This window comes from Sipha flava, unplaced genomic scaffold (assembly GCF_003268045.1).
Source record: "Sipha flava isolate LNK unplaced genomic scaffold, YSA_version1 250_pilon_pilon, whole genome shotgun sequence".
Lineage (NCBI taxonomy): Eukaryota > Metazoa > Arthropoda > Insecta > Hemiptera > Aphididae > Sipha > Sipha flava.
The window spans coordinates 411,664-473,965 of record NW_020272902.1 but is presented as its reverse complement, the minus strand read 5'-3'; the positions used below and the strand labels follow the sequence as shown (position 1 = coordinate 473,965).

General features: G+C 26.9%; 3 protein-coding genes and 1 long non-coding RNA gene across 12 annotated transcripts; 2 read left to right on the top strand and 2 right to left on the bottom strand.

Moving 5' to 3' along the window:
- Positions 1-10,128: 10,128 nt before the first annotated feature.
- On the bottom strand, positions 10,129-12,937 carry LOC112684508. 7 transcript variants are annotated; one of them, XR_003148711.1, is made up of 6 exons: positions 12,164-12,937; positions 12,015-12,097; positions 11,389-11,461; positions 10,872-10,992; positions 10,389-10,509; positions 10,129-10,292 (listed from the first exon to the last, which is right to left on the bottom strand). XR_003148711.1 is itself a non-coding variant. In XM_025556059.1 (2 exons), the coding sequence occupies exons 1-2, from the start codon at positions 10,872-10,874 to the stop codon at positions 10,247-10,249; spliced, it is 303 nt and encodes a 100-aa protein (XP_025411844.1). In that variant the 5' UTR covers positions 10,875-11,194; the 3' UTR covers positions 10,129-10,246. The 7 variants fall into 7 exon arrangements, 1 of the variants encoding a protein (XP_025411844.1); XR_003148713.1 differs by having other exon boundaries at positions 10,129-10,509; positions 12,164-12,238; positions 12,323-12,934; XR_003148708.1 differs by having other exon boundaries at positions 10,129-10,509; positions 12,164-12,935.
- Positions 12,938-14,531: 1,594 nt separating this feature from the next.
- On the top strand, positions 14,532-26,542 carry LOC112684483. Its single transcript, XR_003148703.1, has 3 exons — positions 14,532-14,644; positions 26,174-26,308; positions 26,453-26,542. It is a non-coding gene; the product is annotated as an uncharacterized LOC112684483 (long non-coding RNA).
- LOC112684481 (armadillo repeat-containing protein gudu-like) lies at positions 16,686-34,358 on the bottom strand. Its single transcript, XM_025556032.1, has 11 exons — positions 34,254-34,358; positions 26,412-26,585; positions 26,154-26,300; positions 24,186-24,395; positions 23,882-24,130; positions 23,690-23,800; positions 23,023-23,247; positions 22,652-22,951; positions 19,505-19,693; positions 19,206-19,427; positions 16,686-16,854 (listed from the first exon to the last, which is right to left on the bottom strand). The coding sequence occupies exons 1-11, from the start codon at positions 34,356-34,358 to the stop codon at positions 16,747-16,749; spliced, it is 2,040 nt and encodes a 679-aa protein (XP_025411817.1). The 3' UTR covers positions 16,686-16,746.
- A 4,448-nt stretch (positions 34,359-38,806) lies between these two features.
- On the top strand, positions 38,807-61,177 carry LOC112684482. 3 transcript variants are annotated; one of them, XM_025556034.1, is made up of 8 exons: positions 38,807-39,068; positions 48,979-49,066; positions 51,378-51,511; positions 54,076-54,218; positions 57,058-57,289; positions 59,687-60,011; positions 60,650-60,900; positions 60,983-61,177. In XM_025556034.1, the coding sequence occupies exons 2-8, from the start codon at positions 49,001-49,003 to the stop codon at positions 61,047-61,049; spliced, it is 1,218 nt and encodes a 405-aa protein (XP_025411819.1). In that variant the 5' UTR covers positions 38,807-39,068; positions 48,979-49,000; the 3' UTR covers positions 61,050-61,177. The 3 variants fall into 3 exon arrangements, with proteins under 3 accessions (XP_025411819.1, XP_025411820.1, XP_025411821.1); XM_025556035.1 differs by having other exon boundaries at positions 48,964-49,066; XM_025556036.1 differs by lacking the exon at positions 38,807-39,068 and adding an exon at positions 50,539-50,617 and having other exon boundaries at positions 49,015-49,066.
- Positions 61,178-62,302: the final 1,125 nt, after the last annotated feature.

The window sequence follows — 62,302 nt, the reverse complement described above, 5'->3', positions numbered from 1 at the left end:
ATTATCATGAAATTTGAGACGATCAGTGAAACGATTGAATAGGTTAGGCGATGTTTGTAGAATTGGGGGAGAGGTATTTAAAGTTAATAGTACAGAGGAGTGATCAGAATTTAAATCAAGAATATTTGTTGTGTTGTTATAATGTTAATTGGGTAATTTAGTGACGAAAATATCAAGTATGTCCGGTTTTTTTTTTGAGAGAAGATGGCCAGTACGTAGGAGCAGGAGGTGCAAGTACTTTGTATTTTTTTAAGTTTATAAAATTGTGAAGCGTAGTGCCTCGAGGATTGCTTGTGCGACAGCCCCACGATTGGTGTTTAGCATTAAAATCACCTCCGACTATGAAATTATTTTTAATTGTGTTGAAAAATTCTGTAAACCTAGCGGTTGTTATATTATGTTTGGGAGGGGAGTAAATTACCGCAATAGTAAAGTAAGTAAAGTTTAATTTAATTTGAATTGAGCAAGATTGACAGAAGTCTTGGGAAAAACCAGGCAAAGGATGGTAAGTAATAGATGACTTAATATATATAGCCACGCCTCCGTGTGCCGTATTATCAGGATGATTTGTATTAATCAATTTATAACCTGGGATATATATTTTAGAATTATTAGTGAAGTGTGTCTCAGAGATGAGAGCAATGTCAATTCGTTTGTTGTTTAATACTGTTTCGAGTTCATGAGCATGATTTCTTAGGCCATTTGCGTTGAATAGTAATATAAGTAGGGAGTTGTCAGTGACAGAGTTGTTGTTATAATTGTTATTTAGCATTTTTATCAAGTAGGCAGGAAATTACTTTAGTGAGAAGGGAAATTAAAGGATTGATGAGAGACTTAAAGTCGTCTATGAAACTTGACATTATCTTATTAATATCAGGAGGGGGAGGAATTGTGTTATCGGGCGGAGCGTTGGACGTAACGTGTGCGTAAGTCTGTGTTTGAGAGATGGGTTGACTAGGAATTGAGTGGTTAATTGGGTGGCTAGCTTGTACATTGGTAAATTTAGTTTTAGAGTTTTCATACATAAAATTACTTGAAGATGGTTTTTTCCGACGTTGAAGGTCTTTGTAGATAGTACACCCTTTGTAGTTAGCAGGGTGGTTTTGAGAGCAGAGGGCACAATTTGTAGGCGATTCACGTGAGTTGGGGCACAGGGATGAGAGGTGATCCAAGCCGCAGTGGACACAGCGTGGTTGATAGCCACAATATGCTTTTGTATGGCCGTATTGTTGACAATTATGACATTGACTTATTGATTTTGGTTTGAAAGGTTCTTCAATTTTGATTTTAGTGTGTAGAAGAGAAGACAGATGAAAAATTTCGGAAGAATTGGACGTGGGTTCTAAGTCAACAAAAAATAGCGAGAGAGGGTTTTTGTTAACCTTATGGAGGACGTTAATTACTTGTCTGACTTCGAAAGTAAGGAGTTCTAACTCTTCTTTTATAGTTTCAGTTGGTGTGGAAGGATGTAAGTTCCGTATGACTATCCTCAAAGGTTTATCCTCTTTGAGTTGATAAGTATGAAATTGCGCTTTCTCCTCTTTAAGATAACGAACTAGAGTTCTATATGAATCAGGGTTTGGAGTTTGGATTTTTAATTTGTCGGCAGATGCTTTACAGACAAAGTTATCTACTCCGATAATTTCAATAAGCTTTTTGCAAAGTTCAGGAAAATCCGCGACGCCTTTCACAAAAACTGGAGGCGGTGGTTTGTTTGGTGCGATTTCATCAATGACAATTTGTTCGGTAATTGGGGTGGTTGGGTTTGAGGGCGGAGTTACATCGTGATTTTCATTTTGACTCAGAACTAGATAGCGATTTGGAGTTACAAAAATTTTTTTTTTACCTTTTTGATCTGTCTGCTTGTTCGTTGATGGGGATGGCGGATCGGAGGTAGAAGAGCTGGAGTGGTTTCTTTTGTTGTTGGTGGAGTTTTTGACGGACCAACCTTGATCAGGTGTGACATCGTTTTTATTTCTCGCAATTGTAATCGGTGAGATTGTGTTGTTTTTGTTGTTTTTGTTATTTTGATTATTATTGGAATTCATGGTCAATTATTGATATTAATATTAGAAATTAAATTAAGGACAAGTGAGAGTATTATACTCATAGGCTGGCGATAGCGTTTGCAGGTAATTAGGCTTATCTCAACGGCCGCGGCGGCCGCAGATAGGAAAAACGTATGCAGTAACGTGCAAGTTTGACCGAAACAACCGAAATGTAAATTTCGTTTGTTGAGTATTCACTTACATTTAGTTAACTTGAACGAAATAAACAGATTTTAATTTATTTATTTTTTTCGTAAAGAAAAAGAGTTGAAAGTTACGTACGTTCTCACATAACTATACTGGTGTGGTGATAGAAAAACAATATAGTTATAATTAAAATTAATTAACGAGCTAATAAATTTACGAGAGCGCATGGAACGCGTGCGAAGCGGACGACTGCTATCGCGAGAATGTCCATTCCATTTGATTGTGCATTTATATAACTCGATACTATATGTTCTATATGCCACTCTTTTAAAAATGTTTGAAACTCTTCAGGTGTATATTAAGTAACCAAATCAGATCTAATAATTTCAGGGATACCATGCCTAGAAAAAATTACTTTTAATTGCATTGATAGTGTTTAGACCATTTAATTTTGGTATCATTACAAATTCTATGAATTTAGAGAAATAATCCAATAACTTAACATAGTTTTTTCCTTGAAAATGGAGCAGATCTGTTCCTACCACCTGCTATGGTTTATCTGGTACTTCAGAACACTCAAGCAGCTCTTTTGTGTTTGTTTTTTCTATATTTTAAACAAATTCGACACCTATTTACAACTTCTATATTTTTATTCATTCCTACCCAATATAAACAAGTTCTTGCTCTATATCTATACTTCTCGATTCCCATATGATTAAAATGAATCTTTTCTAACATTTCCTTTTTTAAACTTTTTGATACAATTATCCTATTAAATTTATTTAGCACACCTTCATGTACTGCTATTAATTTTTTAGAATCCCAATACTTTTTAATTTCTTCATCTAATTGTTCTCTTTTATCTGGCCAGCCTTCAATAACACAACTTTTTAACATGTTCAGTTCTTTATTAGATTCTGTAGCCAACTTAAATTCTGCACCTTTTTTTTTACTTATTAATGCATATTTATTCACTTCCTCGATTGTTATTTCAACTTCTTTTTTCTGCCAATCATCAAATATACTATTACCAATTGACTTTATTCTACTTAATGTATCAGCTATCAATAGTTCTTTACCAGGTTTGTATTTTATTACTAATTCATACTGTTGTAGTTTTATTAAAATTCTTTGTAACCTCAAAGGGCATAATGCTAGTGGTTTTTTAAATATAGACTATAATGAGTGATGGTCAGTTTTTACATATATTTTTCTGCCATAGATATATTGATGAAACCTTTGACACCCAAATGCAATCCCTAGAGCTTCCTTCTCAATTTGAGCATATTTTTTCTGGGTATCAGTTAATGATTTTGATGCATAAATAATAGGTAAATTATTTTGTAAAATTATAGCATCTAGCCCGTCCTTTGATTCATCTACAGATAATATTAAGAGTAGTTTACAATCATAATATTGTAACACAGGTTCACTATACTCATTTACTTGTGCTACATTCGGTGAAAACTTCCCAACATAATTTACAACTCCCAATATTCTTTGTAAAGCCTCTTTATTCTCAGTTGGTTTTAATTCTTTTATAATTTTTATTTTATTATAGTCTGGTTTTAATCCTAAACTATTGTTATTTCATGTCCTTAGAAGTTAAATTTACTTTTACTGAATTTGCATTTTGATTTATTAAATTTTACATTTTTCTCACTTGCTCTTTGAAGTACCTTCCTTAATCTCTCGTAATGTTCCTCCTTGTTTCTTCCATAAACTATTATATCATCTATATATGTATCAACACCTTCCAATCCTTCAAACGTTTGTTTAAATTTTTTATGGAATATTTCTGGAGCTGAAGAAATGTCAAATGGCATTCTTAAGAACTTATATCAACCCATTGGTGTGGAAAATGTACATATTATAGAACTTTAATTTGTTAATTTAATCTGATAAAACCCCTGATTTGCATATAAGGTACTAAAAACTTTAACTCCTGCCAATTGCTTTAAAATTTCCTCAATGGTTGGAATTTGAAAATATTCTCTTTGTATTACTTTATTTAAATTTTGTGGACCTAGACATATCCTTATATTTTCATTTGGTTTTTTAGCTATAACAATAGGGTGAACCCATTCTGTAAATTCCTCTACTTTTTCTATTATCTGTAAATCGCATAGTTTATTTTACTCTTTTTTCATTGGTTCTTCCAATGAAAATGGAATTTTTCTAATTGCACAAGCTATTGGGACATTATTTTCTTTTAATTTTATCTCATAATTTCCTTCTATACATCCCACTTCTTCAAATAGGTACATGATTAAATTCATTAATTAGGCCTATATTTTCATCTTTTCATTAATTTCTAAGAGACGTTTCACTATGCCTAATTTAACACTATCCTGAAGACCTAATACAGCTACTTTTTTTATCCACTTGTGTATTTACCACATAAAATTCACAGCTCTTGAATATTATTCTTGTTTCATATTCAATATTCAAATTACATTTTCCTAGGACTTTAATATTGTTTCCATCTTAAGTGTTATATTTTGTCTTAGTTGGTTCTTTTACTACTTTTGGGTTTATACATTTTAATATCTCACTTGATAATACATTTGCTTGAGCTCCTATGTCTATTTTATACCTTATTTATTCTATTTATCTATTTATTCTATACCATTAGTTCTCAAATTTACTATCAAATCTTTATCATTATTTGTATTTTTATTTTCACTTACTATTCCTATAAAAAATTCTTTCTCTTCTATTTCATAAATTTTGCTTTCCATTTTAATAAGAGAGTACTTACTCTAATTTATTATTTTATTATAATTATCTTATACATTATTTAGCAAAATAATTTAATTTTTCACACTTATTACACTTTTTCGCATAGGTATGCCAAACAATTATCAATTTTATGACTTCTCCCACATCGTTTACAATAATTTATGATTTTGACATCTTTATTACTAATATACTTACCTCCAATCTGATTTTCCATTTTTGTATTATGACCATATTTCTTAATTTTTTGTATTTCTTCAATATAGCAATTGTTGGTGGAACTATACATGGTTGACATTTGTTTTCTCACTATTTCATCCGAGTGACACACATCCAACACTTTTTCCAATCCTACGTTGTCTTCCTTTAGTAATTTTTATTTTATTTTGTTGTCGATCATTCCGCAAAGAGTCGTCCTCTAATAAGTGTATCTACCAGTTTTCCAAACTCACACAACAATGCTAATAATAGTTCTTTTACATATTCATCGATGCTTTCACCAGTCTTCTGATTCCTTGAAAAGAACATATGCTGATCAAATACCTTGTTCTGTTTTGGAATAAAATATTCATCAAATTTACTAATAACTGTACCGTAATTAGCTGCATCATTAGTTTTTTTAAATTCGAAACTATTATAAATTGGTAAGATTTCAGGACTAAGACAGTGTAACATTAAAGTAATTTTTCGTTTTTCTTCGTATTTTTGTTGGTCAGATGCGATTAAGTATATATCAAACCTTTGCTTAAATGATTTCCATTTCTCTGCTATATTGCTTCCAGCCAGGTCAAAAAAAGTTGGTAAATTTAAGTTTTCTGTCTTTCTACCTTGCCCCAGCCTCGTGTTTTTGTTTTTGTTTATTATTATTCTTTGATATTTATTTATTTATTTAATTTGAAAACATTACAAACCGACTGCGCCATGTATTACTTTATCTATATCTATACCTGTGATAACACTCATGTTATCAAAAAAGCTGTGACGGGTCAACCGTTTAAGAGGTTAAAATACTATTAGTAATAACATGATTTTAAAAGTACACTACGTTGTTATAAATAATAAAAGTTTTACTGTAAAAGTGCAATTTAAATAGTTTTAGTTTATTCTCAATAATAATAAATACATCCAGGAGTCATATGTAATAAAACAATACCTACTATATAAAATTAAGTCGTTTTTTTTTTTGTTCGGGATAAACTCTGAAACTACTAATTGGATCGTCGTGCAGTTTTTTTTTAAATTAAAGAGGACATCACAGAGAAGGTTTTAGGCGTAAATTTAGTCCAATAAAGTTAATAAATAATTAGTTATTAGTTATCTATATATATATATATATATATATATATATATATATATATATATATAAATAGAGCCAAAAATGTATAATATTTCATCAATTGAGAACGGCTGGGCCGATTTAGCTCAAATTTTTTTTAATTATTCGTAATTGCCAGGAGAAGGTTTTTACGAAAAATTTTTTTGGAAAAGTGCTATTGTTTAATAAATCATAGTTTAATTTAATAATTTTTGACCCGGTCGATAACTGCACAATTGAAAATGAATTATTAAATAAAACTATTAAAAAATTATTAAAAAACTATAAAAAAACTATTAATTTTATTTTTGGTAGTAAATGACGGGTATTGCATAAATATTAAACAAATAAGATCCCGCATCAGGTGTCAAAACAAATAAGAATGTTAGTTCGAAAAATTATTATGCATATCGGTTGATGATTAGACGCGATCAGGACAAAATTATTCAACGATATCATGAGCTTCGTCAACAATTCATGGTTGAAACGTATGTAAAGATAGAGAGCGAACGATTTTGATATTTGCGATTCAATAAAAAAAAAACTGCGTGTAGAAGATTCTCAAAACAATTGTTAGATATTGGAGATGGAAAAGTTACTACAGATGAAACGGAATGTATAAAATTACCGACCGATTTCTGCACAATCATTTATTCGCAAGATGCTCTCATTGACTAGATATTTTCCAATGTACACAGACAATACACAAATCATGAGTGGCTGGCAGAAAGGGCAATTTTAGTAGTAAAAAATGTGGACGTCAACGAATTGAATCTCAAGATAAACATTTGTTACCAGGAGACACGGTGTCATACAAATCTATAGATATAGTTTGCTATGCTACTGAAGCTGTAAATTATCTAACAGAGTTTTTAAACTCATTGGACTTACCAGGCATGCCACCGCATAATTTACAATTGAAAGTTTGTTCTCCGGTTATTTTGCTTCATAATTTGACCTACCACGGTTGTACAACGGCACGCGATAAGTTGTTAAAAAATTAATGAAAAATGTTATCGAAGTCATAATTTTAAATGGCAAATTCCGAGGTGAAAATATATTATTACCGCGAATCTCTATTATACCCACAGATGTGCCAATACAATTTAAACGCCTTAAAGTTCCAATTAGATTGGCATTTGCAATGACTATCAATAAGTTTCAAAGCCAAAAAATGTCTGTAACTTAGATTTGAGCACATCATATTTTTCACACGGATAATTATACGTGGTGTGCTATCGAGCCATCCAATTTTTGTTGGCGAAAGATGGGATAACAAAAAATATTGTACATTCTGTTGCATTAAGGGATAGATATTGTTTTTTACTAATACTGTCATAATTAGCGATATATATAATTTTAATGGATCAATTTTAATAAATTATTAAAAAAATAAATGTTTGATGTTTTTTCATTTTTATATTTCGTCACCATTCATAGCACTCCATATCTCTTCCTTACATCCTTATCCTTACCCACATTCTTACATGCCTATATTTAATTAGTTATTTTTTTCTAGCAAAATATTCTCTAGAAATAATTTTTATGACAATACAACGTTTATTTGGTCAGCTAGTTTATTATAATTATTACAAATGACAAGTCACAAATCACAATTACTATACATAAATTACGTATGATTATGTATGATTTAATCTATTATAAGAGTATGTAAATAGAAACAAGTTGAGACAGTATAAATGCGTTGAAAAAAACCGCGTACTGTCGTAATGATGTACTAACTATATTATTATAATTATTGTTATTAATTTTATTATGCCGCGGCACAGCAGCATAGCCTGATCATGTTTTAGTATAGTGCGCTGTAAGTACTGTCGATTATAAAATGTACTGCGCGTGCATTCGCGTGCGTGCGTCAAGTACGACGAAATTATAAAGATTAAATTTTAGTTCCTTCACAAATTACTAAATAATTAAAATATTTTTGATCTCAAAAATGATACCGATTCAAAAAAGTAATAACTACAGTAATAACAGTATACTGACGTTGATTATTTTTTGTATTTTCATAAGTAAAAAAAAATATTCATAAAAAATCGATTTGCGTCTAAGAGATAAATTTGAACCCTAATAATTAAAAAAATTAATTGTATATAAAAAATCGGCCAACGTAGGTATACCAAACAACACGTCTAGATTATATATTCTAAGTTACAGAATCCTAACTAAATAACATAAACCAGTAGACAGGAACTGAAATGGCCAAATTTCAATATTTAAACGCAATTTACTGACAAAAAAATACACCAACATTTTTTTAAATAATTTTTAGTTTTATCTTGAACCTTTATTTTATTTAACTATAGGTAAACACAATTCAAAAATTAAATAAAAAATAAAATTATTGGATATTCCCTCTAAGAGTACACCAGGCGGCAGACGAAAACTGGTCGTGACCGCGCATGCTATTCCCCCACTATCGGTTATCAGTGGTGCTGTTATTACATTCGGCCCCACCACTAATTATAATCATGATGTATAATAGTTTATATGCAATATTATTTACCTTGATTATAATATACACGTCAGCTTGCGATAACGTCGTAGTCGACGGTGTATGATTTATAACGGCGCGCGGCGATAAGAATCGACCGGAAACAATTATTGTCATAGATAATATTATTTATTAATATAATACTAGCTTCTGTGTGCCTTGCTACGGGTGAAAATCGCTTAATATTTATTAATCAATAATATGAATTATTAATACTAATAATATCAATTATTAATAATCAAAACATTATTATGTAGGTATAATGTATCATGCAATACTACCACGGTTACTACTTGTGATAATTATTAACTTTTGATAATATACGGGTGGAAAATTGATACGCCTTCGGCGTCAAAGGCGTTCGCTATCTAGGAGACCCCCACCTAATTGTTTTCTTAAAAATACTACGGCACCATACTTACGGTACTATAGTGACAATCGATGCATGGTGTCAAACGTATAAAAACCAATATAATAAATATACAAAACATTTATATGTACATAAAAAAAATGAAATAGCAGATGGCAAATCGCAGTGTAATTGAAAATAATCAAACATAATAATAGTACTGTTGCAAAGTTAAGTGTCTTCTCAACAATAGTTAAATATGTAAATTATCACCATATTTAATAGAATGGAATAGAATTTAAAAAGTGGTATAAATATGCATATAGATTATGATATTTCAATTACAGAATAAAATATACATTTATGATTACAAAAGCATTATATGTGTCTTCTTCCATAACTTAACTTACCGAAGGGACACTTTTATGAAAAGTATCTTAGATACAACAATTTATAAGTATCATAAACGCTAGAGAACTTGACATTTTTTTTAGACATGAAATTATCAAAGTAAAAAAACTTTCAAATACAGTACAGTCGGTTCAAAGTAAGAAGACCTAATGCATAAAAAGTATTTTTTCAATAATAAATAATGAATATATATACAAAGCGAGTCTGTAGACAAAAAACTATAAAAATGGAGTAAGACCTTCCTTGATGTTAAATGAAAAAAAAAAAATTGAGCGATAAGTGAATACTCTATAATAGGTGTGTATACATAAATGTTGGCGTTTGTTACGTTTTACACTATAATCATTCTCAGTGAAAAACGCATCCAAGAAAGACCACGTGGAGGTCGCCAACCCCTTTCTCACATTCAGAGAACATAAAAGTACTCATCGACAATATTTAAAAAAAATATACAGAATGAATTTATAAAAACATAAATAATTTATGAAAGACAGAGCGTGGAAGTTTCTTGTAATCATAGCATATTTGTGCTTTTAAGCTTAAAAAATATGTGAAGATAATGTATACAAATATGAAACATAACATAATCAAAGAAAATATTTTTATCATTATATAAAGTCATATCAGTATGATACGGTTTAAATAAATAAACTATACCAAGATTTTTCTTATAATATTAGGAGAAAAGTGTAATAATAACCAAGCTCTTGGGTACAACAGTACTACACTGGTGTTTGAGCATTCGTTAATTCATTAATCTGCAACCCACTATGAGCAAAATAAACAATATATAGTTTAAGATATTTTACAAAGACATTTATATCATAGAGGAACTTGAGCGTTAAATATTGTATAAATACATACCAAGTTTTCTTTATTTTATAGCTGGGTTTGATTTGAATATTATCATTAGCACCAATAACACGTTGAATTCTATTCCATTCCAAAGAATAAAGTGCAACGAAAACATTCAACAGCTCTCTCCCTATATTATTTGGAAAAATTAATCAAATTGAATGTATTTAACATAATTTAAAGACATAAATGAGTCATAGTCGAACGAAAGGCAACAGTACTACACTCATGTTCGAGCACTTGTTAATTAATTACTCTGCGAAACACTATGAGCCAAGTAAACAATACAGTTCCAGATATTTAAAAAAAAAACACTTGTATCATAATGGAATAAGAGTGTTAAAAATTATAATATCACATAAGTTTTAATTTATATTCATTTCCTTTCATCCAAGTGTAAAAACTGATACTGTAAGATTTATTTATACAAACCGAAAATATAACATTCAACATATATAATTGAAAGAATGAGTTGAAAAATGCATGGCATACCATGTTTTCTTTAGTTTATAGTTGTGTTTGTTTTTATTAGTTAATCATTAGTACCGAAGTAGTAACTGCATTATTCCTTAACAAAGAAAATGTTTAATGAAAACATACAACAGACATCTCCCTATATAATGTGGAAATATAAATCAAATCGCATGTATTTAAAACAAATATATAATAATATAACATGATTTAAAGACGCAATATCAATGAAAACATCCAATAGATATCTTCTAATATTTTTTAGTAAAACATTTAAAAATAAATGTGTAATTAATAAATATATTAAAAACACATTTAAAGCATATAGTACGTAGAAGGTAAAAATCACAATTGATTCACAGTCGAACGATGGATTTAATAAACATATGTGTCAACAATAGAATTATAAAAAGTATTGCATATAATTTGATTTTTAATTTTTATAACTGTTTGAAGTAATAAAAAAAATGATTTACAAAAAAATACTATAAGACTCATTTACTAAAACAAATATATTATTTTAAAATATAATACATACCATGTTTACTTCATTATTTTATAGCTGTGTGTGCATTTTATAATATCATTACAGCATTTCACATCAAATCAATCTGGTAAACAAAATATATTTTATATATTGTATTAATATGTAATATAATATATTACATACATTGCAGGTGTATGTAATGAAAACATCCGATTACCTATATCTCCTCATATTTCTCGGTAAAACAAAAGCTCTGTTCTAATATATTTTGGAAAAACGAATAGTAATTAATGTAAAATGTAATGTAGTACGAAAAAGATATTTAAAAAAAAGGTAGAGAACCAACATACTCGGTACATTTATTTCATAACGAATTGGAAAAATAAATCAATTTGAATGTATTTAACGTGTTTAAAAAAAACAAATTTCCAATCATTTAACGTAATATAAAGACACGATTAAATCGTAGTCGAACGATAGACCTAATAAACATAGGCGTGAACAACAGAATTCTAAAAAGTATTGTATATATACTTTATATATATCCGATTGTGTTTATAAAAATATCATTGACGTCAATCACGTTGCTTTTTATTTTTTGGTAAGACGAATAAAAATTTATGTAATCAACAAATTTTAAAAACATGTACAGTGGAAAGAAAAAAGGTAAAACTTACCGGGTTTTCTTATTTACATTACATCACAAAAGTTTTAATTTCCTTTCGTCCAAGTGTAACGACTGATGTTGTAACACTCATAACTAAAACCGAAAAAAATAACATTCAATAAGCGGTGGAACGAAAAAGTTTCAAAATGTAATAAATACCGAGTACTCGTTGTTTTATAGCTGTGAACGTTTTGAACAGTATCGTTAGCACCGAAGACCCTTTGAATTCAATTCCTTTCCATTCAAAAAAAGTATAAATAAATCAAACAACAGCTATCTCCCTATATCGTTTGGCAAAACAAATCGTATTGAACGTACTTAACGCTGATAAAAAAACAAACTATATTTTAAACGCATTATGTTTTCTTCGTTTCACAGCCGTGTGTAAGCGTTCAACAATAACGTTACACATCAAATCAACATGAGTAAAGAAAAACGGATAAATAATTTTCGGTAAAACAAATCGAATATGTAATAACATGTATTAAATAATACGATTGAAGCGATGAAAACGATTTCACAAAAAAAAAGTTTGAAACGAAAAGAAAAAAACGGACTTGACGGACGGCGGAAAATGAATAGAAAAGAAAACACCGCGAGCGGGATCAACACACTCCCGTCGATAAGACACGGCGGCGGCGAAAATCGGACGCGACGGACGGAAAACGAAAACAGATCCGCGGGAGCGGAAACGACGCCCGTACGAATCGACGGCGGCAGCGGAAAATCCTGCAAAGAAGCCGGGCGGCTATGGCTCAGAATCAAACCTGGACCTACGGGGACCTATCGGGACCTATGCCTACGACCTGCCTACCTATCGAGTTGGGAACCATGAGAAAGATTGGGGCATTTAAACCGTTCGACGGGGACGTAAGGTAAACGGAAGACCGATCGGTGACGTCACGTGCGGGCGAAACGTCACGGCGGCGCGAGGGACACAGATACAGAACGCTCCGATTGGGCTGGTGCTTAATGGTCGGACATCTTGGATTTTCATCCGGTCGCATCGGGAAAACGGTGGGTCAGAAAATCGAACGGACCGCCGAAATGGAAAGAGGAGACAAAAGTCTACGGGAAACGGTCGACGGAGAAAGGAAAAAACGTCCGCGGGATTTAAAAGTTTTTCCGACCAATCACCGGTCGGGGAATTATTTTAATATAATAGATAGATAATATAATATTATCATATTATCTATAATTATTGTCGATCAATTAATTTTGGGGGGGTCGTTCAGCGGGCATGCGCAAACCGGTGTGCTCTTAAGTTGAATAGACTATAGGTGTACGATATAACGTACAAGATGGTCTCGATACACATAGAATTATCCTCAAATTAATAATAATAATAATATGTTACAGTGTTATCATTACAGTTCATAAGTGCACCGACAAATTAAAGTCCGACTTTTAATAGATCAAAAGTAGTAGATCAAATTTTACCAATCAAATTAAATTTAATATATGTTTATATTTGATGAATATAAAATCAAAGTTGAAAAATACAAAATATAAATTTAATGGAAAAAAAGATGTTTGATGTATATAGGCGCTAACATAATAAATTTAACTAAGAAAATCATTAAACTTTAGAAAACCATAATAAACTTATATTTGTTTATTTTAGTTAAATCATTAATTTTCATATTATACATTTATTATATAAATTTAAATTTAATTTATATTTTTTTTTTTAAGTAGGTACCCATAATTTGACTATATTAGTCGCAGGCCATGTGGAAAAACAGTCTTTTTGTACAATAAATTACTCTTAAAATTCCTAATTGCTGTTAATCTGTATGCAACAAGCCTAAAAAAAAATGCAGGCCATTTTGAAAAATAATAAGTAGTTTGCAAACAGGCTACCCTATTGTGAAGATTCTAGAATTTTTGAATAGATAGAAACTAATTTTGCAACCCAAAAGCTATACAGACAGAATTTGGTGGTTCACCTATCTTATTTTCAAGTTAGGACAAATAAAAATTGCACTAATTTTTAACTATCATACGTTAATAAAATTTTATTAACAATCATTTATGTCAAATATTGAAAAATTGTTTAATTTATAATCATAAGAATATATTTATATTAATTTTATTTTTTAAATACATCATTTATTTATTTAAATAAACAGTCACAGATAACTACTAAATAATTATTGTTGTAACATTATTAATAAATTAGGTATCATTACTATGAACATTACCTATCATATAATCGCATTTATCCAAACAAAATTAGTTCCATAAATAATTTAAAAGTGCACTTATCAATTTACATAGAATTCTCATTGAAGTCATTATTTTTAATATCAATCAATTATAAGTGTTTAAATTATTTAATTAGACTTTAGTCTTAATCAATCGTTACAAAATATCACATACAATTATATTTTTTTTTGATTTAAGTCATGGTAATTTGTTTTTACCAACTAACATAAATACAAACTAGAACGAAGATAAAGAAATCAAGAATAAACATAAAAATTTTATATACCATTTATTGAAAATGCAGTGGTTAGATGCGTTATTAGCGTCAGTAGCGATTTTTTTAGTACTTTCACTGCGTAAAACATTTGGACGAATTATAGAACTATTGGAAACAACTGCAAAGCAACCACAAAAACCATAATATTTGTTCTTGTAAGTAAATTTCTATTTAATTTATCAAATACTTGCAAGTTAATACATTATTTATTAGGTTTTTATATTTTAATAGGTATCTACTTACGTACTTCGAAACGAGTCGAATAGATATACAAAAAATTTAATTTATTTAAAATGTTGTTAGATCACGTGTTTATATAAGTCGCATACTTAAATATTATCTGTCATTTAATACATAAGAAATGTATTAAATATATAGATATAAGTATAATTAATCATGAGTAGTAAGTATTAGCTACTTATAATTATTGGTTAATCTGGGATTGGATAATTGTGTCGAAGATTTTTAAATTACTGAAATTTAATTAAATTAAGTAACACTACTTATTATTTTTATCTAAAAAATTATTGTATTATAGGAAGTTATTGAAAAGTGTTTATTTGTATCAAATTTAAAACATAAATACCGTTTATCAAATATTTAACCAAAATTGTAATTATAACTATTATAAATACATTGCTATTAAGTGACTAAATATAAAATACTAGATATTTTTATTTCATATTATATACCCGGTATTTAATATATTAATATATTATACCTATTAAAATAAATATAAAATAAAACTGGACAAGTGCCAAGTTAATTAATTTTTTTAAATCGTTAACTTGGATAATGTTAAAAAATGTAAGTTAAGTTAAAAGTTACTTCTATGTAGTATTAACTTGTAGGTTAAAGTTGCAAACTGGTTAAAAAAATGAATACAATAATTTTAGTTAATAATAAGTTAGATTCTCTTTTTTTTGTTTACTAAATAATTTTTTATTTATATTAGGTAAGATTTATTGATGTACGTTATTTAGATCCCTTTTAAAATACAAAAAGAGTATTGTACTTAACACTTCCACAGTTAAAATTCTGACTAATTTTATTAAAAAAAAATAATTTATTAAAAAAAAAATATGTTTTGTACATGTACTTTTTTAATCTTAGGTATTTAAATTACGAAAAACCATTTTTTTTTAACTTAATTGATGGAAAAAATATTTGACTCGTTTTGTTAACAGATACTAAAAATAAAAATAAATGTTTCATTACGCACTGTCAAACCGGGTTACTTGGTACACTTTTAAACTTCAAATTTATGCTGAATGCTAAATTTTCAAAATATAATATCATGTATAAGGACCGAAAATTCTGATCTTGACTTTGACTATAAGTTTAGTACGTTATTGTTCCCCTAACCTCTCATAATACTTTTTAAAAGTAAAAGTATACCTATCCTAAGTTGCTTTCAATAGTTATTGGGAAACTTGGGACATTAATCTATTTCTGCTTAGAAACTAAGTTTGCCTTTTTCTATTTTAAGTTGGAACTGTATTATTGTTTTTTTAAACATTTGAAATAACATTATATTTAATTGGTATAACAAATTGTTACCTTATAACTTAACTATAATTTTATAACTTTATTTCCAGCCTTGTAAATACCAATACTTCATAAGTATACACAGGTAACAATTTAATAATACCAATTTAATACTTTTCTAGATTATATAATAAATAGGCAATGAATACTAATAAAGCTACTCGTACTAACATTTAATAGTATAGCTTTCAAAAACTAAGAGTAAAACTTATAGTACTCATAAAATTATTGAAATCTGGTAATAAAATTATATAGTAGTAAAACTAAAATTAATTATTATAATTTCTTTAATAGTTTGTTTGAAACGGCTATTTGAAGAACTGTCGGTAGTTTTTAATATTATTCCCACGCTCATTTCTATCAAGGAATACATTTGCATAGTTAATATTATTTTCTTATTGAGAGTAGGATAAGCTAAAATTATGTACCTAAAAATTATTAAAATTGTATAAATTATCAAAGACTAAAGATATAACAAATAGAACAAATATATATAAATTATTTTATAAATTATTCACAATAGGATTAATAAAAATAAAACATAAATTATAATAAACTTCTAAATTATCTAACAAATTAATCAACGTTAAATATTTTTAAAGTAAAATGTATTAAATTAAGTATAAAGATAATATTACTATGGTTTTTTTATGATTTCTTGGGTCTTATACATAAATATTTAGTTTCTTTGGGTCATAATAATTTGTTGTTATTTCAATCTTCGAGCATTTAAAGCGATCTTTCGAATATTAGCCAAACATCCAGCTGAAGCTTCCTGCACATCAGGATCTCGCGATGCAATAGTTTCCATCAAAAACTAAAACAAAGAATAAAATTATAATTGATTTTCATAAGACATTTCTATGCAAACATTTTGCTGAATTTTCCGTGTTGTTATAAGTCATTTTTATTTGTTTATAATTAATATTTCTAACTCGGAGTTAAAACAAAACATAAAACGGGTATCTAACTAAATGTATACGTTTATTGTTTATTTAATCTAATATTAATAAAAATAGTGTTCAAATGATGTCGATAATTCTTAGTTAATTTTTTTTTTTTAAATATTTTTCAAATTATAGGAAATCCCAAAACTATTCGTCATTATTTGTCTACCAAAATGTATTCAACATGTCCGAACCTTGTAGTCGTTATCAAATTAAATATATAAAAATGAAACAGTGCCGTAACCAGTGTTGTGCTTCGATAAAAAAAAAATTATCTTGATATAGATAAGATATCTGGATTTGAAATTATCTAGATATAGATAGATAAAATAATTTTTATCTAGATATTTATATAAGGCACCAACATTTTCATTCGTTTGTAGGTGAACTCTTTTGGTCTTGGGTAATGATTGTATTATGTAACGATCCATTTCAAAATATAAAATTTTCACCAATAAAATGAAATTGAAAGTCATAGACAAAATTATAAAAATATGAAGACGGTCTGACGATAAACACTGAACACGTTGTGGATGAGAGTTCACTGCGTACAGAACAAGTTTTTAATAAATAACGGACGTTTCACGCCTAATATTTATTTTGTTGTACAATAATATTATGTAGACACATCAAAGTACGAATTCATAGAATTGGGGTCCGGTAATGACAATTATTTAGAGCACATAATTACATAAACAATGGACATAATTTATATATAAATATTGAATTTAAGGCGGTCGAATAATGATGGAAAACGATTAATTTCTGTGTAGGTACAGCATAATGCGTATTGTAATATTGCTATTTTCTTATCAACAATTATTTCTGTATTTTAATATTTATAAACCATCTACCGCACAGTTGCAATAATAACTAGTTTAGATCTATGGTGCGTTATCTCTGGTTCTAATATTCTTGTAAATGCTCTTTCGGCGTTCGTAATACCACAGAACAATAGTAATATGGGCATGAGACTTCCCCGTATGGGCCATACTATAAAATTATAAATAATTCTCACCTCCCATGCATATTATGTAGGTAATATATGTCTATATACATAATACATTGTAATTGTTCATAATTAGTAATAAATGCTATGTAAAACTATTTTAGAACCAATTTTTGCAAGTAAACATACAAATGAAATTTCTTATTTGTTATTTATTTTATATTGAATGATAAAATTGTAGATTAGTTATTACTAACGATTAGATACAGATTTTGTGAATTATCTAGATAAATTTATCTAGATGACTATGATTTTTATCTAGATAAGATAACGATATGAAGTTTTTGTCTAGATAACATATCTAAATAAATTTATCTAAAGCACATCACTCGCCGTAACTGCCCTCCGCGGCGCTCTTAGCGAATTTTATTTCAGCGCTTATTTTATATGGTAAAACCAATTTTAATTTAATTCAAACGCACCCCCTTAATTTGCTGTGCCCTTGGCAATTGTCCATTTCGCCAACTTCTAATTACGACACTTAAATGAAATAATAATTGTAGTTGAACGAGTAACAAGTTAAAGCAGGGTCGTATTTAAGATTTCTCCGTCTAGAAACAACAACATTTTGCCGGCCTTCTTCCCTGAAGTGTATAACCGAAAATAAATGTCTCCAACTATTTATTAAAAAGCTGTTTGCAATCTATTTTCCCCATTTTGGTACACATAATATTAAATTACAAATTTTGTAAATAATATTAAATCTAAAATAACAACTGGGTTATAATTACATAAATAAAGTTATACAAAATTGTCTTTTATAAGACTGATAAATATATAAGACTGAATATCCTTAAATACTCGTCATTTAGTACCTTTCGGTTTGAATATCCCATTTCCATAAAAATCAACGTTAAACCAATATCTATATCTCAATAAAATATCGTGTTAAATAAAATACTCATAAATAGATATACATTTTTTACGTTACTAAATAATTTAGGTAAATTATTTTATAATATAACATTTATTTTTTTATATAATTTTATTTATTCATAAATAATTTCAATTGAGAATGCGAAAAAATCGATTGGGTTTTATTTAGAATCACCGTATATTATTGCCGCAGCCTTAAATAATTCAGAGGGACTATTGCCTCCCCGAATCACCCCTTGAATATGACTATAAATTAAAGTATAATTTAATGAAATATAATACACTCATATGATACAAGTCATGCGGTGATTATTTAAATAAGTATTGTTATCGTACGGGAACGACACCGCACGATTCCATAGCCACGCAATTAGCTGCGTCTCCGGACAGGCCATGCAAGGCAAACGTTACGTTTTCTTTGACTAATTGGGAATTAGAATGTATATATTTGGAGATGGGCAGCACCACGTCTAGTCGGCCGAACGTGTGACAATTTCGTTCCAACAAGCAGCACGAGCCAATGGCACGTGATAAATGGGCTTGGAGGTCCGCGTTGTTCTGCAAACGAAAAAATGCTCTCAGCAGCTGAATGTAACGTTGTAAATTTAATTTACCGTCATCATCTATTGCATTACCGTGTGCACTAAACTAGACAGCCTCTGAACAATATCGTAATCGGTGAGGATCGCCAAATTTTCCGATTTCTTGGCTAAAATCCCGATGACGGCGCACGCAGCCGCCAGAACTCTGGTGTCGTGCGATTTTAATAAATCGACTAGCATTACCAATCCAGTTACCAGAGAACGCATTATATCACTGGACTCCTTTAAAAATGTAATTATGTAATAATATAATAATACATAAAAAAAGGGCAAAACCCCTAGGTAAGGCGAGACTCTACGGTTGGCTGATACACAAGGATGGGTAAATGTTATTGCTATTCAATTTAGAGCGAAAGAGATCGAGTGGATTATTTTATATTTCTAGTTATTGATGATATTACAGTAGAACCAAATTTCTTAGTAAAGTAAGTTCAACTTTTAATGTTCTAACTCAGAGGCGTACCCAGGAATTTTTTAGAGGGGGTCCAAAGTTTTAATTTTATCTGTTCTCTAATTATAATTAATTATAATTAGAGTTTAATTTAATACCAATAAATTATTGTTAATAATCATAATAATAGTCACAATAGTTATGCACAAAGGTTTACTACAATAGATAGGTACTATAATTTGAAATCAATTTTTATTTGGTAGTAAAATGTTATAAAAAAATACATTATTTAATCAACAATAATAAATAATATAAAAAAAGCAGTATAAATTAAACATGGTTTATACATTGTAGGTAAATTATATAATCTATAAACTTTGTACATTGAAGATAATGGGAAATTAAAATACACTGTTTACTATTAAACCATTGAGTATGTAGAAATTTCAATAGGGTGTCCGGACACCCCCTCCCTTGATTACACCAATGTTCTAACTTATGCCTACAAATAGCTCGAATTTCTTAAAAATACTTCAAAACTATGAAATCTCTAAAATTATAATTTAAGTGCTTATTTAATGTTTCGAGTCAATATGATTAATATTTATAGGATAAAACTAAATAATACCATATAATGGAAATGTATTGAAATTAGTGATGGAATAATCGAATGATATTAATAATCCAAATAATGATAATAGACATATTTATCAAAAGCAAATTAATTTAATTATTCGAAAAAATTACGTGTTTAAGTCGACTGTCCATCAGTATTGTAATATTATTTATTTTATTTTTATCATTGGTATAATTCCCGATATCAGTAATCGTCACACTAATTGATTTAATACATATACATTTTTGGATTGAAAATCCATTTCACCTTCACGCTTATAGATAATCATTTGATTATTTATACAACCAGTTCAAGCAGTTAAATCATGAATCATTCAATTATTTTGATTTCGTTTACAAATCATTCGATTATTTTTATTTTGTTTACTAGTCATTCGATTATTTGATTATTTATTTTTCGATTACTAATCATTCGATTATTCCCATCAATAATAGAAATATTCGATTTCCTCAACAATTCATTATGTCACGCTCATATAAACTTTCCAGTAAATATTTTTTCGCCATAAAAAACAACTCATAAAAAATCCCGAATCTAACTTTAAGCCTTAAGTATAGAATTTGTATGTTTTATCAATTTTAAACTACAAAAATGTAATATTCGCGATTTTTTATGAAACCAAAATTATTTTATTGACATTTTCGAAAATAACTAAAAAAACATGACATCTTTAACCATCTATAAATAGTTGAAAAAAATCTTTTTAAATTTAACCATCTATAACAAACGGTGATTAAGGTATTCCATGAAAGTTTCAAGTCTCTATGATTATTATTTTTTGAGTTAAGATTAAAACAATTATTGAATTTGTTCGAAAGCCGATGTGTCATATATGTCGGTTTTTTTTTAAACTTTTCATCGGTTGCTTGCAATTATTAAGAAAACTGTTGGGAAATTTATAAAATTAACCCTTCTCTTCTCACTAAAGAACAAACTAAATACTATTTCCTATAAGAAATCTCTGATGATTATGATGATTGAAGCAATCGTTATAGACGATCTTATTTACACAGAACAAAAAAAAAAAAAAAATAATAAAAAATAGTTGGTGACAAAATAACTGACGATTTATAGCATCGAGTGTTCAATTTTTTTGCCCGTTTTTCCCAACTATTCTGAAAGAAAATAATTGATAAACTAAATAATGATCCCTTGAATATTCAAACTAGAAATGATTTCCTATATTTTACTTTTTATATGGTTATGATCGGAAACACCTTGATCGAAGTCGTTTATGCAACACAAAAAAAAAAACCAAAATCGTAGTAAAACCAATATATTTCTCGTTTCAATTAGAGTCTAAAATATGGGTGATATAAAATACAGACTTGGGTAAAATACTTTTTAAAAGTATTTAGAATAAATACTCGAATACTTACAAAAAATAGTAGTCCGAATATGTATTCAAATACATTATTTAGAATACTTCAAACATATTCCGAATACTTTTAAAATACTTCTAGTTTTCATACTATAAAAATAATAGATATCCACTCAACAGAAATATTTGAAATTGTAGACTAAATATATGTTATTTTATTGTATTTTTATATTACATAACTGTTATAGTTTATGGTTTACAACAATAATAAATACCTGATATTAGCTTATACAAGGTACGACGGAGAAGTAATAAAATCATTTAAAAAAGAGATGATTTAACGGTATTCGAAATACAGTATTCAGAATACTCGTTATAAGTATTCAAAATACTTTATTGGATACTTTCAAAAAAAGTATTTAAAAAGTATTCTGAATACAGTATTCCGAATATTGTATTCGGAATACTACCCAAGTCTAATAAAATATAAAAATATGATATATATAAATTAACAATTCACGTATTATAAGTGTAAATTAAATTGTAAATTATTAAGTTTAAAATATATCGTATAAGACTAAAATATACAATTCTTTTATTTTATACTTATTTACGTGGAAATGTGCATTTTTGTACAATCGGCTAAAATCTAATAAAACAGTATTATTATTTTTTTTGCGTGATTTAATTGATCAATGTACTTCATACTTATGTTCAAAGTTTAATTATTTTTACGAAAAAAAAAAAAATAAAAAAAAATAAACCGTTCATATCTCCACGACAATTTTTCATGACCTGCACGATGCAACACGTATAAGTATACGCACTAACCTTTGTATTTCTAAGCAACGTGACCAACGTATGTCCCGCTGTGGATTGAACAATGGTCGAATCGCATTTCATCATAGACCATACTAGACGTATACCATCGTTGTTTATCACTTGTTCCATGCATTGCGGGTCGGACGCGCAGTTGTCGATCACGCGGCATACATTTACGAGAATCCTCTCGTGACCGGTATCTTGCAATAGTCTTATGATGGGAATCAAACCGTCTGCAGCTCTAAGTGCGACTTTATTTCGTCCAATTTTAGTGCATTCCGCCAACGATGCCACTGTGTTTGCAACGACCTAGGAAATATAACAACAGCCGCTCTAAATATAATTCCTGTGTAAATAACGTCAGACTCGTCTTATCTCACTTCTTCGCTATCAGAGTCCAATAGTTTTACCAAGACATGTATACCGTTTATATCTTCTAAACGTTTTACGTTGTCCTGGTTCATTAGACATTTCCAAATTGCACCGGTCGCGGATACCATTAATTTCGTTTCAGTCCTGTGCGATTCCACTTTAACGATATTTACCAAGGAATTTAGGCCCCCCAGTTCTTTGATCATTCTTCTGCTTTCGGGGTCCTCAGCACACTATATATCATCAATTTCAAAAAATAAGTTGTTGCCTGTAATAAAGTAATCAGAGCAGCAGAGGACGTTAAGGGTGACAATCCTCTACTTGGCCTTTAAGCCGCTAAGAATTCGTACAGTTAAAAAAAAAAAATTAATCATATTGAAATTGAACGTTACTTATTAGATTATTTAATTTTTTAGCTCATTTGCGACCACATCTACATTTTTTTTTTTTTGTATATTATCAATTTGTTAAATTGTTTTCTCCTTATGTGTCAAATTATTTAAGAACTGAATTAAAGTTATGGAGAGAAAATCTTTAGCATAATACTCTAGACAAGACTTGAAACAAAAAAAAAGTTCGTGTATTCTCATGACGAAAAATCGATCCTTCCTTCCTCCATGATCTAGCACTAATTATCTGTCCGGTAAATATGATCGATGTGAGTAAAACACTCACATTGAACGTTATCGTAGCCGCGTTCTCCATCATTTCGATTTCTGAACTTTTTAACAGTTTTAATGTGTCTACCAACATACCTTGTTCCTTGATAGCTGTACGAAAAACCGGCTGCAAAAATTCAGGCAAATATATTTAAACTGTGAGGCAAGGAATAATTTGTTTTTGTTATGAAATAAATATCCTATCCACCTGTGTTGCACAATTAACGATAATTCCCATAATATAACTGACAACATCCTCGTGCACTGAGGTCAATAGTTTTGCCAATACCGGTATGATTCCGGATTGTCGCATCACATCTTTATTTTTATCCGATTTAGACATAAACCATAATGCTTTTGAACAGTTACGCAACAAGCTGAATGATTTTTGTTGAATTGCTGGTAGCATTTCACTTTCAGTTTTCAGCACTTGAAGAGGTACATCCATGTAGTTCACCTGCGACAATGCAAACGATTATTTAGTATGAATAAAAATATTTTGTTTCATTTACCATTAATTTAATACCACCGGCTTTGCGAATGAATTTTCTGCCCTTTCTTATTTTCGCCACGTTAGCTAGAGTCTCGGCCGAGAGAATTTGTAAGTCAATTGATCGGTCTGCCAATAGTTTAACTAAAATCGGAATAGCACCCAAATTCGTCAAATTTCTTCTAGTGCCCAACAAAAATGACATTTCATTTAGTATAGCCAGAGCACCGTGCTAAATATAAAACATTCATAGCAAAAGTTATAAGCATTACAATGAATTAATTATTTTCCAGAGTAATTATTATTGTCTATGATTTGATTTTAAAAGAATCAAGTAAAACCTATTATGAATGAGTAAAAATAATAATTATGCTTATTTATGATATCAAATTATTTAGATTTTTAGAACCTTTCAATATTTATTATTTAATCAACAATATTCAAAATACCTATAGCTGTATTTTTAGTTAGCAAATAAACCATCTTCATCAAACAGAATTTTAATAAATAGTTATACAAGCGATGTTGAAACGATAAGTAAATAAGAAGATTATATACTTTATACAAGTATTACCAAAATAAATAAATCTTTTATACAAAATATTATTTTAAATTATTTCATAATTTTTTTGGATTTATTTCGCTATTTTGTCTTGGTGCCAAATTTGGGACATCATGCATTGATGACTTGACTTTGTATGCTTTATAAATTATTTTATACCTAGTATTCGAAGTATTCATACAGTTAATTTATTCATTATAGGTTAAAATTCGACTCCATTCTATTCATATGTACATAGTATACCTGATGACAGTAAATAAATTAATTTAATATTATGTCCTTTATTTATTATTACTACCTAGGGGCGTATTTTAGGGGGGACGAAGGGGGCGAACGTATTTAAGGAATCGATTATATGAGATTCACATTTTAAATTTTTAATGTGGATCATCTTATAACGAAATAAAATTACGCGTGGCTGTGAATAATGAATTGGGCTTTTTGTCGGGTCCATACTTAGTGAAAAATCAATTATAACACAAAAGTCAATTCTAAGTGGATCCGGCATTAGATTAAAAAAAAACCACAAACATTAAAGATTCATCTGATTTAAATACTTCCAACAATTTTACTTGTAAATTTTGAGCCTGAATTAAAGGAAAAATTTGAGTCACCCCCTCCCTAGAAGTAAGTCTAAATACGTCCCTGCTGCTATCCTTAACTGCACTTGTAGTTAAGTAATCCAAAATCACTGTGATACATAAAACATAAAAAAAATCATTGATAATGGTTGATAATGTATGATGTACCAAATATGGCATAAATACAAATGTTTATAATCATTGATAGTGCATAGTGTGCCAAATATGGCACTTACAAATATATTGATAAGTGACTATGCATGGTGTGCCTTATTTGGCACACAATAAACTTTACCTTATAACTTCCAAACTTTTAACTTGAAATTTTTTTACTATTTTCCCTATAATCAGGGAAATATTTTAATGAAGTAAATTTTTTTCCAATCAAAAATAAAAAAATCATGTAGAAAGGGGTTAATGATTTTCTATATTTTTAAATTACTCATTACTTAGTAAAAAATAATCTTTAAGAATCCAATTAATTATATTTTAATATACTTATTTAATACATAATATAAATGAAATATGTTGTATAGCTTTTGAATTATAGCACATACATTGTCTAACAATATATATATATATATATATATATATAATTTAGCCAAATAACAATAGTTTGAATTATTTTAAGCGTAATTTAATATTAGTTTATTTCAATAATTTGAATTTTATTTGTCATTTTCATTCAAACTTGATCCATAATTCGTGTAACACATCATGCATTTACAATCATAAACATTTTAATCAATATGAGCCAGTTGGATGTAGTACAGTAACTTCAAAATAATTAAAAATATATACACAGAAATAATTACTTGAAATAATTTATTTTAATTTATATAATTACTTTGCATTCGTTGTGTTCAGTTTCTAATAAATTGATCAGAAGCTCGGTTCCACCAGTAGCAATCACAATACTTTGCGTTGATTCGTCTCGTAGATTGTAGTCTACTAATGCAGCCAATGCGATTGCCGTAGCTGTTTGATTGCCCACCTGTAGTAGTAAGTATAATGCAATAACAAGATTGAACGGGGAATAATATACGATAGTATATAATTTAAACTAATTATATATGCGCATAGTTATTATAAGTAGTTTTATTACATGTATGTATTTAATCAATCTCTGGATGCTTTCTATTTCAGCTGCGTCATCAGATAAAGATGTTGGATTATACCATCTGTCTTCTTCAAACTCACTCAACGTCATACTATAACTTGAACTATCATCCGATTGTGGTGGTTCTTCGACCATTAAAGTGTTCAAACAACTCGGGACCTAAAATTAAAAGTTAAAATTATAAATTAAAATCAATAATGAGTTATTAAATAATAAACTTATATAGTCTATGTTTATTATTATTTTTTTTTAATTTTGTTACATTCATTTAAAATGATAACGTTATAAACAATTAAGATTAGTTATAATGGATTAAAATAATAAACATTAACTGAACCTATAATAGTATTAACAATCATTAAATAAAAATGTATTGTATAAATTATGTTTTGATGAAAGGTGAAAATGCAATTAATCTCATCTAATTATATCTAATTAGATATGAGAATACAACATATGTACATATAACTATGAGTAAATTACCTTCATATATCTATTTAATATTTTAAACAATATTTATATAATACTGCCGAAGTTCTGTCACAGGATGGCCTTTTAAATTCATGCAATTTTAGTTATCATATACAATATTATTATTATTATTATTGTATAAGTATAAATTATTTTTAAATGCTTTTAATTTATTGCTTATAATATTGTTCGCTTATTTATCATACTCACTTATGCTTATTGTATTATATACGTACAGATAGTAAAATTTTCTAAATTAATAAATAAAAAAAATTATAATATAGCAAAAATTTTATATTTTGTTTATTTAATATTTAAATAAATAATAATTATAATCTTCACCTATAAAATTATACAAAATAAAACAAAATATAAATCTATGGCCTCTCTTCATAGAGCTATCCAGAAAATACATTTACTCACTCTAGTATACTCACTCAACTTCATATAGGTTACATCCAAATTTTCTATTGCTACTTAACGATTAAAAGTGACTCTCCTCCAATATGTCCAAATTGCGGTATTCAGATAATAGTTAACACATAATGACAGAATTTCGCTCATCAGAAGTGGCGTAAATGTAAAAGAAGAACTATTTGAGTCTCTCAAAATTCAATCTTAATCGCAGTTACCATTGAATTTATAAAAAAAAAGTGGAATTCCAAAATGAAATATAGTAAATTACATTAGGGATGGGCAAAAAACATCGATGTTTTGGGTCGATTTATCGATGTTTTAACATTGATGATTTACTCGTATTTTTAATTAATCGATTAAATATCAATATTTATGTTCGAAAAGTAGATTTTTTTTTGTTAGTATTATTTTAGTATGCAGTATAAAAAAAATAAAAAACGCATTTTTTTTAAGAAACGGATTTTTATCTCAATTAGTATATTTTCCAATGTAGCAAAGAAAATATGCAAATACATGAACCTACGAGACCTAATTATAAGTATTTAATATGTTTTTAAAAATATAAGTTAAACAATAGTATTTTAACTCTTAGATTTATTATTTAATCAAGAAAATAGTATACTGTATAGATGATAAGGTGTGCAACAGATGAGTTGTCATCTAGAGGGAATTAGAGGGAACTAGAGGGAAAAAACATTTTTTCGATATTCTTAAACATCGTTGGTTTTTCACCGATACATCAAACACATCGATATTTTAAAAATATATGTATTGATACATCGAATATCGATATTCAAATAATTTTGCCCATCCTTAAATCACATTTCTAACAGTTAGTTTTAATTTTCATTGTATCGTACATTTATTGTGTAATTCTTCTGTACATATTAAAAAAAAAAGTGTAGTAATTATGTGAAGGTTTAACTTTAATGTTTATTTTGTTTTATATAAATAATATGACATCAAGTAGTTCCAATGATACCGCGAATTATGTTAAATAAAAAATAAAAATAAATTCAAACCCAAATTCTTATACTAAATACATATTTATAACAAAAATAATAAATTGCAATATGCTATTTATTATAAATAATAGAATAAATAAAAAAACAATTGGACTAAAAATAATATGGCACAATAATTAAACGTGATACTTTTCCAAAACAATGATTAATGGATCATTGACCCTAAGTGTATGTACAAGGCCGGATTAAGGGGAGGTATAGCCGGGATGGTAGCCCCTGGGCCCTCTCGAGTACCCAAGTGAAAGGGGCCCAAACAATTTTAAGCCAATACACATTTTTTATTATACTAAAATTAGTAGTTTTATAGACATAAATTTTATATACCTATTAATTTTATAATTTTATAATGCAATTGACAATTTGTGATATAGTTAAAAAAATGTATCGTTTTGTGAGCGTAGTGAGCGGCTTTATAAAGCATGTTTTATTAAGAGGGCCCATATAAATATTCAGCCCCAGGGCCCAATAGATGCTTAATCCGGCCTTGTGTATGTAATATTATATTTTATTCGTAATTGTATACTTGAATACCAACTATTGTAATGTATTTTATTTTGTGTGAAAAATGATTTATTAGTAGCTTTTTGTTAAATGAAAAACAAAACAATGTACTTCAAAGATCCTTTTACTTCTAAAGATTTCTCGTACTCAACTGTAACCACAAATAATACAATAATTGCTTAACAACTCAAGAACGTGCTTTCGAAATATGTTATTAAATGAAGAGCCTCTTTCAATACGATAGACGTAGCTCATTCTCGAACATAAAACATTATATATATTATAGACATTAAGTACCAGTACACTAAGTATGATATAATTATTATTAGGATTACATCTAAATTATATAAATAATATTTTTCTATTTTGATGGAGTACTCACTAACAATAAAAAAAATACTTTTTTTTTTTTAATTTAAAACCTATAATTTATAAATACAATTGGTTTTTAAAATAAAAACTATCAACATATTTCAAGCGACCTAACAATATTATGGTATTTGTTATTGATAATTGCAAATTATTATCATAATCATACAAAGTGCTGAGTAATCAAGATATATTTTTATTTTATAAATTACGATATATAATATACATATATATATATATTGTAACATATTAACATTTTATTAGTTAATTAATGGTCGTATTTTAAAGCTTGTAGACATTTATAATAACTATGCTCCATGCGTTTGACTCAACGGTTGACCTCGATTCTTCAATGGTTACTTCATCAAGGTTCACATGTTATATGCTAGTTCTTGTTCCATAAACAGTCAAAATTCCAAGAAATCAATTCAGGGTTCCTTTAAATGTTGATTATATGTTGGAGTTCGATTCAAAATATTATTTAAGAACGTCAAACACTAAAATAAGAAAATGAAAATACGTTCATTGGCTTAAATGGTACCAAATGATGCGCAATCGGGTATGTTGCAAGGGTTAACTATTTAACATTCGGATCCATGGCCGTAGACCATAGCCTTAAGAAAGAACAATTTTTAGAAAATTTAAATGAAAATAAACTGCTGTTGTTCCGATATTATAAACCTGATTTGTAAAAATCGGAAATTGAATATATTATCTATGACAATGTGTAGCGCACCATTTATACTGTGCATTATGAAACTATCTTTATACTAATAATGTAAAATACGAGTACGTGATAAAATAGATTCGAATTTAGTATTATACGGATGGTAAATACTTTTTTTACTATTATTACAGCTTACATATTTAAACACGGAACCAGTAACATCTAACAGCAATATATCGAATCATTCGAATCCAACTATTGTACTTCGCTGGAGAGTTTTTTTTAATCGAATTCAACAAATATAGCATTATACAATTTTGCCATTAGCTATTACGAAACCATGAAGAACTTAAGAATAATAAAGAATGTATTGGAACCTAAAGTGTTTAAACAAACATATTGCGCAGTACCTACGCATTTTTTTTATCGGCTTGTTACTGGCTAGGGACATATATTTTAACCAGTCTTTAAATTTGTATATTGCTGTAGCTGTAGTAATGTACATGCATACGAGTATGTGATTCATATTTGATTAAAAAATGTTTCTAACATAGAGTTAAGCGTAGAATGTATTTATTTTACTCTTTTACCATTATATATTTTCCCTTCTAATTTTTACTCATGATTCGATCAGAAGGATATTACGATCACCACATTTTTTATTTATTGAAATAAGTATATTGTTTATTATACAGTTATGTCTTATGCGTAAGATTTCCTCTCAAATAACTCAACGTTCGGTTGCCCAAGAAACCAAATGTGACATTATTTTGTTTAACTTAAACTAAATCAATTTTAACTTTGTTGTTGATCAAGGGTATTAAATAAGCATTTTATTCAATAATTTTTTTAATTGTTTTCGTTTTAATCATTAAAAGCAATAAAAGTTCTTAATACAATAAATATATACCTATGTCACGTCTATTAGTGAACATCCACTTCATGAAATTTATCCATTTAGTGAAATTGACATTTTTTTACAGTTGTATGTATATATATATGGTTTAACGATCCATTATAGATTTATTTTAAGATTATTTTATTTAGATTTAGATAATTCTATTATAACATATTTCGAATATCAAATAATGTTGTAGGCATATAGACAAATCATACTGACTATAGGGTTAACAATATATTTGTACTATCATCTATGTCTATCACATCTAATTAGTTATTACCTGTATATATTAATTTTTAAAACAATTGTAATAATGAACATAAAATTAATCTGCGAAAAACATCAAATCATTCAACCAATTTAAATCAGTAAACTCAGGATAATCTTGAGATTTGTCCAACAAAAATAAACGTACTTCTTCCAGTAATTCAATAAATCGATGAAGAACTTAACCGCGACTCAACCATCGAACACTATTATATATAAAAAGGCCAGAATATTGCGACTCGACCTCTTCTAATAATTTGGTAAACTGTCGGTTGTTTAGAGCTCGAGATGTTATGAAATTGACAATTTTTGTAACAGTTTCCGTTACTTTTTGAAGGAATTTCATACTATTTTTTGCACACAACAGTTCTTGGTGTATAATACAATGAAAGTTAATGATAGGATGCGAAATTCCATTGGAAAAAAGTTTAATAAATCCATTTTATTTACTAACTATATTTAGAACACCGTCAGTAGTTATTGAAACAATACTTTGGATACTGATTTTTAAATTTATATACTCTTTATGTATTTCATTCATAATATCACGACCAGTTATTTTAGTAGAAATTGTTATTAATTTTATTAATTCTTCTTTCATAATATTGACACTAATAAATCGAACAAAAACTGCTAAACGAGCCTGAGAAGTTACATCTGTATTTTCATCAAGACAAGCCGAAAAAAAAGTCTGTTGAAGCTAAATCAGTTTGAAGCTGATTTGATATATCATCACTCATACATAAAATTCGTTCTTTAACAGTATTTCTACTAATAGGTAAATCTTGAATACGTTTTATTGTTTCATTTTTATTCGCAAAAATCATAAAATAAAGTATTTGATGTCATTAAAAAAAACTTATTTTATGTATTCTCCATCGGAAACTGGTTTACCATGCTCTGCAATACAGTGAGATACAGAAAAAAATAGCAGCTGTTAAATTATTATTTGGTTTAAACGCAGCTTTGAAATTATATGATTGATTTTTAAAACGTTTCAATTTTTGCGAAATTAATTCCAACTTTTCTTCAGTTGATAAAGAAAATATGTCCGTATTAATTGTTTCAAAACGTCTTTTTTACATTAAAACTGTGACTAATTACATAAACAACATAACGCTTTATTATTTTTTTGAACTACCCCATAATCAATGGTCCATTGTTCGTGAAATGATCTACCCCTTTTACTTTTTGACATCATTTATTAAAAAATATAATCTTTGAATATTATAAAAATAACGCTCACTAATAATGAAAACTGCCAAAACGATACATTCATATTAACCAAAGACAACTATAAAATTTAACACATGAAACACATTCGATTCGACGAATGAGTAATGACTAACGCTAGCCGTGGACCATTTTTACACGTTATATCAGTTTTATAAATATATACCTAATAAAGTACTCATAAAATAAGATTTTCTTATTAAAAATAATAAAATTAATAGTTGTTGAGCAGTGTAGATATTCAATTTAATGCGTGTAGGTATAATACCATAAACTTATTATTTCATTTTTGTAATCTCAATTTATTTTAGTCTACGTCCTACGACCCGTGGTTTTTGATGACCAATTTTTACACAGTTGCGTGTGTCACTAAAATAGTGTGTGTGCATGTCACACTGTGACACGCGTGTCATAGGTTCGCCATCTCTGATATAGACACTAAATTTCTCTTTTAATGTAAAATAAAAAAAAAAGTCATGATAATTTATTTCTATGTGCATATTAAAACCGTAATTAAACATATTTATATGAATATCATTGGAAATAGTTATTGAAGCGTTTCAGACGTTAAACGACTGTCTTCTGTTTTTATTGTTAGGAAACGAACATGATTACGAACTGAATAATTTGCAATTATAAATATAAATTTTTGTCTAATAAAACATGGTTTGTATGATAATACACAAATACAGTATATACAATGATAATTATATTATTAATTTATGTATAACATATTAATATATCATTTTAATAATAAATATAACCGAAAACGATGCGAATAATCTATTTTAAATTAGTGCGGGTGATCAAATAATTATTAAAAATGTAATAGGTATATTTAATTAATTAGTTTACATTTAACTAAATCAAGAAAAGAAAATGTACGTAGATAAATAAATGTGAGGGATATTAAAAATAAATTAAAATCTAATCAGGTCAGTTATAAAAATGCACGTATAAGTAAAATAGATAAGTTCAAATAACACTATATAACAACACAAAATAAAATATATAAATAAATAAATGGTTATCCTGGAGTATTATGATATTTGTAAAGTACGACCGGTTTCGAATTGAAAATTCATCACCAAGTATACGTATACACAAAGTCAATAAAATAACATTCGAGTCACGATTTTATCGACTTTGTATCCAGTTGTTAATTATTCTTAAATAAATATTATTTGAAATCTTATTATTAATAAAGTATTCTTATTAATGTTTACTTATTCCTAAAGTTAATAAAATTATATTTGAGTCACGAATTTATCGACTGTGTTCAGTTAATTATTTTTATCTAACCCAATGATAAATTTTGAATTCGAAACCGGTCATTGTTAAAAAAATATAAAAATAATACAAATATAATAATATTTCAGGATAAGCATTTATTTATTTATTTAATTATTTATGTGTATGAACTATTATTTTATTTATTTATATAGTAATTCTTGAGTTAATAGTTATTTACTAATTTTCTATTCTTATTATTTTATTAAAATAAAATGCAAAAAAATGACAAAAATATTATGATTCGGATATATATTACTTGCAGATGTATCAACAATATAAAATGTGTACACATTTGATTATCATACTAGAAACTAAGAACTACATGTGTTTTTGAAAAAAAATGTTTTCGTTCGAAGTTATTATTACCCAACATGTTCAAAAATAATTTTTAGTAATTTTACTTTTAAATAGCTAAATAAAATCGGGTAATGGTAATTGAAATCCAACCGGAGGAAATAAACTAGTTTTCTTGACAAATTAAAATACATTCGAAGGAACTTAAAACGTAATTCAATCTGTCGAGGATTTTAAGCTATTGATTTATTACAGTTGACTGTGTAGTAAAAATAATTATTTTTATGGCCATCGAACATTAACATTTAATTTAACAGATAATAATATTATTTTTTTCGCGGTTCGTAATTAAAATAATACGATTTAATATTTATATAACATACGCTTACCTCAACTACATTATTATCTTCAGCTAATATTACATCCTTTTCTTCTCGTTTGTCTTTGGCTGATCCTTCTCTGTGAGTTTCAATATTATTCTTATTTTCATTCATTATTATTTTTTTATTTTTGTTGTTTGGAATGTAAACCAAAATAAATACAACATAAAAATGATGTATAGAAACCAACGGGTTTTATTCACAAAGTAAAATATCTGATAAGTAGGCCAAATATCGATCAAACTTTGTTTACCATATTTTAATTGCGAGTACTGATAGTACAAAAGTGATAGTTTTTATTATATATCTAGAATAGAAGTGGATTATGATTTAAGTTTAATACTCAATAATTGTGATGAAAACTATTTTGATGGAGGCATACTCCAACCAACTAACGAGAAAAAGATTTCCTTGAATTCATTACAAACAACTAAAAATAATTAGTCTTAGTTTTTTAACTTTAAATACCTCTATAATAAATAATCAAATAACATACATTTACATAATATAAACAATATTATGCGATAGTACAATAAGTAATTTATGTATTATAATAAAATTATTATTTTATTTCATTTTCAAACAATAAGTTGCAAAATGTGATAAAAAGTTATTTGCGATCTATCAAAATAGTAAGCAAGTACTTATTGTCAATATGATAACATTTGTATATTTGTAGGGTGACCATATTTACGGAAAAAATAAAACAGGACAAATATGTTCACTAAAAAAAAAAAAAAAAAAAAGACCACGTTTTAATATATATAACTTCTATATTATATGCAATAAAAATAATTATTAATTAGTTTAATATTTTAATAAAACATCGATTTGCATTCTTTTTTTGATGTGAGATTGAAAAAAATTACTTAAAATATTTTTTATTTTTATTGAGTTGATGTCGATTGTTCATAATTTTCTTCATTACATCCTTTGACATAATATTTTTTCGATGAACTAATTGCATTAATAGTTTTGGTTATGTTAACAAAAAATCATAAAAATCATTACAGGAATTTTTTTTAAAATTTATTTTACGAATTATTATTGCTTTGACAGTTAGTACGAGAAAACAATTTTTTCCGTCCGTCCATAAAGTATTTGTGATTGAAATGTATTTCTGTTACTGCGTCAGTTAATCTGCAAAGGTACAGTGAATGTATATTTACTTTTAAGCATTTTAAAAAAACAATAAAAGTAATAACATTAACGACTCGCAACAATTTAAATAGAAAGAATTGATACACAGTGACTATAACATTAATAACAAAAGATCGGTGCAATGTACACACGTTACTACACGACTTTGTTCGATTTTTCGATTAATATACCTAATATACCTATAATACCGAATATCGTTGATTATAAATAGTACTGTATATTGGTAAACTATTCGTATTTAATATCGATTTCGTCAGAAATCTCGTATATGAATTCGTAGTACATATATATATGTATTAACTATATTATATTTCTTATTTTTTTTCTTTTACTCTCAGTTTACAATTTTTATGGAAGTAACGGTTTTAAAACGGGACAAAAAGCGTCCTGTTCAAAGTTTGTCGGGACAATGAGACATAATGATAAAAAAGGGACAATCCCGTTTTAAACGAGACGTATGTTCACTCTATATATTTGCACACTTATTTCATATCTTGATATTAATAATTATTATAATATTGATATTTAAAATAATTTTAAATTCGTATAATTCTTTCAAGTGGTATAGGGGGGAATTTAATGGTCATTTACGGAAAACGGGAAAATATGTTCAATGAAAATATTTTAGAAATGTATTTAATGTTATTAGAGATATTAGATTAGAGATGAGAACATGAGAAACCTGTATAAGTAGAATACAAATTAAATACGGTTTGTGCGTTTAACTTATGAACGCGCGCTCATTAGTAATTTATTATGGCTATTATTGACTATCAGTATCAACTTATAATAATATCATAACGATGAATAACGCACAGAATATCGGCCCCACCTTGCCGTGTACACCGAAACCCTCAAAACGAAATTTGTCAGCCTCATCAATTTCACCAAATCAAAAATGACAAAAAAAACCAGTCTATATTTCACCAAACCATTTTGGCCCATTTGCTTCTTATGACAACAATGATGTAATAACAACCATGACTTTAACCAACCTCAAGGATGATCCAGTGAACTTGTCTCACGCTAAACGAGACATAGGGCTTCAGGGCTTCCGGCGTCACCTATCCATGTCAAAAACATTTTAAACTACTCCGCCTTCAATAAGGTATTAATCAACATCACCGATTAAAATTGTTTTACCTGTAGGTCAACGCCATTACGCATCATCATACAACTAGCAGGTCGCCAAAATGTTAATACAATTATTGATCAATTACACAAAACTAATACTACTCGTAGTTTTCATTCTTATACCCCCCGTTACCTTAGTAGATATAAAGGATCATAATCAGAAACCTACACTTTTCCACCTTAAGTAATGACATTATCAATGCTTTATCTGAGTTGGGACACTCAGTTAAACACATATATAACGTCAATATAAAAACAAATGTCATTTACCCTTATCCTTTGTGGATATTTAAACACAAGTCAATAATAAAGACGTCCACAAAATCAAATTTCTATTCAATACTAAAGTCTCGATTGAGAAACCACATAAGAAGAAACGTGGTACTCTACAGTATCACAACTGTCAATTCTACTAAAACACACTAAATAATTTCCACCATGAACCTAAATACGTAAAGTGTGGTGATAACCATCCCACAAACGAGTGTTCCAAAGACCGTCACAGTTCTGCCAAATGTGCCCTTTGCAATGAGGAACACATAACTGACTACAAAGGATATCCAGTTTACAAAGCTGCTCTAAAAAAAAAAAAAAACAGTTCCAAATCACTCCAGCCAGACTCTGTTCAACGCCCAGTCTAAAACCAAATCTTATGCGGAAATCACCAAAAATCAAAACTCATACACAGAACACAAAATTGCCGATATTCTTTTAAGTTTTATATCTAATCTAAAATCACTAATTTATTAATTGTGTTAATCTCTTCCGTCAATAGTCTTAAACGCTTTTACAACTAACATCAATAGATTAAGGATGTTGATGACTTTTGCATATTTTTCCTTTGATTCAATACAATGCTATCCGAGCTAAAAATTTGTTTCGTGCTCACTTGATGCAGAATATTCTAATTTTATTTTGCATTTTATTTTTATTTTTAGGCATTTTTAGCTATAAATGCATTTTTTTTGTTTTTTAACGTGATTATTTTTCAACATTTTTAAGCCATTTTTTCATCTCATAGGTAATTTTTTGTAGTATTTTTTTTAACAATGTGGGGCATTTTTCCTAATTTTAGATTTTAGAGCAATTGTTAAACTCAAGTATGGAAACAAATTAAATTTATTGTTGTAATTAAATTTATCGCGTTCCAATAAGATTTACTGTTTTAGACTTTGAGTATTTATATTGATATATATTGATATTCAAATGTAAATGTATACTATAGCTTATTAATACTACAATTTATAATTCACATTTTAAATTACTATAATTACTGTTACTATTAATGACTATTACACTCATTATCATACCCATATCTTTAATAAAAATTATTATTTATAAATACATTTTTTTCACTTATTTAATTAGTTTTTTAGATCATTTATAGAAATTTTTTGAAGTTTTTTGGGTATTTTGTATTTTTTTATGAAATTTTTATGTGTTTTTTGGGTCATCAACATCCTAACTCTAAACATCAATATTTAAATTAAAAATAATCTAATTATATCCATTATCAATGTCAGTTTTAAAATCAAATAACAAATAAAAATGTAGACATCATTATATAATTATAATTAATTTAGATTATAAAACTCTCAAACTTGTAATAGCACTGAGCATGTTGAAACATTTTAATTTACAATAAATAAAAATAAATAAAAGAACTTATAGAACGATGGTTTTCCTCATGTCAAATTACTTTTAAACATTACTATGAAATATATTTTTTATTATTATTTTACGTTTTCAAACTACAACGATTAATGTAGAATTTAATATCGACTGATTTATTGAAATAAATACCAACGCAGGTATATTTGTACTGCACTTAAGATAATTTATAACAAAACACAAAGCATATACTCTGTTATACTTCATGTAGAAATGGAAACTGATATAATAAATATTATGATTTATGACTCACAAAATGTGGATATAAACTAAAGAATTTGAGTTGTCATTCTCCCTTATAAATGCCAATAGAATATGAACTTTTAACGAATATATTATAAGATAACATATAAAGCGTTATAATGTAATGTACTCGAATTAAAGTGTAAATTAAATTTAAAAAAAAAACTCCTCTGAGCACTAAAAAACAATTATTAGCAAATGGTTATATTGTTGTTTTGTTTATTTCCTGTCCGGTACCAATTATACCAACATTATCCATAGTTGCACGACTATTTCGTCACAGTAACGATGGCTATAGCAAAAATATACGAATGATTATGAACTACCTGTCGACAGCAGTATTAAAACTGCACTCAAATCATATACATTCACTTGTGCGTATTATATTGGGCTACACATTCATTCCGTTGGTCCTACGGATTGGTGCAATTTGCTTTACCATATGTTCAGTAAAATCATACAGTTTTGGTGTTATGTATAAAATAAGAGTAGTATGAATGTTTATGTGTTTACCTCTTACTGAATAACTTTTTTTTTTTTATCAAATTAATTTAAAACATTTTTCTTTATATCGTGAACTTGATACATTTCGGAGACTTCAATGCTTGAATAAAGGTAAAAACATTTAAAAGTATTTTATGAAATTTAACTTAATTAACATTATCTGTGACTTCTAATAATAATATATTAAAATAAGTAATTACACATTCAATTTAACATTTTATACAAACGTTATTAAAACAGTTATTGTATGATATATTGTTTAATTTCTTTACGAAAAATATACATTTATTAAATTGATAAAATTGTTAGGTACAGTTGACAATTGTTTGAAATCTCATTTAATATGTACAGTTAGAAATTTGATAAATTTAAAAATTAATTAATTATTTTTACTATAAAGTGTAATTATTAAGTACCATTTAAAAATTACGAAACATAAAAACGGTTGACATTTTATTCTAATATTATAATTAATAAATATTATCATTCATTAAAACTGATAATTTGGTAGGCCTAACCTAAAACCCGACATATCGAAGTCTCAAATTATAAATCACCTACTTTTATATCTAATTACTCTACTCGTAAACGATAAGTTTTGTAAAGATTTACGCATAGGTATACATATATATGTGTATGGATATGTAGATTATTTAATTATTAACAAAAAATAATATTTAATTAAACCTTAAAATTAAATATATTCATCCTTTACTTCCACTTTATTATATAATGAGGTTTTCATGTTCTAAAACATTTTTTGTGTATGAAATAGAAAAAAAAATTTATTATATTCTGTAAATTATTATAGATTTGTAACAATAATTTATCTTATAGTTATAACATTTTACACATATTTATGTTACACGTATGATGAGACTTATTGTAATTCAAAATTGTCATTTACAATTTATTTTTTATTTTTAAGTGTACAAATAATTAGTTGAAAATATTTACAATAACCATAATAGTAACAATATACACCATTTTTAAATTATGTAAAATAACATTATTATTTCAGAGTTAAGTTAAGTTAAGCATTTGTTTTATATTAAAAATATTATAAAGTATTGTAAATGAGTATTTAAATAAGTCAATAATCAATTATAGTATGCTTTTTTTTAGTTACATATTCTGTCGAAAATAGTGTTAAATATTAAATGTTTTTTTAAATGTTGAAGGGTTAATCATAAATTCATAGATATACGGTACAAATAATGCACTATAAGACCTCAATCAACAAAGTAATAACTAGTAATTCTCAGTTAACATAGTTTCCAGTTATTAGCAACCTACTAGTTTTACCTTATAACATCACATTATAGTTTTACTTTCACATAAATAAAAAATTGTTTTCATAATAATTGTGATTTGCTTATGATTTGCTGAATAATTTATTAATTATATATATTATTTATTAATAATTTTAAACATTTTATTGAAGTTAAACGATAAAATAACAAGATTTATAAGAAAAAATAGATATTCTTCGGCATATTTAATTTTTCTTATAAATCTTGTTATTTTATCGTTTAACTTCAATAAAATGTTTAAAATTATTAATAAATAATATATATAATTAATAAATTATTCAGCAAATCATAAGCAAATCACAATTATTATGAAAACAATTTTTTATTTAACTTTTTTAGTTAACTTTATATCTTAATAACTAGATAATGAGTTGGATATATAATCAAATACATTTAAGTGTGTATTATATTAATAAATATTGTACTACATTATTGTCAATTAATTTGTATTAATACTAATAATGTAGGATGTCATTGGAAATCATGTTATAAATTACAAAAATGTGTTACATTACAATTAATTCTTAACTTAAATTGGTCATAAAGCAGCTAACAAATACTATTGGGCTTAGCGAGACTGTTTCACGGTCATGCCTGATTAGTATGTTTGCGTTGACTGTCTTACAAGTTCACAACACACAACATTTTATTTTAATGCCTTTTTATATTTTATACTTTTTGTACATATTTTTCAGTTACTAAAAATACTTATGTTTATGTCGTATTAAAAAAACATGGTTATATACATAAAAAATGTGTATCGAAAACATTTAATGACTTATTCAATAATTACATTTTTGTAACATATGTAAATTAATTTATTGTTTATTTATAACTTTAGGTCATTTTCCTTGATTATGTAATAAGTTATGCATTGAGTAGGTATGTGTAAGTCCATTCTCTAGTTATAAATAATAATATTCATTACAAAATAATTGTCTTATTTATGCCTATCACCTAATAATATACATAACTTTTAAAAGTATTATATACTGGTTTAAAAATAAACTATATCGTTGGTATTGTTATGTTTACCTTAATTATATTACTAAACAAAACCCCTTATAATGTATTATAAGAAAATCAAAATAGACTGAAAGCTTAAAGTTAGATAAATATATTGCCAGTACTATAATATGTATAAGTTATTTGAATAAAAATACGAACCATGTTATTGACATGCCTTAACAGTCATTCAGAAATTAAATTTTCAGGAATAAGAATTAAAAAGAATACATAACTGATAATCCAACATTATTTTAACTGACGTCAGGATAGTGCTAGATGAAGCATAATACTATGATTATGTATTTGTGTAATATCGAAGTAGTTAAATTACAACCCATCGTATGCTAAAACTGCTGAGTAACTCTGAAATTCGGTTGATTTTGATCGAAACTGATTATTTTCTACAATTATAATTAGTTTATAAAAAAATATTCTCTATTATAACATAATAGCACAACGGGAAACCATACCGACAAAATAACACTCAATCGTGTGACGTGTATACGTCAAGTTATTTTCAAAACCGAAGTTTGAAATAAATAATAACCATGTATGAATATGATATTAATATATATATATAATTTTGAAGATAAAACTTAACTACAGACAAAAGTATAAACGTAATTACATTTACTATCAGTTACATAAGTTATAACTGGTTTTAAAAAGTATCCTTAACTTAAATTTTAAAATTATTCAATGCATTCATTGACTTTTAGTATTTTATTTGATTATCTTTTAATATAACCCTTTTTTAAACAGAATAATAATTATTATCCTAATATTTCATAAAATAACAAATCTGAATATAGGTGTTTATTATTTTATTTTTTTTTTTTTGAAGGTAGAATCAACCTTCTTAAATATTATTGAGGTTTAAATAATGTACAATTAAGAGGTATATGCCCTATACTTGATTCGTAGTTATTACAATATGGTCTTTGGAGGGGGTAATTATCCAATATTCCCCCCTAATTTACAGACCTGAATCTGAAACGCAACACAGATTATTAGGTACTTTAAAAGTAATTTTTCAAGTTCCTTAACAATTAAATGTTACTGTACACTCAGTTCTAAGATCAGTAACAAATTTTGAAATTTTTTTGGGAATGTCGATTTTGGTTAAAAATAATTGATGAAATATATATGGTGGTTCAACACTGAATTTAAGACAACAATGCAATACTTATTATGAATAATACTGAGCTAAAATGTGTGAAGCGAAACAATTACCAAAATCTGAAACCAACCCGGTTGATCTAGATTAAAGGAAATGTAAGAGTATATAAGCGTACCAATTCACATGAGTATAGTCTGAAATAAAACATAGTATATTATTTAATTTCTGAATGCAATATTATTATTAAGTTATTATAATTCTAGAGGGAAGTTGCTTCATTTCGCCCGATTGGGTTCGTTACCAATTTTTCTCGAGTGAATCATCGTTTTCAAATTATCGAAAAATAAATATCTATGTTTAATAATGGAAATGGTTAATCTAAATAACGCAAAATAACTAACGTCACATAAGTTGATCCTAAATAATTTATCATTTCAAACTATAGTAGAATATGAAAAAATTTAATATTTTTTTAGAAGAAAACAACGTGTGACCTTGGTAATAAGATTGTTTTACGAAAATTTTATTGTCTAAGAACTTTTAATAATACAGTATGCTGGACAAACAAAATATGTAATCACTAATAGATCAATGAATCAGGCTTCGGGTACATAATATGATTACATATACAATGTTAGACATACAGTATTCGATAATATAACTTCAATATCACATATGATATCAGAATATAATCGTATATAAAAATAAAGATCTTCAATAATTAATTTATGTGATTTAAAAAAAAAACTCATAAAAAAATAATTAATGGTTTAATTGTCAAAATAATAACTATCAGAGAGAATGGTAGACAATGATAAGAATGGTAAGATGCACACGCATAATGCTAATAATACAATGTTTACATTATTTTTACTTCTACCTGTGAGAAAGAGTAATTTCTAAATTTTGCACAAGTTTATTTGCTATAAACTTTGCTATAATTTCCATTATAAGTATTATTTGTAAAAGATATAGTTATATATAGTATAATTTTTATTTTTGTTAACATTTTTAACGGGGACATTCTGACAACGAATTTGAAAGCAATTATTACTAGATTATAAAGAATTAAAATCAAAACTCCATTAAACATTTTTATTATGTTTAAGAAATATATCAAAAGGCATCTTAATAAATTGCGCAAATCAAAAAAAATGTTGAGTCCACTTATCATTTTTAAAAAATATATTACCAAACATATTTATAGTTTCTGTTTTTAGGTTATCGGTCTATTTGTCTGAATAGGTATAGAAACGAGTAAACGGGAGGTCTGTGACAAAAATACTGACCAAAATTTTATAAAAGTTTATACGGAATCTTAAAAAAAAAAAATTGACACCGATGTTAACTAAAGAGATCAATCAATATTGGCACAAAGGGCACAATAAAAAATGTGAACGATGTAGATTTTGTATGAGATATGAGAATTTAATAGCCATTATATGATGTTATAGTTGAATTGCTACTTTTGAAATCATATTCTAAGGATGGTTTTATCACGTATCTGGCTATTGCAAAGTGCACATATTGAATATATATGCTATATCCGATGTGATATTATGATTAATAACAGTCTATTGGAATACTTAAAATATATTGGAATATAATTTATGTAATAAATATATAATGAAAACAAATTATTGTAAAACAATTATCAGAATCTTACATAAATTTTTATCTGATAAAAATTCTAATCTTATATAAACTATGAATATATTTTTTTTTTACATAACAATACAATTTGGTATATTAAACATAAGTGAGAATAAGTGAATTACAATGTCATGTAGATTTGAGTGGAAAAGTTGCCCACTGGCGACACTCCAATAATATAAAACTAGATTTGAAATTAGGAAATAAGTTGTTTAAATACATTTAACTGCAATAATCATCTAATAATTAGCTAATCAAAATAATAAATGATTTATTTGAAAGATCATTTAATATTCTATAAGGTTTTTTTGTAATTAAAATTGACTTCAAATTTATGTAACAAACTTCAATATTGACGAGTTAAATACGTAAATAGTAAATTTATTTATACATTATAGTTACCTGTTTAATTAAAATTAGCATAAGACTATTAATTTATTTGATTTACTTTTGCGAATATATATTAAGTACTTGCAAATATTATTATTGTAAAATTCAAGGCACTCTACTATTATATAATTTATTTTTTTATACATTTGAGTGGAATAGGTATTGCCAAAATCAAGTATCAATGTAAATAAATATTGAAAGTGAATATACTTTAGACATTTTTTAATGCATATAATTCATTAAGCATACAATATTTTAATAAAACTCAACGAAAATCACAAAAATATACATAATTTTTGTAAATTAAAATTTATAAAACTTTCAGTTTTAATATTTAAGGCTTGAAAATTGAATTCAAGATTCTACACAATTGTATAACTAACTGAGTGTGAAATAATATTAGTGTGATAAACTTAATATTAAATTCATAACTGTTAGATAAAATGACTACTCAAATTTAATATTCGTAGTAAAACGTTATGTTGAAAAAAATCTTTTTTCGTCATTATAACGTTAATGGGATGATAAAAAGAGAAAATAATTTTACATTAATAAAATTTGAAGTGTTGAACTCGTTCTAGAAAAATAATAAATTTAAATATAATCAGTGCTCTAATTTTAATGTTCGGTAATAATGAGAGTAGTATAGAATTGAATAAATCTATTCTGTTATTTTATTCTATTGTTTCTATTGACTTTTCATAAAAAATCGAAATAGGTAAACCGATTAATAATATTGTGAAAAATAAACAATAAATACATAATGTGAATTATTTTGCTAATTTCACTAATAGTAACTCAATTATGAAACGTTTTAAATGTTTATGAATTGTGTTTTAGTCAAATATTTTTAAAACGGTCGGTAACCATCTCAGTCGTATAATTGTTCAATTTTTATTGTATATAAAAAAAAGAAATTATTTAAAATAGTAATTTGTAAAATACAATACAGATGTAACTAAAAGAACCAATACCTAGAACAAACCCTATTTTACCCATATCTTTAAATATATTACAACTATATTATATTATATTTTCCTTCAAGTCGAGTCAAGTATAGTAATTTTTTCAAGAAAATTTTTTCTATGTAAATACTTTGAGTAAAGTAAAAATATAGATATATGACGATTGAAGTCTCAAGAATATTTTGATAAAATTATAATTAAAAAACACTAGGAATCAAGATCAGTTTAAAGTTGATCTTCAAAATTATCACCTTTACGGTGGAGTGTTTTTCAATTTAAAACATTTTAATGAAAATTCAAAACATTCATTTTATATTTTTTTAATTAATTTTTTTTAATCTTTGAATGGTTGTAATTATAATACGAGCGTCGTAGTTTATTGTCCGTTATATTGTTGTATACGCAATTTTTATGAGTAAAGTATAGGATTAAAAAATACTAAAAAATAATAAAGTTATTAATTTTAAACTTACTATAATTTAAAGACTAAATCACTATAAACTGTCATCTAAAAATGCAAAATATTGCAATACATACCGATCCCATATAAAAATGACATGTACCTAAACCTCGACCTTGCTGATATGTTCTACTCGTCCATATATATATATATGGTTTAACGATCCATTATAGATTTATTTTAAGATTATTTTATTTAGATTTAGATAATTCTATTATAACATATTTCGAATATCAAATAATTATATATGAACCACGAAAAGTTCACTTTTAAAAGCGTCATACATCAATGAATAATATATTATAAATTAATGTTATCTTATACGCATAAAAAAATGGGTTACATAATTAATTAATCAATTTTAGTTTCTTTTCATTCAAAAATAGAAACAAATATACCGTGTTATTTTTTTGGAACTAGAATAATTTTAATATCATATTATTGAATAACTTCGAAAAATACTACCAGGAAAAAATTATTAATGAAGAACAAAAAAAATGTCAATAAATAAACCATAACTAATGCGTACACATGGGAATATTTCATTTTTTCGGTCATTGAAACAAAAATAAAATTGGCTATAACCTCCATATTTGAAGTACCTAGAGAAACTTCAAGGTTCACTATACTATACAATTTAACATCACATTTTTATTGAGCTCCAGGGATCACGGAAGTATCAAAATATTTGTTTGAAAACTTCATGGTGAATTCAATGTACTGCTTCATAAAATTGAACGTTAACTATACGTGCGAAATATGTATGTTATACCTTGAGATAAACAATAGTCAACAATATAGCTAAGAGTATTGTACTGTGATTTATAATTTTTAAATGGATCTAAGAGTTTTAATTATAAATGTTGATAACCTATTTCAGGAAAGTTCGATGCAAAACATGTAAATAAAAAAAACTGTGTGGTGTAAACTATAATCGTGATTTTTATAAGTTCTGTTGATAAAAATAATCGTTTTTTAGATAAAATTAACCTTTAAGTTTAAAAGAAAATCCATAAATTATATTTGATATCTGATACTTGTAATTTATAATAATCACAATACGAGTATTAAGACATAGAATTATAATAAGTTAAGTTTTTTTATTTCTCCCATTGATTAATGTTTACTTATAATCTAAAAATGATTGTGTCAGTAAACATATATCAAATGATTAATCAGAAAGTAAATAAAGAAATAAAGATTTATTCCTTACAAAAAAATGTTATAAAATATGGCCAATATGTATAAGTATAATGGTATATATTATGAACAACACAATTATGATAACCATTTCAAATTTTTTTTATTTTTTGCATTTACACAACTTGTAAATGTATAAAATGTAATTTATTTATTTTGTTATTATAATTATTAATATTTTTTTGTCATATTTATAGTATCTGAACTTTTTTTTATGAAAAATATAATATATTTTATATATTATATTTAGTTATATTATAACTACCAATTATTTTTCTAAACTTTCAGCTTTTAGATTTCGTGACTGTGGTAATTGATGTGTTTAATAGTTTATATTAAAATACAAATAGGAAATCATTTTTGTTTTGAAACTGGTGTGTTTCCAATCTTTGTATATCTGAAAACACAAAATTATGACTCCGGCTATTACATTAGAATACATTTCTTTGATTTTACAAATTGATTATTTATAATTTATTGTTCGGATATTTTCTGTTAAAACAAGATTAACTGTATTTTTGGATTGTACACATAATCACTAAAAATGTAATAAGTCTTATGCTTTTACATACAATTAAAATCTATCTTTCACACTGTGAGTGAAAACACGCCCTAACTTATCCTTAACTTGATACATTTTTTTTTTGTTATGTTTGAATTTGAACCAACAATGCAAACTATGACGTTTTTGCAATACTTTCTCTACTTACTTGAGTTTATATTCTTCACTAAAGTATTGCAAAAATCAAAATCAGTAAATGTATAAAATTTAATTATAGATTACTTTTAATGCCTCCTTTGAGAAACAACATTAAACTTTTTCAGTTAAAACAATGGAAAACTAGTTTTATTATTTTTCACAAAATTAAGAGTAAAAGACAAATATTTTAATATTAAACAAGTAATAAATATTCTATAATATTTATATAATATATTCATAAAAAATATAATAGATTTCTCTAAAAATCGTTAAAAAGCTATTATATTTTATCAAATTGAGTGATAAAATAATAAATACCTATCTAGTTTATTATATTCGAAACTTAATTTTTGAATTGTGATTTAATTTTTTCAATAAGATATTTTTGATTAATTATTCAAACTTATTTTGAAGAGTTAAATTTACAATGTAGAGGCTGAGTCCTATCAAGTACCACCCTCCCTCCCTCATTAAATGTTCCAAAGAACCACATCCTTAATTGGAACTATGCGTTTCCAATTGCAAAACAATGCACTAGCTAGCCTTCAACTACGTATCTTCTTTTACTTGACCTTGATGTATTTCACGGCTTGTTTTTTTTATATAAAATAAGCGGAAAAAAAAGTACCGAAACAAATGTATAAAACACGAATAACAATTGATATAATAAATAACGTTAACAATTAAAACTCCTATTAAAATATAATCCCAGAAGCGTTAAACCAAGTCAGTTACAATTGTTATAAAAATTACTAACATATTTAGATACAAATTTAGAATTAAGTAGGTATGTAATTTTTTTCATTCGCCGGACATTGTCAAGACTAATTATATTGTTAAATCTAAAAAAAGTACGTAGTAATCGAGAAGCATATTTAATTTATAATCAAGTCTCACCCAAAATAAATTAATACATTTATTTTGCATTACAAACATATTAATGGTATTAACTTGTATCTAGGACTCATATACTCGTATCTTCTTTTTAAGCATGATTATGGTAATTAAATTATAATTTGATTATGGTATTAAATAGGTTAATAAAAATGAAATTGCTGCTATTATATGTTAAAACAATTCAATCTAAATGTGTGTTTTAATTTTGTGTCACTTTTAGTTCATAATTAAAAGTTTTTTTATAATAATATATGCTATAATATAATAATAATATAAGAAATGTAAATATAAAATGTTTAGTTTTTATATTTACAGCCCAAAATATAATAAATCAATTATGGAAATTTGCGGTGTAATCGATATAAAAGTACCGTCCAAAGGAAGAAAATTCGGTTCGTGGAAGGTACGTTTGTATTCAATTATATTGCTTATGTATTTATGTATATGTATTTGACATCGCACTGATAACAATAATAATTTCTTCTAACTTAATGATTTTCTTTAAGTTCAATTCGAATTAGTCCAGTATGTTTTCCCAATGGAAAAATCTTAGTGGTTATTCATTTTTTTGCTCTATTATAATTTTATAGTAGGTATAGTAGGTAAAAACTACATATGTATGTATTAGTTTAAGGTAAAATTTGAATATTAAAAAAATTTGCATATATGAAACCACCTCTACAAAAACAAGTCATATAAGACATATCGGCATTAATTTATCACTGCGTTAGTTATACTCATCTGAAACCGCATGACAGTGTAAATTAAACAATGTAACTAGAAAGAGCTAAATATAATTAAATGTATACCAGCTGCTATACCTGTATACTATGTATGCTGTATATACATTACTTTTTTAAAAATTTACATGAGCTTTAATTATAAAACGCAACTATCAGATTTTCACTCCTGATTCTTTAAAATGTCCATACAAATTTATTTCTTAAAATTGCTATTTTATAATTTTACAAAAATTAAAAATGCAAAAGTTAATTTTCTAAACCGATTAAGGGATATTATGTGTAGTGCCGGATCAAGGAAAAAATTGACGCTCGGGTAAACAAAACTGCCCTTATGTAGGTGAAAGTATGGGGTATGCATGATGCCAACACAAAACAAAATGTTTAAATACAAATAAAAAAGTATACTTTTATATAAAATTGTATTTCTGAAAAATTATAAATTTAAAAATAATTTTTTTTAGCGTTTTATGCGATAAAATTGATTATGTCTCCATAATTTATTTGCCTTAAAATTTTATTTTCTATGAATGCAATAGAGAAGTTGATAAGTTTTGTTTTCTCAGTAGTAGATCGTAGGTATGTTTTTATCAATTTTAGTTTACTAAATCTTCGTTCACACAAAGCCTAAGTAATTGGCATTATAAGAAATATTTGGTAAACAACTAAAATATTTGAATATACATATTGAAGTTTATTTTTATAAATAAAAAAGCTTCTTTAAACTTTTATAATGTTGTAATCATAATTTTAAAGCTTTTCAATTATGAAATTAATTCAAATTTGTTGAGATCATTTTTATATTTATTGTATAAATCGACTAAATAAATCTATCTTTTCAAGTTTTCCACAGACAATAAACTATTATTGGATATAGCTACCTAATAAAACCATAATAAAAAGCGCGTTATTACCATAGCTGCAACTAGGGGGAGGCTTAAGGGATATTAGATTCCTAAATATTTAATATTACTCTTACTAAGCTATTACTACTAGCCATCTATTATTAAAAATAATGAATCTCAGAATTTTTTGTTTGAGATTGATATCAAATCTAACCATAGACGTCTATAATCTTTTAACACAAAAAAATATTAAGTCGTTACTCCGTATATTATGGTTTTGTTTTACTTAGGAATATTGAAAATCAAAATTTGGTTCACAAAATGGCGTTTTTTCATCTTCTTACTAATATTTGAACTGAATACTGAATAGTAAGTAGCGACAAATTGTGTCTGTAAGTAAATTATTAAATGGAGCGGAGTGTAACCTTTGTGGGTCTGTGTTATTTTAGTACTCATAACCCCTCCATAAAATTTGAACTCTAAATACGCCTATGGTTACTTTATACTAATTACTTGTTGAAAAAGTTGTATCTAGAAATTTAAATAATTTAAATAAAAATTAATTAAAATTTAAATAAAAATATCTAGAAACGGTCAATGATTAATTGGAACTGAAGTCATTTTTGACTGAAAACATTTATGTTGGTATTAAAATTTAATAATTATTTTAAACATTTGTAAAACATAAAAGAAATTTTGGGGGAGGGGTCCAGATACCCTGGACTCCGTCTAGTTACGACATAGAGGCATGTTGACATCGGCGTTCAACGTGTTAAGTAATTAGTTACTGTGGAATACCTGTTATATATATTTTTTTAAATTTGTTATAATTTATACATATTTTATGTTCATGACTTTTTCATTTTTCATTAACTTTAAGAGCGCCCTTATTACAACAGCGTCTAGGACAAACACACCCAATTTCCCGTTCCTAGATCCGACACTGATTATGTGTTTCATGTAATCTTTTACTATAAAATTAAACTGAAACAAAGAAAAAAAAATTGAAAAATGAAATAAGATTTACAGAGACATTAATATATAAAAAATACACTAGCATACTAGATAACCATGAATATACAATATGGTATTTAATTTTAATTAATATTTTTATGAACATAATATTAAGGCATGGAAAAGCCAATGGTGCGAAGTTCTCAATAAAGAAAATAGCATGATCATCAACATAGGACCTAGTAAGGGAAACATCATATCCTGTTTAGCAGTACCCAATAATGCAATAATTTACCGAATTAAATCCAGGTAATTATACTCGTAAAATATTTAAATAATACATACCAACTATTGCCACGCTGTAATTTTAAGATAAACTACTTGAAAATCAATAAGAAATCTTTTTTAAAGTACTAAAAATCAGTTTTGAAGTCATGAATGAAATCCAAAACGTAAAACATTTGGAACTGACCTCGGTACATGTGATTATTTAAATTAGTTCAACCATAACCTAGGTAATTTAATAATAAACAATTGAGACTCCACGGTTAGGTGTGATACAGGGAGGAATGAACTATTTCAAGTTCCTATAATCAGCACACATTTTATCAAAATGTTTGCAAACTATGAAATTTTCATAAAATGGGTTTATAATAAATTCTTAGTAAACTTTTCTAGTCGCTATAATTAATATCAAAATAATACCTAATATTGTATAATCAAAATATCATTTTCTAATGTTCATAATACTTTTTTGCGATTTTCCGGTAAATATACTGATTTTTTGTGATGTATATTTTTTTATTTATATAATCTTTTGAAAAATTTGTACATATACAATAGAATACAATAGAATTGAATGTGAAAATACTACGACGGTCCCGAGTTCAAGAGTCGATATCGTTAAATGTTGTTTTTTATTTTCGTTTTTCTCAATTACTCATATTATCATATTATAAGCTCTGAAATCAGTAAATTAAATATGTTCAGCAGTATCGTAAGATATATCAGTGAAATTATTTCATAAATAATTAGGTAGCTTATGGCTCACATACAGTGGCAGATAGGCCCACCGGGAATTCGGGATTTTCCCGGTAGGCCCCACCCCATATTTATATATAGGGGCCCTTAGCTCTTTCACCGAGTTCTGTACTTAATTGAAGATATATTTGTAAATTTTAATTACTATCAAGATTTATTTATTTTTATTATAATATAAATTTTCAACATTAAACACTCTAAATAACTAATACTAATTAACTAGTAATTACAAGTACTATGAGCAATTTGTAAATTATTATACAGTGAGTTCCGCTTAATGTGATCACTTTGATGCAGGTCATTTTGATTCTATTAACCGGTTGAATCTAAAAAAAATTTAAAATCTATGTTTTCTAAATTTTGTAAATTCGGATGTGCTGTACAGTTATCAAGAAGTAGTAAAATACGTCTTGCTTTTTTATTTCTCTGTTCCATTTTCGTAAAAATTCGGTAAAAATTAGACTAGTCATCCAAGCGTTTGAATTAGCGTAATAATCGACGGGCAATGTTTTAACGCCTCGAAAACAGCGTGGATTTTTACTTTTACCAACAATTAAAGGACGTCTTTTATCCGTACCTGACATGTTGCAAACCAGCAGAATCGTAAGTCTTTGCATTTGTTTTTTACATCTATTAACCGTAGTCCCTTTAAAATCAAAAGTAGAATCTGGTAGAGCTCGATAATACAAACCAGTTTCGTCTGAATTATATACGTCATCAGGTGCATAATTAGACGATGCAATACAATTCTTTAAGTAATCTTCTGCAGCTTGAAAATCTGCATCTTTTTTTTCTCCACATGTTTTTTTAAAAACAATATTGTTTCTGTTTTTCCAACGAGTCAATTACCCGATAGTTGGACTAAAATTGTCTACACCTAATTGCAAAGCTAAATTTATAGATTTTTCTTGTAAAATAGAATTACTCACCGGTACATTTAAATTTCTAGCTTGCTGAAACCATCGTAATAAAGATTCTTCTACATCAACATTTTATCCATTTCGTTTTCGTTTTCGAGAAAGAGGCAAATTTTGTTCTTCATGTTCAACAATTTCCTTACGATTTTTTAAAATTTTGTTTAACGTTGGTTGAGGAATTTTCAGAGCTAATGCGGCTTCTCTTTGAGAACATTTATCCAATTTATCAAAACGAACGAGTATAACTTTTTTTTCTTTTATAGTTAAATCATTTCGTTTGGTCGACATTTCAAAAAATACGTCTGATCATGAACAATAAACCGAATAAACTAAATGACACAAGTACACGACGCCGCGACGTACAAAGATAATTAATTGACATAATGTACAACGATATACAATAATACTGATAAATTCAAAAATAAAATGGTTTTTATAAATTAATCAGTTTGAGATACCATAAAAACGATAAGATTGTTCATAAAAGTGATTCAATTATCCAGTACTTAGTGATTCTAATAAAAGGTCGATTTAATATTAGTAGCATACAATTTGGTTTGGGATTTTCATTTTTGATTCTAATAAACGATTGATTCTATAAGCCAGTGATCACATTAAGTGGAACTCACTGTATATATTATATTGTAATATAATAATATGTTGCGAGCGGCTTATTTTTTATGGGCCCTAGCCTATTTAGGCCCTTCCAATTCCTTCCCGGTAAAAAAAATGTATGCCTATCCGCCACTGCTCACATAAGTATAAACTATAATAATAATACTATACAGATCTAAATCCATAATTTATAAACAAAATCCGTAAATTGTTTGGATTTCAAGTCTTAAACTTATGAATGATGTCATTAGGCCATTTAGATTTGAGTATTATTAGTACATAGCTTGATATTTTCACTAGGACTAAAGCTTACGGGTTTGGAATATTTTACGCGGGAGAAAAAGAACAACAACCTTATATTTTTCTTGCTGGAAAATCGGAAACAGAATCGCAAAAATGGATGCAATCTATCAGAGATGTTTTAAAATCACCAAAATATCCAAGTAAGTGGAGTATGAATAAATAATTTTATTTTTTTTTACATTATTGTTTTCATTTGATATCCCATGATAGTTTTTCTAGCCAATTGATCGAAAAATTATAGTTTTTAACATAGATTTAAAAGAAATCATGGTGTACATACCACTTTCAAACAATTGTAAGCGAAAATAAGTGTTCATATTGAATATCATATATTATCATAACTCATATGTATCATGTAGTAAAATAATTATCTAAGATAATTATTAATACATCTGCAGTATAATCACACAATAAGAAGCACTTATATTTTTTTATTTTTTCTAAATATTCTTATCATGCTTAGCGAAATGAAAACATCAATCCTATTAATAAACTTTAAATACCTTATACTAAAACAATTGGCTATACCATATCTTCAAATGTCTTTAATACGAGTATAGTATTGACGTATTATTGTCTTATGATTACTGTGTTTTACGTATTTTTATTTTTGTCAAAAACCAAGGTCGATGAAATTTAAATTCTCATGGGTTTTTTAAATATGCTGAAACCATATTTGTCTATTATATAATTTAAATATATTTACTTAAATTTACATAATATTTAATCTGATTTATTTAATAATTACTTGTTAGTCATTATAATTCATTAAAGATATCGTCTAAAAGTAAATACAATAAAATACTTTAAAAATACAATAAATAAATACCGTGTAGACAATAAATACCGCTCGTTCGGTAATTACCGGTCACTCGATAACAATCGCTCGCTCGGTATATACTGCCCACTCGGTAAATGCCATTCAAACAATAAATAACTCTAATACCGTTTTTAAGCAACAAATTGATAGGATATAGTTGAGATTTGAGAGCATATATAATTTTATTATTATTTATGCTCCCAAGAATAGGAGCCTCCATTATGTGTCTAATTGTGTCTTCAGTCATTTATCTTATGATAAATAGATAATAATATAATTTAAGATGAGCTGGTGGAGTTTGGTGTCCCACTCTTATTGTTTGTAGTAGTTTTTTCATTCCTTATCACCAGAATTATTTCAAATAAAATATATTGACTTTTAAAGAGTGCAACCCACAAAAAAGTATGCATATCATTTTATGTTTCCCAAAAATATATTTAAGATAATATGGGTTAAAAGTAAAAAGTGTTACATAAATTATAAACAATAAAAACAGTCCAAACTCAAAATTCGTAATTTCATTATATTAATAGTTTTTCAAAAACAAAAATTGCCTATATATTAGATATAATACAAGTTAAAAATTAAAATGTAAATTATATTAAAATTCCTTTATTTTTTTTTTATTTTTTTTTTTTTGTATTACTTTCTACAAGCAGTTAAATAAAAATTAAGGAAATTGTAATTTGATCGGTTAAATGTAGGAACAGTACTACAGTTTATACGACTGATTAGTAATAACTAGAGCGCGGATTTGTATGCACTTAAAAGTATCTAAGTATGCCATATAATATGCAGTAAAAATCATGAAAATATGCAAAAAATATGCAGTCAAAATCATGAAAATATGTAAAAAAATATACAGTTAAAATTATGAAAATATGCAAAAAATATGCAAGAATTTTTTATTTATTTAAAATGTATAATTCAACTTATAATAATTAATTACTTAAATACTTAAAACAAAAAAATTTAGGGAATTTTCTGAGCTTAATTTATTTTTAAAATTTTATTTATTACTAAAATGAATAATCATATGTATTTCAAGTTTATCTTTTGTGAAGCTGTGTCGTTTATCAGTTAACATATTTTTAAAGACTGTAAACGAATATTCGATGTCAACCGAAGTTATTGGGGCATATTTGAAGCAAGTGGTATGTTGATAACCGACTGACACAGCAAGAGCGATTAAGTTTACGTCGTAATCGATTATTTATTTTATAACTCAATATATATATATAATATATATATTGTATATATATTATATAATATATAATATATATATTATACATATATAAATTATTATTTCGTGACTATGAAATTTAGTTTTAATTTTTCTACTTAACAAAATATTATTTTATATATTTTTTTTTAAATTTTCACTTAAATATGCAATTAATTTTGAATTTTGCCAAACTATGCAAAAATATGGAATAACCTCTAAACATGCAGAAATATGCAAAAAAAATTTCACCATTAGCTTCAAATTATGATGATTCGTGGAGATAACTGACAAAAATCCAAAAATATTGAAAGGAAAAAAATATGCAAATGCATAGAAATCCGCGCTCTAGTAATAACTAATACGGAATTTAAGTATACCTATCAGTTAGTAATATTAACCTTATTATCAAAATTATAATATTATTATAATTAAATTAAAATTAAAATTAAATATAATATAATTAAAATTATAATGTTATATGTAAAATATCGATTGCAATTCAATTTTCTCAATGAAAAGTTGCATACAGAAATGGAACTAGAAATTTTTACGCCCGGGAAAAATGTTAAAATTACGTCCTACCATAGACCAATGATCAAATACTCTTCTCGAGAATTTTTTTCAAACAATCTTACTTTTTGAGTTTTAACTTACTATCGGTATTTAACAAAGTTAAAAATATCAAATCAGTTATTAATAATTAAAAAAATTACACCTTTTAAAATTGTACGCCTGGGGGTGAATCCCCATCTTCCACCCCCAAGTTCCGTCCCTGGTTGCATCATCTGGTTTGTTAAATTAAATTTTGTTGCTTGCCTCTTGAACAAACACGTGTTCATTAAAACAAAAATTAAGATCAAATGTAAACAACGAGTTCACATAAACTAGAAATTATTTTTAAGAAAACCTATAAATTACAGTAAATATATTACAGAAGCAACAAACGAGTATACTGTATCAGTAATCGACAACGAGCATTCCAAAAGGGCTGGTCTAACCGGCCTTTACGGTACCTTATCAGTGAAGGCTGATGAAATACTGGTCACAGATCCTCATACCGGCAAGACTAAAGTAACACTTCATTGGACACAAATACAATGTAGTTATCTGCCTCTACCGGCCGTATCGGACGATTTACACAAAGTGTGTACAATACGTACAAACAGGTAGGTAACACAATAACACATCCATACAATATAAGATGTCTAGTGCCATTTTATTATTTCAGACTGTACAATAGTATTTGAAAATATTAGTTAACATAAGGTAATGACGAAATAAATCTACCTTGTCATGAGCAATGATTGTTATAACATGTTATGACGTTAACTGATGCATCAGTATTATAGTTACGTTAATCCAATGAATCAAAACAATAATTGTTTTACTATAACGCTGATATAGATGAGAAATGAATAAGTTATTATATTATATAAACAGTTTTATACAATATAAAAGGGTCAAATGATGATGAACACTTAAACAAAAATATACATTGTAAATCATTTTGAAAAATGCTCTACGATAAAAATAAATGTCTATTTACTTAAATGTATAAATTTACAAGCCTGTAGAAAAAAGAACTTTTTGACAACATTTGATAGTATACATGAATAAAAAGAATATCAAACCTGCAGTAATCAATTATTTTTATGAATATCAAAATTAAAAAAAATACATAAATCGACCTATGGGTGACTAATATTTAGTAGTGAATGTAGAAAATCGTCGAGTTTAATAATCAAATGTGTACACAAAATCATAATCATTTATTTGTTATAAAATTTATATTTTTCCCTGATCTAATGGTTGATGAAAATGTGTCAGTGAGATATTTAAAATGAACCATGAAAATGAATTCCTTTCCGATAGTTTAAGTTACTTACGATATCCTTTTAATGCTTTATTAATAGGTAAATACAGCCATAATACTGGTTAGAATTTCTATAAATAATATTTTATTCTATTGCCGTACACCACAACAAAAATTTATATAATGAGGTTAATGAGGTTAGTTGATGATTTCTTGCGATCATTATCGAGCACATTTGTAAAGTGAAAAACTTCACTTTACATCAACTGTACATACATACTATATAACTCATATTATGTGTTAATTTACTTATAACATCGTTTGCATTTAAATCTTCTATTTATTTCAAAATAGTTAACATTTTTCATTTTTCTTTAACAGTTTTAGATTTAAAAATACAGTTAATTAAGATGTACACAGCGTTTTAGTATTTACCTATCGTATATTATAATCCACTATTAAGGTATGTCAGTAAAAAGTAAACAATAGTATTGACCTATAACACATTAATATTTTTATAAATGAGAACAGAGTGGCTAATGTTTAATGTTGTTAGTGTAATAAAACACAATAATAAGCAATGTTGATGTTTTTGTTAATATATTTGATATATATAAATTAGGTGTATAATTTACTACTTTTTGTAACCAAGTATCAATTCTGAGACGGTAATTAGCAATTTGGTGTGTCATTGAAGACAAATGCATACTCTTAAGAACATTTGTACGAAAATAGATATTCTATACACCAAGGTTAAATTATTCACGTTTTGGAAAAATAACCGAACTAACACGTCACAGGAAATAATTTTTTAATTTAAATAATTAAAAATATAATAACTACTTACCGGATACAATAGTTTTTTTTTGATCGTCATCGTTTTATTAAAAAAATTTAAACCACTCTTTTTATTTAAATTTGTATGCACTGATATACAGTATATAAATAAATTGGAAAGTCAGTAGTTATTACTCCTAATATAATGCAGATATTGAAGTTCCGCTTTTTTAACATAATATGTAACTTATAACCTATCTTTTACCATGGTTAAAAAAAACTAAAATTCAAAACCGCCAAAAAATATTTTTGATTTTGAAAAATTTCGAAAGTAGCCACTTTGTAGAATTACTTATAAATTACTTAGAGAAAAAAAAAATTTGAAATTGGTTGAATTTTAAATGAATGACAGCTCAAAACCAATCAGCAAAAAACAAAAATATTACAAAAAGTATTGAGTTATGTGTACTTCTTTACCTAATATCATATTATTAGTAATCTATTTAAAAGTTTAAAAACCATACAATTTTAAAATTTTCTGTATTTTTTGAAAATATAAAATGATCTCATTCATTCAAAATTCAACCGATTTCAAAATTGTTTTTCTTTGAGTAACTTAAAAGTAATTCTACAAAATAGCTAATTTCGAAATTTTTCAAAAAAAATTATTGGCGGTTTTGAATTTTGGATTTTTTTAACCGTGGTAAAAGATGGGCTATAAGTCATATATTATGTTAAAAAAAAATCAGAACTTCAATATCTGCATAATATTAGGAGTAATATAACTACTGACTTTCCAATTAATTTATCTACTGTATATTTGAAATTAACATTTACAGTCTACGTTACCGTATAACACGAAATTACATATAGATTATTAACCATTCGCAATGTACTTTAAATATCTGGATTAAACTGTGTACCGAGTCTTAGTTCTACTTAGTATTTGTGTCTTAAAATTTAATTTTTACAGCAAATTTAGAGCGGGCGATGGCGACCTGGAACTATTTTGCTGCCAAGCTGATGAACTGCATAAAGAAATGTTATCATGTCCGCGACCATTGCCCAGGATAGCTACTACTCCATTACCGCCTACGCCGAAAGACAAACAAATGTTAAATGATTGGTCGGATTCGCCATCAATGACGCCGCCTCGTTGTTTATTCGAATCCAGACGAATGAGTAGAAGTGAAGGCGATCTAAAAAAATTCGTTATGCAACAGCAACAACCTTTACTACGATCGGCTGGCTCGCAGCAGCACCTGATTCTATTGCCTCAGAACAATTTAACGCAAAAAGTAAGTTTCCAATGTATAGTTTGATCATGATAAGCGAATAGGAGAGACATTTTTATTTATTATTTACATACAATGACAAATGTTTAGTGAAGCAAGGATAATAACATAATATGTATAATATATAATAGTTATAATAATAATAATATATAATATATTATAACGTATTATATATTGACGGTTTTATTTCTATAAACACTTAATTTATGGGGTACGGTCTATCCAGTTAAACTTACATTTTAAAACTATTTAAATAAATACGATTAAATTAATATAGAGTCAATATTCTGAATGGGTATTATTAATGCATCTTTAACAATTTTTTTTCGATTTATATCGATTCAGTATTTATTTTAAGTATACAAACACACACACATTTAAGGGATGAGACAAGAAAAAATGATTAGTATTAATAAATAAGGTAAACTTACATAATTTACATGGACAGTGGAGTATCTTGGGCTTATTAATGGTGGGTGTAGTTGTATAAATTTACGTAAAACAAATGTTTAATAATAAAAATATGGGGAAGGATTAAAATATCAAATCCATCACTGGCTACGCCACTGTAAATTAATAACAATTAACGAGCTATATTAGCGTGCGTATAGTTTTCTATAAACGATTGGCATACTTTTTAGAGTTCGTCGCACTATTTGCTGACCAGCGTGGGATTGCTATTGACCACTCCTGGATATAGTGAACCCAATTCAATGCAAGACCTACGGCTAATCGACCAAAATTTGTTGAGTAAACGTTTACAAAACATCGCTAACGAAGAACATAGGAACATCGAAGAAAAAAGTGAGAACGAGGATTACGAAGAGATGTTACGAACGAACGAAGAACAGACCAACGATACACCCCCACCTCTACCACCGAGGCAATTAAAGTAAATCATAAACATTTCAATCCTGTTGAAATTTAATCTGTGATCAATTTAATTTACAATCACTTTGTTCTTTAAACCCTAGGTATGTTTCTATGGCCAATTTAGGAGGAAATAACAAATTGTACATATCTGGACCAGTGCCCATATAAAAATATTGTCGTTACATGTTAAATGTGATTCATTTTATCGACAAAAATTATCCTAAGTAGATGAAAAAAATTATTTCAGATGAAGAATAAAATTGTTTCAATTTTAATACTAACACATTACATTTATTCAAGATAGATATATACTACTCGTATATATGCAATACCAACACAAATACAATAATATGTAATGTGCCAATACACAATTTTGTTATTAAAACAACTGTGCCAAAACAATATTTGATATAATTTGTAACCACCACGATCTATACTTTTACACATTTAAATATTATATATGTACATAAATGAGAAGGAAGGTAGTAAGGTCAACTACTTGTATCTTTAAATAAGAGGTGTCATTTGTGAGATATGACATGCATGTGTATTTGCATTACACTTAATTTCATCTAGTTTTCCCTGAAACGTAATTTTACATTTAATCATTTACTACCTAACCAAAATAAAGTTTCTTTATTACCAACTACATCTTATAAGTCTTAAGTTTATCTTACATCTCGTGGAAAAATGACGCTCCTGTTTTGAATTCCTAATCAAAATAATTATTTCTTGATTACAATATCATTAGTGTACTAATTACACGTCTATCATACATGTAAATATTTGTAGACACATGCATATAAACAACACCTAAATACAGTGGCGCACGCAGGAGGGGGGGATAAGAGGTTGTGAACCCCCCCCCCGAAATTTTCTCCGATGTTTAGGTTAAAATTTACAAACTTTACAAGTTTGAAATATGAAAAACTAGTATTGAATATCAAGTATCACTGATTATAGAATAGTCTATTCCAGGGGTCTTCAAACTTTTTTATTGAAGGGCCACAAAAAATATCAAATGCTCTTAGCAGGCCAAAAGTTTATTAACACATATAATTTTTAATTTTATGAAAATATAGGTATACAAATATAAGTTAACTTTAAATATTTTATAAAATATTGTCTACAATGTACTTAAATATAATTGGTATAAATTTAAATGATAATAATATATACATTGTAATTTTAATAATTTTTTTTTTTTTAATGAGAATTATGAAATTGATGTTTTTCTGCTAATATTCGATCGAATTGAGGTTGTATGTTGCTAGTTCCAATTTTCAAAATTGACTCCAAGTGTTTGTCAGTCATGGCCGATCTATATTTTGATTTGATGTATTTCATTTTAGAAAAAGTTTGTTCGCACAAATGAGTCATAGCAAATACAGATATATATTCAATTGCAATTTTTTTTAAAT

Excerpts from the sequence above, each read along its gene's own strand:
- LOC112684482 (XM_025556034.1), top strand. The coding sequence starts at position 49,001 with ATGGAAATTTGCGGTGTAATCGATATAAAAGTACCGTCCAAAGGAAGA. Across the intron at positions 54,219-57,057 it reads AAAATCACCAAAATATCCAA|AAGCAACAAACGAGTATACT; the intron begins GTAAGTGGAGTA and ends AATATATTACAG. Across the intron at positions 60,012-60,649 it reads AGAACAATTTAACGCAAAAA|AGTTCGTCGCACTATTTGCT; the intron begins GTAAGTTTCCAA and ends CATACTTTTTAG.
- LOC112684481 (XM_025556032.1), bottom strand. The coding sequence starts at position 34,358 with ATGAATGAAAATAAGAATAATATTGAAACTCACAGAGAAGGATCAGCC. Across the intron at positions 23,248-23,689 it reads CGGCTACGATAACGTTCAAT|TGTGCTGAGGACCCCGAAAG; the intron begins GTGAGTGTTTTA and ends GATGATATATAG. Across the intron at positions 16,855-19,205 it reads AATCGTGCGGTGTCGTTCCC|TTTTTGATGGAAACTATTGC; the intron begins GTACGATAACAA and ends TCTTTGTTTTAG.
- LOC112684508 (XM_025556059.1), bottom strand. The coding sequence starts at position 10,874 with ATGGTATGCCATGCATTTTTCAACTCATTCTTTCAATTAT. Across the intron at positions 10,510-10,834 it reads CAACTCATTCTTTCAATTAT|GGAGAGAGCTGTTGAATGTT; the intron begins ATATGTTGAATG and ends CAAATAATATAG.